Source organism: Ischnura elegans, assembly GCF_921293095.1.
Source record: "Ischnura elegans chromosome 13 unlocalized genomic scaffold, ioIscEleg1.1 SUPER_13_unloc_1, whole genome shotgun sequence".
Classification (NCBI taxonomy): Eukaryota; Metazoa; Arthropoda; class Insecta; order Odonata; family Coenagrionidae; genus Ischnura; species Ischnura elegans.
Genome location: NW_025791657.1, coordinates 8,432,119 through 8,504,207, shown reverse-complemented (window position 1 = coordinate 8,504,207; position 72,089 = coordinate 8,432,119). Strand labels below are relative to the sequence as shown.

The following is a 72,089-nucleotide window of genomic DNA, read 5'->3' as shown; positions in this document are numbered from 1 at the left end:
ATTGCTGGTACCAGAATGAATTTCCATGTGTTTGATCAGATCATTGGTGTTGAATCCATATCTGCAGTGGGAGCAATAATTTAAGTTTTCGTTTGAATTTTTACCATTTCTAGGACTTTTTATGAAGCGATTACTTATCGCTTCATTGTCTCCCCTGACCGCCTCAACTCCACTTCTTCTGCTTTCACCTACTCTGATTAACCTAAGGCTATCAGTGATATTTGGTGCGTCACCTCTACCCCCAAAAACATTCATTGTGACTCCATTTCCACTGTTTCTAGATGCTGGAATGTGTTTCATATAACTGTGTCCATCATCAGGAATTGAGTTAGGCAGTACCTTATCAGCATGATGACCAATGCCTTCTTTCAAATCTTTGTCCATCACACTCGTTCCATCCCAACATGGGGATGCCACAGTCTTGGATTGAATGTGTGTCACTGAGGCTGATGAACCAATACAGTCATCGTTAAGGTCATTCCATACATTTCTTTCTGCCAGCAGGTATGAAGTTGGTGTTGTTTCTACCAGCACTTGGTCAGGAGTTGACAGCCCTAGAAAAGAAAATCATATTACAATCTAGGACTCACAGATCTAATTTTTTTTAACCATTTGATAGATAGAAACCTATTCCTTCCTAAACATATTCCTATAACTATTCCTTAAGGAAAGGCAGGCATCCATAATAATTACTATCTTGAAATTGTCGATGAAAAAAGAAATCATCCCCTATACAAATTTGTTCACTCAAAAGACAAATAGGAGTTCAGTAATTTTGTGTTATGCATATTGTAATGTTCCAAAAACTGATTTTTAAAATGACAATAATTTTTCATTTAGGAATACTTAAGGAGAGAATTATGCTTTCCTTTCACTCCTATGCAAGTAGATCAGATGTCGGTCTTTTTTGGATTTTTCAATATTGCTACAATTTTGTCCAAAATGAAAAGTCAGGCATCAAAAATTATGTCATATCAAGCTTGAAAATTGCTGAAGAAAAACGAAATCATGCCCTTTAAAAAATATATTCATTTAAACGACAAAAACGTGTGTTCAGTGGTTATGGATTATACACATCATAATGTTCCTTAAGTATATACTTAAAATGGCATAAAATTTTCTTTTGAAAATACTTGAAGAAAAAATACTGTTGCCTTATCCTCCTATGTGAGAGAACAACAATTATCAAAATCTTTAAGCTTTATATAATTTCTTGAATGTTAAAGTTGCTACAGATTTTTCAATATCAGTTTACTTTTAGCAGCTAATACTTTTGACACCAATAAGTAAATATTTTTCATAAATTACTTAGCAACTGATATCACATATGCCATGGAAGAGGCCACAATTCCTGCATTTTTATTTTGGAATTCACAGCACATTTTTGTTGAAAAAGAAGGAATACATCAACCATGAATCAAGTCTAGTTTACAATCAGAGGTATGTCTGAGTAAAAAAAATAAAATTTGTAAAAAATTAAATAACTTCCTCCTTTTGTCCATTTGAGGATAACAGTAAAAAAAGTTATAAGGGTAGCGATTACATTTTTCCAGGTTGACTACCATATATCCATCTAAATCATTTCCCGATCAACTTCCTGATGAGATCCACATAAGTATATTGAAATATTAGGGATTATAATTTTTTTTATCAATAACAGCAAGCTGCTACACATAAGTTATTAAAATTGAGTTGTGCTGCATCTTAGCTGCATTGATTTGTCTTCTGGCGTTTACTTCTGAAATCCATAATATATCTACTTACTTTCTGTTACAAAGTATTTTCTGACATGATTCACTGTTAAACGTAGCCAAGCACAATTGCCAACCCCACAAAAATAAATAAGACAGAGTGGGTTCCAAAGTCCATGCTAATTTTATAAGTTCGATATGCTAATACCACTTCTGGACTTACAGTCTCAGTAACTTGTGATCACTAATTTGGCTGTAATTAATGCTAGAAATCCATGTAAAATCCAACAATGCTTAAATAATACAAATAATTTACCCGGGTATTAATAATATAAATAATATCAATATGTACCCTGGTTTTCTCTTTCTTCTTATTTGGGACCGGTTGGGTCCCAAATAAAAAAAGAAAACCAGGGTAACTCAACCCCAAAAAAGAACTCCGCACAGAGAGGTTTCAAATATTCTTATGCTACCCATAGCACAGAAAACGTTTTCCTTCAGTAGACGCAGGCGGGAAAGAATTCAGAATGACATTTGAGTGTCAAAACTAGGCAAAAAATAGGCATTGGAGTAGTACATAAATGAGTGAAAAATACCACTGGTGTTGTATATTTCAACATGGACAAATCACATTTCTACCAAAAGAAGTCGGAAACAATTTAATTCAGTCATTTCACCGAATTCCACCCACATGTTTTATATAAATACCACCCTTATTTGTACAGGCACTGGTTTCCCATGCTAAGCACTCGTAATGGATCATTATTAATTAGAAATTTTTGTCTATAACACCAGTCATAAAGAACTCATTTGTTGAAGTCCATTGACTGAACTAGAGTGGAGATCTTATTTGAATCTTTCACTGCCATAAATGCAGTATGTCACTAAATATAAATGAAATTTTAGTAGCCAATATAAGTCAAAAATTGATCGACTTCAGCAGAACAAAATATTTTACATTAAAAGGACTTATACTATAAATAAATGTTGAAGGAAATTATAACATTTCTATAGAATATATTACACTTCATATTATTAGAAATCTAGACCACACAAATGTAAACATAAACGTTCTCTCATATTTAAGAGACATGTAAACTAAATTAAACAAAACTTACACATGGGTGACTAACTTAGGTTCTACATGCTTCAAAAATGTTACAACAACCTCTCCACGCATATATAATAGCAAGACCTAGAGTTTACTCACCTATAACCTCAGTCATAGAGTCATTGGTCATTTTAGAATTACCAATCAGTTTTTCGTCCTCTGTAAACAAAGGCTGAAAGTAGGAATCAACTCATTAATCATGAATGCACATAGAATCAGTATTATTTTAATAAACGATTTTTTTACAATATAGAACTTTCTTCCAGACATACACAGCAATGAACACTTTGTTATTTCTTTCAACAATGAGACAGACTTTGAATAATGTTCATTCTTAATTGAATAACTGTTCCTTAAGGCCTGGTTACACGGTGCATTAACCCGTACGGGTTAATGTCTAAATGTATGAACGCGAAAATGAACGGAAAAATTCACCGTGTAACCACCCCAAAATGTACAAATGCATGAACGCGTGAACGGAAAATAGAACCTGTTCTAATTTCGTTCATGCATTCGCACAAGTTGATAACAGAGCCACCTGGTGGGAAACAACACATTTAGTTGTCATCTGCAGGGCTATTCCACGGCAGTCTTGGCTATTGAGTAACTCTTTACATGTATTTGTTCATTTGCACTGCATCGTAACTGCTTGAATCCTACCACAAACTCACCATTTGCATCTACACTAATATTCGTATAGATTATCCCTGTATGTATGCCGGACATACGAAGTTTATGCCTATGGTATCTTATTGGTTGTATTATGCCGGAACAAAACAATCGATGAGGTTGTCACAGAGTTTTCAACACGACATTTGTGAAATACAACGGCTATCATAGGACTTATAGAACACATTTAAACATAATTTATATCATACGAATTAACGACAATTCTACCTTTTATACGTACGAGGTGGGAATGCGCTGGCCCGCCACAAAAATACGACTCACATTACGCAAGTTCATAAATCGACAAGACCTCTAAACCAACATCTTTTCCATCAACAGCAAATATCTTCTTAACTTTATAACCGTCCCGGACAAAAGTAGAACAAAGTATTAAAAATATCTACTCTCATACATCATCTACACTCAGTGAAACAGATGACAGAAAAATGTCTAGTAAACACGGCTTAAAAACAAGATAGGTCTACAAATGTTCAGCCTAAGTATTAACTTTGATAACGGTTTGAAATAAATAGAGTACTATTGAGATATAGCATTAAGCGAGCGATAACGACAAATATTAAATATTACTGGCACGAAATGAAACAACTTCGGCAACTACAATGAAAACAACTGTTTACACGGCAGCGCAAATGTATTACCAGTATGTGAAATTTCCTGGTCCTACAGGAAACAACGAAAAGAGAATTATTTTCTGGTAGGTATCGTCTGCTTCCTACATAATGATACTGTTTTCACATTTAAATTTTGCGCACTGTAAAGGGAATAAACAAAAACTAAACGCCTCGCGTTACGAGAAAATGTGTGAAAACTTGTGCGAACGCATGTACCGTGTAACCGCTCATTCATGCTCCTCGTTCACGCAAACGTCCATGAATTCAGACATGCAAACAGACATGCATTCACACATTAACCCGTACGGGTTAATGCACCGTGTAACCAGGCCTTTAAATACTGTGCCATTCATGTGATCATTTATGCAATTTTTATCGTTGACTTCATTTTCTAATGATTCATACTGAGTGTAGAGTTACTTTTATAGCAGATAGTAATTCCATTACCCAATGGAAAAGTAGCCACTGTCCATGGAAGCGATATACATTAATAACATTACCAACCCTACAAAGGTCATAATTCCTGATTCTCCATTACTTCAGTGGGTACTCGTCAGAATCCCTTGAGAAAGCAACCAGAATCAGTCGGTTATGTTGGGCCATCCCAGTAATTGATGTGGTGACATAGCCCAAAATATTTTATTCAACAGTAATAATTCCTGTGCTGCAAAGAATTAAGGCTATATTTTGGTACAGGGCAATCTTTTTGTAAAGTAAATATCTGTGAAACGAAGCAACAGTTCTTCGGTTTTGGTCCTTTAAACAACTAGGAGACGCCATATTTATTTAACAAAATCATTCACTTAATTGTTCACCCAACCGCGGTCTTAACCATGGTCAGTACCACCTTGGACCTACAGCATCATCTGAACAGGAATTGGGTGGTTTCCTATTATTTTTTTATTGCCTAAACGAAAGATTATACCTCTGGAGTACGCATTTAACACTTATGGATTTTTATATGACAATATCTATTTTTCGGGATTAAATGAAGTGAAAATTTTCAAGTTCACAAAAATGTGACAGCTAAGTATGAATGATGGGAAAAGCCCACGTGACTTCATTCTGGTTCCCGCTGCCATCGTGTGAGGTGGCCTTGTGGCGATGATATGTGAGCTGTGGTGATGCACGCTGCTAGCAGGTAGCAGAGTGCCCTGCTTGCAAATAGTGCTTGGCTTGAATAAGGATTATTAGTACCTTATCAAACGAAGGAAACTTTACAACCATAGGCAGTTTTAATAGGTGATTTGTAAGACATGTTTCCCTGAGCTCTGTGCCTCGTGTATGCATTGGTAATCTCAGAGATTGTAAAACTCCTATCCACTCATATAAAAACTAGATCCCAGTGATTTCACATGGATTGGCATCGCATGGGTGCCAATCTGGCCTTTTTCAAATCAGGTTAAAATGGACCATTGCCATACGTCTAAACTGGGATTTCTATAACGAAATAATTTGTATATTATGAATTCACTAATGGTGGGTAATGAATTGAACCAATGCCTTTCGTTTTCTACGATGAAGGAAACTACCCAATGATCCTCGCTCTCTTTTACTTCTATGACACTTTATTCTTCGCACTTATACAAACGGGACTCTCCAGCCCAAACACTCTCCATGTCTCTCGGCTCACTCGACTCAACTGTCCTTACGGCTTCTCGATGCGTCCCCTCGAGCCACCTCAGTTGGTTCACAGTCACTCCTTCAGGGGGCAGCATCTCCCGGGGGGGGGGGGGGCACGCTGCCTGGCGGCATAACAGGAGTTAATCTGAGTAAATCCCACTTAACTCCTGGGGCTGGGTCTGTGAAAACTTTGCATGGTTGGCGCTTGAAGGAACATGCATCCTTTGCATTCGCAGTGCCAAGAGCTGACTAGGACAGATGTGAACAGAATAGAGTTTTGAAGCAGTAGTCGCACTCCACTGGCCAATCAATCCCAAGGGAACATTTTGTAACTTTACCAATAACTTAACTGTTCCTCCTTCAAAATCTCCTCCTTACTGCTGAAGCTTCGTTGGTGTGCATTATCACACTTATTGTTTCAAAATGATAATTTCATTCTTCTCTTCATACCTCCAGCTAATAATGGCCACACCAACATTGCTTACCATAATCTGGTGGTAGCATTAAAAATACTGTTATATGTATAGGTAACCTATACATATAACAGTATTTTTAATGCTACCACCAGATTATGGTAAGCAATGTTGGTGTGGCCATTATTAGCTGGAGGTATGAAGAGAAGAATGAAATTATCATTTTGAAACAATAAGTGTGATAATGCACACCAACGAAGCTTCAGCAGTAAGGAGGAGATTTTGAAGGAGGAACAGTTAAGTTATTGGTAAAGTTACAAAATGTTCCCTTGGGATTGATTGGCCAGTGGAGTGCGACTACTGCTTCAAAACTCTATTCTGTTCACATCTGTCCTAGTCAGCTCTTGGCACTGCGAATGCAAAGGATGCATGTTCCTTCAAGCGCCAACCATGCAAAGTTTTCACAGACCCAGCCCCAGGAGTTAAGTGGGATTTACTCAGATTAACTCCTGTTACGCCGCCAGGCAGCGTGCCCCCCCCCCCGGGAGATGCTGCCCCCTGAAGGAGTGACTGTGAACCAACTGAGGTGGCTCGAGGGGACGCATCGAGAAGCCGTAAGGACAGTTGAGTCGAGTGAGCCGAGAGACATGGAGAGTGTTTGGGCTGGAGAGTCCCGTTTGTATAAGTGCGAAGAATAAAGTGTCATAGAAGTAAAAGAGAGCGAGGATCATTTCGAGAGTAACCCAAGGTCACTTTAACACTCCCATGCACCCCTCTTTTCTCCCCAGATAAACATTATTCAAATCCAAACGCAGAATTTAAAAGTCAGAGCAAACACTAGTTTGATATATTTATAACATTATCATCGGCAAATATATGCATTTTACTGCTTTTTCAGGAGCAAAATTCAAACATGTAGGTAATGAACAAAAGGGACAGATTACATTACCATGTGAGACAAAAAATGAGTGCTTCTACTAAATGATGTCAGGAAAGTTCCAGAGAGGAATGAATTTTTGAGGCAGAAAAACTTAACATGGTAAAAGTGCACTTACCTCGTCATCAACTTCCAGGGGGTCTACAGCATCACTTGAGGTGCCAACTGCATTCAGTGAGATAAATGCAGGATAATTCTCCTCATCGAGGAGCTCTTCCTTCTCCTCTTTCTCATTAAATAAAAGGGAATGTTGAGTGTCACTCAATAAAAGCTATATAATAATTATAACATCTCTAATCCATAATAATAGAAACATGTCAAATTCCAGAGACCACTCAAGCTGGTCGAAACTGTGGATGCCTGAAATTCTTATGACCAAACTTAACCCTTTCACTGCCAGCCAATTTCAAGTGGGATGTACGAAGACTGCCAAGGCTATTTTCTGAAATTAGCATCATTTCAGATTTAAAAATTTTCAGCAACTCAATTTTACTTAATGCGTCTAGATATTTTTCCCAATTCTTAAGATATATTTACCTCTTATAACCATAGATAGATTATGGGGGTTTACATAAATAACAGCCATTGAAAAGGTCACAATCAGGAAAAAAAGTGAAATAATGGGGAACATGCATGAAATTTGTTCATCATGCTAGTTAGTCTCATTGAATAGAAAATTTTCTCACAACTCCAAATACATGAGCCAAAACTCTCCTAGTACTCTGCTAATGTCAATAATTGCTAATTAAAAATGCTCGAATATTGCTTGAAGTCACGTGGCCTGAAACGCCTCCTTACGTCATCGCACGGTACACCTTTCACTTCGCTAAAAGAGTAGAGTGGTAGAGCCTTGAATGCAAGATATCGAAGTAAAAATCTTCGTCGAGCTGTGTAGTAGTTCCTAAAAGGACAAATTGACTCAAGAGGGATTTAAAAAAGGAAAATACCTCAGTTTACTTTCGCTCGATTTCTTTATGGTGGCTAATTTTTTTTTCATTCCAAATCTCCCCAAACAATCCCCTTTATTTATTTCAACAACGCCTTGGCAACCCAAAATATTCACAGTCTGCATTTTGTCGTTACAACAGCAATTATTTTCGCCAAATTTGCATTTGAACCTTCGTAGATCGATTTTCTATCCACTTCTACAGTCTGTCATCAGTGGATTCCGTGCCGTGACGTCACGCTCCGATGACGTTTTGTTTTCAAGCAGCCAATGAAGATCAATTTTTAAAGTCTCATAACTCAGCTGAGAAGCATTATTCATAGGCAAAATTTCGGCAAGTACATTTGAGGTAGAGGCCTTCTTATTCTAGTACTTAAAAAAAATTGTGCATGCTCCCCATTAGGGCCGATAAATTGGCCCCTGGCATTTTTCGCTCAACCAGCGAGGGCAGATGTATCGGCCCGATGGCAGTGAAAGGGTTAATACACTTGCTGACTCAGCAACAGCAAGCAAACATCGTCGCCTGGCAACCCAGGGGTTGCATATTTTGTTCTTCCAGCTTCACCAACCTAGATGTTTCAACATTCTCAATGTTGGCGAAAGATGCTGGTGGTCTTGACACCAATTCTCTTTTCGCTGTTTCATTTCTTTCCACTATTTCAGGAAAATTGTCATGCATTTCGTAAAAATGGAAACATTGAGACAATCCACATGCATCCTGAAAATCTATGGGGCCAAAGTGCAGAGTTTAACCCTCATATGGATTTACGAATTTAGCTACGTCACTGGATTTACGGTGCTGCAGAGATGGAGTTTCATTTTTTGTAAATTTCTTTCAATGTTAGCGTTTGTTTACAAGTTTTCTATTGATAATGGTAAATACAGTAGACTATCGTTATTACGAAATTTACAGGACCGAAAATCCAGAGGTTCGTAATAACGAAGTTTGTATGAACGATTCTTTCAGGAATCGTCGGAAAAACCAGTTCCTAACTTCATACCGGAATGAATGATACTTTGTTCAGATTATGCCCAGAGTACGATTTCCTCTACACCGCATGGCGTATCAACGGCCAAATAAAAGGCGCCAAATTCCAAATTTGAAATTTTTGAATGTTGTCATACCTGAAAGTTCGTAAATCGAATGTGCGTAGGAAGAGAACTAACTGTAGATCGAACTGACGAGCTGTAATGAGTCTGTCATCATGATTCCCCATGAATGAAGCTTATTGTATAACGTTTCGCGAATGGTGAAGAAATAACCATAAATGACCCTCTTGGTCACAGTACACGAGGACAACTTAAACGTGGCATGATTATTACAACTTATCGTAGTGAATATCGATCTAAATGCCGTAGCTTATGCGTGGAACTTCGTAATAAAGTTCACTTTGTAACCGCCAGGACCGGGACTGAGGTTCGTAATATCGTAAAAACGAAAATTTCGCAATAAAGTTTCTTTTCCTATAGCCAGGATAGGCCTTTGTCGTTGAGACCAACGATTTTCTTTGTAAAAACGAGTACTTCGTAATAACGTTGTTCGTATTAACGAGAGTCTACTGTACATCTATTATCTTTATTCCTCACAGTGTTTTGCCAGATTTAACCCATTATTGTGGAAGTTATAACAAAAAACTTGAACGCTGCATTCTTTTCCATTTTTTACCGTAATGCTATCTATTTCTGTTCCCTGTGTCTGTTATTTTCAAATGAAAGTTTAAAATTTTTGTGCAATGGTATTTTATATATTTTTTATGATATGCAATGCAGGAAAAATCCGCTTTTTAATGTTTATATTTTTATGTATCTAAATACTAAATATTAGGATCTCATAGAATTCGTTTATGCCCATGTGATATTATTTTGCTTCACTGCGTCCACCCATTATATAATATCTTTGCAGCATATACTGAAGGCTAAGTTATTAAACAATAATAATTGGACTGGTGTAGGTGAAGTGAGAAGAGACGAGTGTTACTTTCGTGATTTTTACAGGATTACGGCAATCAAGTCAAATATTATGAATATTCTGGGAGCTAACATCCTGCATTTCAAAAAAGTAAAGTCTTATGGGTTTTGAAATATAAAGAATATGGGATAATACAAGATGTGTGAAAGAACCCAATGCTGCTTAGGAGGTGGAGCTAGAAGAGCCGGTGTTTTATTTTATAATGCGGAGCCACATTCCCTCACTGAGGACGTTTCCTTAGTGATGGACGGGTAAATTTGATGCGTGGGAGTGCACCAGATGAGGTTTTACTCCTATATTGGTAGGAAATCCAACAAAATAACTTCTTTGAAATATGGGTTACAGGTGGAAGGGGAGAAGGAATAGGTGCCTACTCTCTGCTTGCTGAATTGCTGCTTGGCATAATTCTAAACATAGTAACCACAGGATATGCCAAAAGGTGACTATCACCATGGCAGGTAAGTAGATGCGGAGCGGAAAAGGTGCCCAAGCAAAACTAAGTCGGATGCCATGGAAAAAAACAACTTTGGCAAGCCAAGAATTTCTATGAATAATTCTTATGAAAAGATAAAGTTCTTTCAATGAACATTATAATGAGGCGAACATTATGATTCTTAGATAAAAGAGAAAGCAAAATTTGTATTGTAATATTTTCCTTTTGTAAAACAATTTCATTTTGTCTATAAAGTTTAAAAAATTAAATAATATGATTATAAATATATTATAGCATTTCCTACGGAACATATTTGCTTTGGCATTAACATTATGAGTGCTATTCCCAATGTAGCGACCATGAAATTCTCGGTGCTGCCTCGGTGCCTTAAATCCAATGACGTATCTTTTTCATTAGAAGCAAATGAAATGTAAACTATCAACACTATGCAAACAAAATTGAATATCTAGATGAAGAATAAAAAATAGACTACTGAAAATTTCAAAATGATCCATCGGAATGGAAAATTTTTACACCACTTTTAAAACCACGAGCACCGCTAAGGTGCAGCGAATCCATATGAAGGTTAAAGACCTCTGGCGACTACTTTCACATGCCTCATGAGTGTGGAGACATACAGATTGGTGAAACTGAGAGAACTATTGAAACCAATATATCAGAGCACAAACGTTGCACAAGACTTCGATACCTTGAGGGATCTACAGTAGCCAGCCACTGTATCGCACACAACTATGCCATTCTGATTAACGAAGCCATATTTTTCATCTATGCAGATGGGTATTGGAATCTGCTTAACAAAGAGGTGATTGGAATAGGACTCTCAAACAATAGAATTAATAGAGATGCATGGTTTCAACCAGAGCAAAATATTATTTAAGGAATGGGAAGCACCACCTTTCTATGAGAAGATTAGCAGGATTGTACTACAAGGATCTAATCGGGTGAAAAAGATTCGTGTTTAGGCTTCCTGACATACCAAGACTTTTACCTTGAAAGTAGACAAAATAAAGTTCACCACTCGAGTACTCAATGGAATGAAACACTTTTCTGTCGGAAGAATAGTGATGTTGTACAAAAAAGATTGACTTACATGAAAATAGATAAAGAACTCAATGGTTTCGCAATATATTTTACAACTGGAAAAGTTGCACAACAGAATCTCTCACATTTGAGGGTGACTTCCCATACAAATGCATACATATACTCAACGCAATCCTAATTTTGTCATACAACTAGGAATTTTACTCAAATAAAGGCCATGCTACTCCTAGATGAGAATAAAACTTACCACAATATTGGCTCTGGGTAATTGGCCGTCTTGCATGGGAATGTATATTTCAGTCATTTGAACGGAGCATGCAAACTGTGAAGTTTCTTCAATCGTATCTCGAATACATTCTTTTGCGCTAGCAGAAGATGCCGCATTGTCATTGGCTGCCTCCTCTTCTTTGATGATCTGTGCAGAAAGTAAAAGTGGTAAACAAGGCATGGGATGGCTGATGACTGGACCGCCGGGTATACCATAAGCCCACTCATATAGATCTCTATTAGATTGGGCGGAGTCATGGAGCATGAAAAAAGTAGCCACCATATTTAATGTTAGTGAATATGGAATGCTATACCATATCCAAGGAGGGGCAAAAACATAGAACAAACTACTGTGGACTCAGTTCAGTCATTTTATCAAAATGATGGGTATTCTTGCCTTATGCCAGGAATGAAAGATAAGATGAGTGTGTCCAAAAATGTCTAATAAATATCTAACAATAAGCAAAATATTAAATTCATAGTGGAAGGTTCTCAAGACTATGAACAACAGCAGCAGAAAATTGAGTGAAGGTATACAAAAATTAGTTCATGTAGGTAACTAACTTTTGATGTCTTTTGGTAATCCATTTGAATTGCAAAACGTACAACACCCCATACAAAAGTGGTAAAGAAGGACAAATCCCTAGTCATTGTCATAAAATCCTGTTGACTTTCATCAAAATATCCAAATCTGATCTGATTCCTGTGAATATCAATCTCTCATAAGGAACGAGCTATGTTGTCAGACCGGGCTAGCAGCTGCATCATGATGTCATGGTCTTGCTATTAAACTGTTCCAAACTCAACAGTACTCCGCTTAACTCTCAATTTCAAATCACCCATCTACTCTGTCATGAACAGAAGTGAAAACTGTGTTATATTATCAGAAGAACAACAACTGCTCACCAATGTGAAGACAGTGTGCTCACTTGCTTAATAAACAAATTTGAAGTGTCACTTTAGCAAAAAAACACCGTTCATTATTACGAATAATTAATTTTTAATGACTCACTCATGAAATCTATTCTGTAGTTGGTCATCATTGATCAGGTGAGGGAGAATGCTTTACGTTTCTGCTGAGAGGTGCTGGGAATATTCCACAAAGGAATGATATTGTGCAGTAGAAAAATAGAACTGTACAAGGCACAAGTAAACTCACCAATTCATCAGTGGCTAATGGATCTGACACATCAGTTGAAATTCCTGCTGGATCTGATGTGTACAGCACAGGATAATTCCCTTCACTAAGGTTACCTTCGTCCTTGTCTTTCACATGAAACTAGGAGAGAATAATGGGCTTCACTCAATACAAGGAAAACATTAAGAGCCTAATTTGATAATAAAAAATCCTCTTTTGCTTGAGACCACTCCAGCTGGCCAATGTAATCATAAGATTCTTGCCACTCACAGATCAAACTCCAGAATATCAACGTTCATCTAGGGAGGGGGAGTTATATCACAAAGGGCATGCGGTTCGAATGAGAGTTTTGGTCACTTAGAGCAGAGGTAAAACAGCTGGAATGATAGATCGAGGTTCCACTGTACATTGAATTGTCTTTATCTTTTCTTACTCAGGCTTATAAAGAGGTGCCACAACAGTTATCGCTGGATCCTTCATTGAAATCAAGGAGGAAGGTGGCTTAAAACAAAGAGAGGGCAATAATGAGACACAGCCCAGTTATAGCAAAGACAAATGGCTTGAACAGACATTTCACACTGTTATCAACAAAACTACTCCACCAGATACAAGAAATTTCTATCAGAGGATTTCTGGTGTTGTACAAGTGATATTGACAGGAAAATATTAGTGTGTTTCAGCTTTCTGCCTCATACATTACAACCGGAAAATACCTCAACTGACAATGGCATTACTGTAACTTCCCATAAATTTCCTCATTTTTATAACAGGCATCCTCTCTTCCTTATAGAACCAAGAAATTTGTACAAATGAATGTGGTTCAAATCAGGTTTCACTGTGTACGAGAACATAACATACCAACTCATTGTCCCTGGGCAGTACCAAGTCTGGCACAGGAAGGTATATTTCAGTGGTTTGGGATGAGCAAGTGAGCTGTGAATTGTTTTCAATCACATCTTGAATGCAGCCCTTAGTCTCCACAGAAGGCCCCAAATTGTCATCACCTGCCCCTCGTTCTTTAAAACTCTGCAGAAAAGGTAATAGAAAAAACAATTATCTCCTTAAAAATACATATATGGGATGCTCTTAAGCAATATGAAGAAGGATGTTCAACATACTGTCCATGCTTTCATATAAAAATAGAGTGGTGTCTGCATACCTGTTAATCAATCACTGAAAATCTATCTTTCTGAATGAAACAAATTCTCACAGATAGATCCCTAATATTCTGAGTTACTGCAGTGCCTTTTTGAAATTTATTTGGGACCATAGTAGCTGGTCCTTCACAGCAAAATATACGATAGAGAATGGGGATCATCCAGCGGTATCATTTTCAGTTTTTTTTTCAAATTACACGAAATCAAAGTAGAGAATGAGGATTTAAAATTTTTGCCGTTCAGATAATAAAATGACAGTTTCTGATTCTTATACTTCTGATTCTTTCTTCTGAAGTCATCATTTTTGTATAAGTGGCTTCTAATAGGCTGAAATGTCCATTTATTCTTTTCTTGAAAGATAAGTAGAGGAATAAACTTGGTGAACATAATGTCAATGTATTTATTACGTTCTAGGCCTTCTGCTAACATTTAAATATTAACTCTGGAAGAGAATACTCATTGCAATACTGGGTTATGTAGAAAGAAAAGAAACCTCATAATCATCTTCTCTTACAAAACCAGTTCATAAAACTGTTATTAAATAACCCTGATATTATTATCCTTAAAAATTTGCAAAAACAATCATGCAACAATTATGTATTACCCTCTAAACAAAGTTCTTGCTGTTAGTTAATAGATGGATATAGTACTGACAGATGTCGATTTTGAAATATTAGTAGCATCATTACTCAAACCCTGACATTTGGAAAACAAGCTGCTCGACGACCATGATGAATTTATCTTGGCAATGGATACATAGTGTTGTGAGAAAATTTCTGGGTTTGAACTAATTAACCATCATTAGCATGAGCAGTTGATTTTTTTCTGTCATATAAATAAAACGGGATTAAGTGCATCAAGAGCCCTATTACTTTAACCAAGATGCTGATCTAAGACAGACAATATGACATGATTGGTATCACTGCTTCAACGACGGTCATTTCAATGATGACAACTGTCCATGTGGAGGAAGACCAAATACCTTCAAAGAAACATTATTGGAGACATTTCTTGAGGAAGATCAACGCTAAACTCAAGAAGAGTTTGCTTTTTAGTTGGAGTTACCCACCAAGCCATTTCCTAGTGATTGCATGTGTTGGGAATTTAATATTAAGCAAGAAACTTGGGTTCCCAATGATTCTACAGTGATTCCACAGCATAAAATGCTTGACCTAATGTAAGAAAACCTTAAACATTAAACATGAAAACCTATTTGAAAACACTGTAAAACAAAGGCTGAACGCACCAGTCAAATTCCACAGGCATTGTACCATCTGATTATTATTTGCTCCGTTCCGTACACACCCTTCAAATTGGTAGCCCAAGAAAAATTAAGAATTCAATAAACCTGCCAGGCATGCATAGCATATAAAGAATTATCACAGGTTTTCCCAGAGTATAGTACTGTGTAACGTTACTCGGGAATTCCACTGGGTCAGGTTATCCAACTCCATCTAACAATCAGCCAAAGTTTCGATGAACAAGTTGTCCATCGTCATCAGGGCACCTGGGCAACTGGTTCATAGAAAATTGAGTTGAAGAATCTGGCCCGGTGTAATTCCTGGGTAACCCTCTGCACACCATATCCTTAGCCAAGATTTTTAAGGCTGTTACGTAGGATAAGCATCTCAGTACCTAAAAAAATGTATTTCCCCACAATGGTAACAACTAAGGTACAGGTAACTTATTAATACTAAGGTCATATTTAAACTTAAACCACAATATAATTTAACATAATATATAAAATAAACTTGTTAACAATAATATTAATAGAATACTTTCACAAATTATGATGCACTTTTAAAACAGAATAGTGTTCATCTATTAAATTATTTAAAGAAACAAATAATTTCATAAAAGGCATGAGCAGGAATGAATCTTATCTATATATTTAGCCATATATTTTGTGATGTAATCAATCAAAATTGATGTGAATATTAAAATTATATTCAAATATTGGAAAATAGTATTTACAAATTAACTAATCAGCTATAGAAAATATACATCACATCAAAATTCCTGATTTCTTTCTAATTTTACATTTTTGATGAAAATATTTTCATGGATAATTTTTGTGCACTAAAATAAATTTCTAATACTTTGCCAAATCTTGCCTTTGTGGCGCAATATCTGCCACAACACGCAGTAGAGAAAATTGGGAATATTCCAGGAACTCCCAAAGCAGCGTTCCGCATTTGCCGCAATATATAAACAAGCGATCTCAGCCAACAATGATTCAGTTGGTTGAGTCTGTACTATGAAGTGAGAATAATCGCTTCATAATAGAAACGACACAAGTTCGTCACTTAGCGTACGAAAGTATTATTCAGTGTAGTAAATCGCTACCCCTTCCTTGTACCCACCATCTATTCATGCAAGATGACTTGAAAATAAACAACCAATTTATCAAATTTTGCTAATATGTTTTTAGTTGAACATAACCTTAGCCTCATAAGATCATAGTTAAACCTAAAGGAGAGGTCAGCAAAAAAAATATTAAATGTTTGCATTCACTCGGGACTGTATTTAGCAACCGATCAACAAACTATTTTCAAGTTCTCTCACATTTTATTATTTAGCAGCATAGGTCAGGGAATTCTTTGTTCTTAAAACAAGGAGTATGGTAGAGGAGACATTCCATGTCAAATCAACCAATATTTTGACCAAATGACACCCAATGACTCAGACTTTCCAGATATTTTCCATGGTCATACATCCTGGTATAATTAGAAATTGTGTACAATATTTGCCTCCAATTTTCAAATATTAATGAAAAATGGGCAATCCGAATTTGGGAGTGACCCCTTGAGTGCCGCAACGTGCAACACATGGTGATTTTTATTTTCATCCATAACTCCATTCCTGTGAGATGAAAAGTCATGATTATTTTTTCTAAAGCTAAGTGTTCCATATTGATCCCACGATAATCGTTAAATATTCACAACATGAGGTCATTCATGCAGTGAATATTTCATCAACAATAGACAACTGGAGGCTAAAATTGTACACAATTTCTAATTATATCAACCAGAATGTATGGCCATGGCAAGTTTCAAGAAAATCCGAATCGGTGGGTGTCATGGCCTGGTAGATTTGGAATGGAATGACCCAGAGCCAAGTGTGTGGATTGCCTTTCTACGTTGATAAATGGTAAATTTAAATCCCATTCTTCCCGAATATTATTGTATAGTAAACACTAAGTTTTGCCAGAAGACGACATGTCTTCAATCTTTGACACTGAAAAACCAACTGCAACATAAATAGCATCTTGCCAAGGGCTCACATATAGGGAGAAACCGTTTATGGGATGTTGGACTTATTACACTTTTCCGTGTACCATGGACGAGGGCCTTTCATGTGCTCTTCTATTGTAGATTAACAAAATGTATGCTAAATTATCTTTTGACCGTTAATCGAAGTACCTTTTTAGTTAGTGTTCGATTAAATGGCCACCAATAGTTCTACAACATTATATTTCTCCAATTGTGCCACCAAGAAGTTAATCGATTACAATATATTTTATCCTCAAAACTTCATACCATAACTATTTCAATCCGCAAAATTTATCTTTCTACATTCCTACTGTAGTCGACAAATACCGAAGAGTGTCACCTCTAACTCTGCCATGCCTATACTACGCCAGCCATCAAAGAAGAAAAAAAGATAAGTACTCACCCTACAACAATTACTCTGCAAACTTTTTCTAAGAACTGCGTCAGATTCTAAACAAATCTTTTTGAAGACGCTGAATTCCGTAAGTTTCTTCAAACACAGAGGACACATGGTAGTGGGCAGGCCATCTCCCACGGCAATCTGAGACATTAATAAACAAATTATACGTCAACAAGTCGTAATTACCTTGGAAAAAGCAAAATGAAGTAAGCACCAAAGAAGATCGATTGCATTTGATATGCCACTCACACGTAAGCCGACTAAATCATGTATGGCATCTTTTACAGCTATATTGCATGCCACATTCGAAGTGAATATGTTATAATAATATTCATGATTTTTCATACAAAGTCTGCAATTCCTTCCTGAAGATTCCGTGAAAATCCCGCTGGTGCGACTCATGTTTTCACTTCAAAATCTCATTCACTGTTTAAATCAGTTATATCGTCAAAGACATCATCTACTCACTCACAAAAATCTCAAAATCTCACAAGGGAACAACATTCACTACGTTGATGTTTGAAATTGAAAATGCCTATGATTATTATGCTCAACGAAAGGACCAACGACGCCAACAACAAACAACAGTCGCCTGAGAGACATTTCACCACTCAATAGCATGGGCTGAGAATATTTTCAACAATTTCTGACATGATTATAAATCTTACGAACACAACATGCACGACAAAGATCGATCCGCAACGTTTATTTGTTAATACAAGGACATGCAATCAAGCCTCAACATAGAATCGATGATACCTAGTTGCTATTTTATCCGCAAACAGCACACCTATAGAACAGGCCTAACATCCGAGTTTCAAGACAATTTTCTTTCCATTTGAAAAAATAAAAGGACATTTAATTTATATTCGTCAATTTTCTTTCAATCAATGGTAGTATTATAGTTTATATTTCATTATTATTCAATGCTTAGGCTAGAAACTTAATTTAAGGCCGACTTCAGCTTCCACACGGTCACAGTTCATTTGCGGTCTTTACATATGATAAAGGGTACAAAATATCTTGAAAGTTGTATTATAAAAATTACTAAAACATTCCTGTCTAAAACAATGCTATAAAGCTCAATAATTTATCACTCATCGTTGCAAATACCTCATCTATCGATTGTAGGCCTACTGCGTACGTTATCCTCTAGCGCTACAATATACAACTTAAGTTCTGTATCTGAGCTAAATCTTGCTTATTTGGTCTATTATAATGTAGTGCGTCAATAAATATGGAATTCGTTGAAATATTTGCTGATTACTCTGCTGCGGTGTGATTTCTTTTTGAGATCATATTTAAATGTGAGCTGAACACGCCCTTTTTCTTAATAATCCCAATGTTTTTGCATTGGTGTACGTAATGGAAATGATCGTAATTTATTAGGAATTTAGTAATCACTGAGTGCTGTGTGGATGCTTTGCTTGAGGAGTGAATTGGTTTAGAGACTGAATTAGTTATTGCTGTGAAACCATGAGTGCTACCACTGGGAATTACTCAGAGTGTCTGTATAGGAATTCCGAGGGCACCCCGTGCAGACTTTGCATGAAGAAAAATGATTATTATTATAACATATTCACTTCAATTGTAGCAAGGCAGATAACTGTAGAGGATGCGTTGTATGATTTAGTCGACTTAAAAGTAAGTGGCGGGTTGCATGTTATCGATTTCCTTACCTCGTATTTTATACCGTTCCATGAACATATTTTCCACGGTACGTCTGAAATCTCTTGGTAATGTTTTCATTCCTTTCTTAGATTGCTGTGGGAGATGGCCTGCCTGCAACTTTATGTCCACTGTGCTTAAAAAAGCTCATCAAATTCTACGATTTCAGGAATATTTGTCATGAATCGGACGCAGAACTGAGGAAATTTTCGTCCAGAAATAACTTCAGGGTGAGTGCTTCTTATTTTTTTTTTTCATTGGAAGCCTCGTGTAACATCCACATGATGTTAAATCATTCTCGCAAACTGATATTAACTTGTTCCTGATTATGTACCGTGCTGCCCGGTATTAGTTGTTTTAAGTTTATATAAACGGGAATGAAAAATATAGCAAGATGTTTGTATTTGTTGGTAGAACTGGTAACTTGAAAAAGTGACTTCATTGTGTATTTGATGAATCACTTGCCACGACGGGCAAAGTATAATGCATTATGACTGTAACAAACTGGTACGTGCAACGTTTGTTAAAAATCGCTTTGATTAGGCATCAAAAGTTAATTGGGTATTAAATTTATTGGATATTGGATATGAATAAATTGGATATGAACAACAGTAGATGGTGCTAAAGACCCTTGTGCATGATCAAATGAGCAGTGAAAAGAGTCCAATGTCCCACATAGTGTTTCCGAATTAGTTAATCCTGACGAGGTGTTAGTTAACTCGCAGTTGGTTTCTCAATGGTGACGAGTGAAGTCGTTTTTTTCTTTTTGTATAACTGTTTGCAATTCCATCATAGCCAAAAAAGTGAATCATTTGAATTCATGAATGACTAACTCAAAAAAGATATCAATGAATATGAACATTTTTGTGGGATATGTTTTCGACGTATTTTTTTTGCTTTTTACCTCCTGTTTGGTTTTAAATTCCAACACTTACAGTTAAGATAATTTATAGAATCGTACTAGCGGACTTAAAGAAGTTTATTTATCATTTTTAAGTTGTAATACACGAAGATATATCGAATGAAATATTTCAACAAATCGATCGAAAATGTTTAGAACTGGTTAAGAAAATTTATTGTACATACCTGGCTATTTAGTCTAATGGTTCGTTGCAATGTTACAATATTAAGCCTATACATTTTTTAAATTTGTAACATATCTGATTGATTTGATAACAATATTATTTGCTAAAATTATCTTTGTCAGCTGTTTATCAAATGTTTTATGTCTTTGGTTATATAAACCGTTAATGAAACGATTCTTCAATAATAATATTTTGTGTACATGATTTTGGTGCTATCAAACATCATGTACAAAAAAGTGTTTTTTTATTTATCGAGAGTGCGATTTTTATTTATTGAGAGTTTGAATTTTAGTTATTACACTGTAACAATGGGTACACTTCTATAGGTATCCTAATTTTAAGACATGTTTTTCATTGTGAAATACTATTTTTTATGTATTGAGATGTTTTTCCCATGTAAGAATCGTCATAATTGTGGCTGGGGATATTGAACACTGTATTGCTTTTTAAATCGGTAGGGGTTGTTGCATTACGTTTCTTGCGTAAAGGTCTGTTTACTCCATGAATTTACCTGTGCTAGTTATTGTCTAAATAAATGAATCCAGAAATGTACACAAGAATGCATTGGGTAACACACCCAACTTGTGTGAATGCATGAATAGAAAATAGAACCTGTCTGATTTGGTCCTTGCATTCATTATTCATGCATTCACACATTAACTTACATATGATATTGTGTGGTGTAATCAGGCCTTAAAAATATGAGGTGATGATTTTGATTCATCATGTATTTTTTCGGTTAACTTTTTTGAATATTCTTATTATTTGTAGACATAAGTTTTTTTTGTAAATAGCTTCATGGCATAGGGAAGGGGATGTATTTCATTTTACAGATCTATTTTGTTTAATGAATTTGAAGTGCATGGAAAAATTGTTGGGGTAGAAATTGGAATGAACTACTTGAATGGGAAGGTCTTCTTTCCTTGTATATTTTTGGGATAGCTGGCATTATAATTTTAATGGCTGTCTTTCCAAAATCACCACCAGGTTATAACACACACAATAAAAACTTTAGAAAGCAGTGTTGAGGTTCCGTAATGAAAGATCGACTTATCTCAACATGAATTTATTTGTTGCTTCTTCGCAGCGCAGAACAAGACAAGACTCATACAGGGAATAATAACGATAAAAACCCAGTCAGCCAAAAAACAAAAGAGCAATGAAAAACGTAAAACAAGTCAAATCAGCAATTGAAAACTTTTACATTTTCTACAACACTCCCCCAAAAAGTTTACATTGCTGTAATAACAAACAAAAGAAATACATCAAATATCAATAACATCTCTTTTGCTCAAAATGACTCTTACTTCATCAGTAGCAAAATTAAAAGAAAACCCTTACATTCCAAATAAATAATTCACATTCAACTTCAAATTAAAGTTCACACATGCCCAATAAAGAACGCAAATTTTTAAATGGTACTCTTGGAACAGGCTTAGTAAAAACATCTGCAACTTGATTTTTACTTGGAACATACTCAATTGATAATTGTCCTTTTTGGAGTTGTTCACGAACAAAATGATAACGTACATCAATGTGCTTCGACCTCTTGTGAAATTCAGGGTTTTTAGCAAGCTTAATAGAACTAATGTTATCACAGAACAACACCGGGGGACACTTTAATGGGGAAATTTCGTCAAAGAGTCTCTTCAACCAGACAGCATCTTTTGCGGCTTCACTAGCAGCAATGTACTCAGCCTCTGTGGTTGACAGCGACACACACTGTTGCCTCCTGCTGGCCCAGGTGATGGCACCACCACTATGCATAAACACAATGCCACTGACTGACCGCCGTGTAGTGGGGTCGCTGGCATAATCAGCATCACTGTAACCAACTAGTTCCCCACAATTCTCAGATGAACTCTAGAGAATCCCCTGTGACATTGAACCCTGCAAATACTTCAAAATCCGTTTAACTAAACCCCAATGTCTTACTTCTGGGTTATCAAGGAATTGGGATGCATAGTTCACCGAGAATGCTATATCTGGCCTAGTAGCAACAGCCAGATACAACAGGCAGCCCACAGCCTCTCGATAAGGTGCACTTGTTTTCTCAGCATCCTTCCTTTCCTCTTCTTTCAAATACTGTTCAATTGGTGTAGAAACTGGATTTGCTTCAGCCATATTGAACCGCTGCAGCACCTCTTTCACATAAGAACTTTGGTTTATGAAGATTGAACCATCTGTTTTTTGAGTTATGTGTAAGTTCAAGAAGTATCCCACTGGTTCACTAGTGATTTTAAACTCCATTTCTAAACGTTGCATAAATTCAGTAATTTTATGTTTATTTGATGCTACCACAAGTCCATCATCAACGTAAATGACCACTATCAGTTTGTCATGGCAATTTGTCCCATAAAATAAGCAAGGATCTGCTTCACTCTCACACAGTCCAAAGTCCTTAAGAACTTCCTTAAAGCACTTATTCCAACACCGGGGGGATTGCTTTAGCCCATATAAACTTTTGTGAAGCTTGCAGACTCTGCCAGTGCCATCATCATACCCCTCTGGCTGCTTCATGAATATTTCTTCGTCAAGAACCCCATTGAGAAAAGCAGTTTTAACATCAAATTGTGCCAAATGCATGTGTTCCTTGGCAGCAATACTTAATACAGCTCGTATAGTATCGAGCCGGGCAACAGGGCTAAAAGTTTCACTATAATCTACTCCTTCTCCCTGGCTAAACCCTCGCACTACAAGTCGAGCCCTGTATCTATTAATGTGACCATCACCTGCACGTTTTACTTTGTAAACCAATCGATTAGAGATGGATTTGCGATTACCTGGTAGCGTAGTGAGGGTCCAGGTCAAGTTTTCCTTTAAGGCAGCCATCTCTTCCTCCATAGCCTTCTCCCAGAGTAATCGCTGATCAGATTTCATTGCCTCCGAGTAGCTGCTTGGCTCATCAACCTCAGCTAACATTGACTCAATGAGGCGTTCAGGTGGTTTGATTTTCAAACGATCCCGTAGGTTTCTCTCACATTTATCAGTGGGTTCAGTAACGCAGTCCTCTTCAGGATCATTTGAAGGCTCCAGCTCATCATGCACGTCAGTTGGAAATAACGTCAGCAGCCCCCCACAAGTCTCAGGTTCAAATACGACGTCACAACTCCGAACTATCTTGTTTCCAGGTTTTATCCACACTCGAAATCCATCTATATTCTGAGAATACCCCACAAAAACCCCACGCTGGCTCTTTGGGTCCCATTTCTTCCGACGGACTGTTGGTATGTGAATGTAACAGTTGATACCAAAAACCCGAAGCTTGTCTAAATGAAACTCTTTCCTTGTAAAGATCTCATACGGTGTTTTTCCATCCACTGCTTCGGCCTGTTCGGTTGAGAACATAAACAGCCGTATTAACTGCTTCTGCCCACAATGTGTTAGGCAAATTCTTTGCTAATAGCATAGTGCGAGCGAGTTCAACCACAGTCCTGTTACTACGCTCTGCACAACCATTTTGCTCAGGCGTATATGGATTGCAGACACAGAAATCCACACCCATTGACTGTAACAGTTTTTCTACCTCATGATTGACAAACTCTCGACCACCATCGCATTGAAATACACGCACAGGTCGTCTGCATTGATTCCTCACTATCTGCAACACTTCTGTAATTTTCTGTGCAGTTTCTGACTTCTCCTTCAGAAAGTAGACCATGCGAAACCTCGAGTAATCGCATGTAAAGCATAGAAAGTAACGTGCTCCACCCAGAGACTCACACTCCATCGGCCCACAGATGTCAGCGTGTATCAACTCCCCAGGTTCTTTGGCTCGCTGACTTCTTGAATGAAAGCTACTCCTGTGCTGCTTACCTTGAACGCAAGCGGCACAAAAACTTTCACCTTCAGTAGCTTCGATTCCCTGTTGTTTGAGAAACTTCAGGACATGTCTTTTATTTTGATGACCAAGAAGCTCATGCCAAATTTGTAGTGTGTCTTTCGATGCTACATTCATCTCTTTGGCACCCGTTACATCTAACTTCAGCACACGGATGTGGAGTCTGAATAATTGTCCATACCGGACGCCACAAGCTTTCACTACACCGTCTTTAAGAAATTCACACTTAGTTTTCGACGACTTAAAAGACAAGCCTTTATCAAGGGCGGAAACAACAGAGAACAAATTTCTCCGGGTAGTGGGTACATATAGTACATTCTCCATGCGACACGGTAGCAATTTACCGTTAACACAGGATTCAAACTTGATTGTCCCTTTACCTAGTGCATCCATTGTGGATTTGTCGCCAATATGTATTTTCAATGGCGTTGAAAACTGTTCAAAAGAAGAGAAACATTCTTTCTGGTTAGATATATGATCGGTGGCACCGGTGTCTACAACCCTCATATCACCAACAGTCTCTGCATTCAAAAGTTCACTAATGAAAGCCTGATCAGCCTCATCATTACGGTCTGGCGCACTATATTTATTTTGTACCCTCTTCTGTTTCCAACTAGGACAATCCTTTTTCATGTGCCCTTGTCCACCACAACCATAGCACTTGATTTTCCTTTTATCTTTTACTTTCTCTCGTGAAGATTCCCCTTTCTTTCTACTTGAACCTGCGGCATAAGTGGAAAAATTGCTATTTCCCTGAATTTTAGATTTTACAGTCATCAGTGCTACTGCCTCTTCCTTTCTTTCAGCTCGTTTCAAACGACGTATTTCATCAGAAGTCAGCACTGCCACCAAATTTGCGAAGGTCTGATGATCTTCAGGTTTCGCCCACCATGCCTGTTTCAGACTCTCGTACTCGTCGGGCAATGTGTCCAGTAAATTAACCATCAACGATGACTCATCCGGCTTCACGTTTAACTGCTGCATTCGTAAGACTAACCCTTCAAACTTCGCGATATGAGTGACCATATCGTCGGCGAGGCTCATGTTGAAGCCAAAAAATTCCGCTTGAACAGCGTGAGCAGCTTGTTTAGTCTGTTGTTCGAATACAGCATGCAATTTGCACCACATGTCTCTCGCCGAGTCACACGCGACGAGAAGAGCAGCCACTTTAGATTCAATAGACCTTACCAAGACTTGGCATGCCGCTCGATCCGCCTTGTCCCAAACTCTATACGCTGCATCATAGGAAGTGCGCTCATTAGAGGATGAATTGCTTCCCACAACCTCTGGTTTTGAGACCTCTCCAGTGCAGACCTCGTATGCATTTTCAATACCTCGTAGTACATTTTTCACCGAGAATTTCCAAATTGTCCAGTTCTCACTACCGCGTAACTTCTCGATTCCATGGAGCTCCATGCTTTACACTTAACAGCAAACAGTTCGTTCACAAGTGCAACCAAGCAAATGTCCAAACGAGAACGTGGCGCGAAAACGTTATTTAACTCGCGAAAAAACACGATTGAAAGCAACGAAGACTATTTAAGCAACCAAGGAACGCAAGGAACCACGCTCTGCTGCCATGTTGAGGTTCCGTAATGAAAGACCGACTTATCTCAACATGAATTTATTTGTTGCTTCTTCGCAGCGCAGAACAAGACAAGACTCATACAGGGAATAATCACGATAAAAACCCAGTCAGCCAAAAAACAAAAGAGCAATGAAAAACGTAAAACAAGTCAAATCAGCAATTGGAAACTTTTACATTTTCTACAACAAGCAGTTTTTCTGAGGCCATAATATCATACTCTGTTGTGTATGAGTGTGTTACTTTGCTTTGTGCAATATTTCTTCAGCAGACGCTCGCTCGTTGACATGTATTTTTGCATTGCACGTTTCGGTGTCTCTTCTTGAAAGATGCAACCCATTAAGCACTGGCTCAGAATTCTAATCCTGGAGATATGTGATGAAATCACCCTGAAATAGCCTATTCTTGTGAAGTCCGCATCATCACCAGTTCATTCCTGTTCCTGGCTTCCACAAAGCGATCGTATACCCATCTGTCGATCATTTCAAGCTTGTCAATTTTCATTCTCCCTAATCTTATATCTTTCTCCCTCACGGAAACTGGGCAACCCTTCAAAGACAGTACGTTTAAAATCGTGGGCTCTGAAAATAAGTTCCCTTCATTTTGATGCCAGCACCACAGTTTAATCACTCCTGCTTGGATGAATCTTGGCGATATCAGTGTCAATATAGGGCTTATTCTCAAGAAGCAGTCAAGTAAAAAAATGTAAAACGTCTGAAAGCAAGAAATCTGAATAAGATGGAAAAGATGACAAAAAATGGCGGTGGCAGATTGGAAAAAATTTACTCTCTCCGAGTCTCGAACCATGGTCCTTCAAAATGAAAGTGCGGTACGCTACCACTAGGTCAAACTGGCTTTGAAACAATGAGGCAAATTATTTAATTAAATTCAATGTGATTATTTTTTAATTTTAAATGCTTTTTTCCCTCCCGGGCGTATATGGACAAAACCCTTCAACAGTATTCATATCTAATTGTCTACTTTCAAATAGAAAAGGTGTCATCTTCTTTCTTGACATCACTTGCACAAAGCCTCCATGTGAGTCTAAGAGATACTTAATGTTGATTTCAGGTTGCTTCAGGGGATCCCATTTTTTAATTGTAATCAATTACCTATGCTTTCATTAAACAGCCATAGTCGACATTAACATAAAATAATTTTTACAAATCTTCTTTCCTCATAATTGTAATCTGCATTGTTATCTCCTATTTTTGTCAACGGCTTTTAATGATTAACTTCAGTTTTATACAGTTATAAGAAGTGATTTAACTTCAATGGAGCAAAGTCTATTTGAATAATGTAAAGGAACTCTTACTTGATTCATTTCATTAGAGAAATCTAAGGAAACGTAATGCTGTATTCATATAAGGATACTTTAGTAATGATTTTTTAAATGAATTAAACGCTCTCATGAGTAGGTAGATCTGTGTATGAAACTAAGAACTGGTTTATAGTCTCTATCCAAATCATTATGTTTTTTTGGTAGTTTCATTGTTCATGCAAGGAGTTATTGTTGTTTATTATCAATTTTCTTTGCTTTGAAAAGCTTTTTTATAATGGAATTAACCCTTGATTAATGTTTTCTTGTCAGGTTCTTATGTTTTACAATGTCAGTACAATTTTTTTTTCAAAACTTGAGTTTTTTATATTTCTTTACGGTAACTATCGTTTGAAACACGTAAGTATCGTAAATGTAATTTTACTACGCAAAAAGCATAGCCATGCTTATCTATTCTCATTTAAGCAAATCCTAGCTTCACAAAACTGCTTATCTTCTGTCAGAAATATCGCATGCCGTATGGAGTAAGGCTATGGTAATCAGAGACTAATCTACTTAGAAGCTAAATGTCTTCATATTGGACCCCATATTTTCTTCAATATGACATGTTTACATATATAAAGAGGTCATCAACAAAATAAACACATCCATTTCAGTTTCTGAGACACCACTGTGTAAAATTGTTAGTTAGGGATTTTATCCTTATAAACGCAACTTCTCTGACAATTATTATTGCAGATGCAAGTTCAGCATTACAAAATTTAGTTTTTTGTTCATTAAACAGTGATAATTGTTACCCTAAATCTCTACCTAAAGTACAAGCTTGTAACTTGAAAAGAAGGATGTTAGGATACTTTGCATGAGCATGATATTCCAGGGGTAACGAGAATTTTCTGTGAATGGGACGATTTGAAGGCCTTCTCCTGGCTCCAAGGATTTTGTGACAAAGCCATAATATGAGATGAGTTTCAACAAGCTTTAGGTTTTACTCCATCTGGCAAGGTCACCAGGTCCCACACTTTGTTACACTTAGAAGACTGCATTTCCTGACCCAGTGCCCTTTTCCAGTATGACCTTTCTGGGCCAGCCAAGGCCTCATCAATGGAAATGGGATCCTTGCAACTTTCAGAACTATTCGAAGCTAAAAATGAAGGTACAAAGTCAGGGTAAAGCTTAGGGGTCCTATTTATTAAAGGGTATTTTCGCTCTCTCTCAATACTGGATTCCCTGTCTTCAATGGATTCAACACAATTTTCAATACATTGGACATCGTTATTGGAGTATACTTCCCCATCCAAAACACAATCTTGACTTTCTGTCATTGGTCCTTCCATTCTAATCTCATTATACCCAATTGACTTAATATTATTTAAAGGCAAACTAGATTCATTCCTAGGATAAAATGATAAAAAATGGTACACTACATCATTCTTACCCTTATTGGGTACACTTTCATCCCTTACATTAGGCCTCGCATAATTTTCTAACAAAACATGTCTAGCCTTAATGACTTTTGAGGTATTATTTGGATGAACTTGTATATAACCTTTTCTTGTTTCACAATACCCAACAAAATTAACCTTTTCCCCTTAGCATCCCACTTATTTCTTTTCTGATCAGGAATATGATCATATGCTGGACACCAAAAAACCCTTAAATGCTTGAATGATGACATTTTTCCTCCCCACAACTCTTGTGGAGCCTTACCTTGAATAGCTCTATGTGGTACACGGTTTTTAATGTAGACTGCAGTGTTACAGGTCGACAACCAATAACCCTTTGGTAAGCCTGAATCAAACAACTTTCATCTAGTCTTTACACATATTGTGCGATTAGCACGTTCAGCCACACGATTCTGTGGAGGAGTATATGTGGTGCTAGTATGATGCTCTATTCCATGTACCCTTAAAAAGAATCAAACTTTTGATTAGGTAATTCCAGACCATTGTCAGATCTTACAACCTTAATCCTTATATCTGTCCCGTTCTCAGCCCAAGCTTTAAATTAACTTAATCTATCAAATGTTTCACTTTTGGATTTCAAAAAATAGCAAAATGGCTTCCTGGAATAATCATCAATGAGCACAAACATATTTTTTGCCCCACCAACTGAGACATCACTTATTCAACCACAGAGATCCACATTCACCAGACCCAAAACTTGATTAACAGGCATGCTGACACCACTCCATTTGTATATGAAATCATGGACGATATGTTGAATATCCTTTTTCGTATTGCTTTAGAGCATCCCATGTATGTATTTTTAAGGAGATGAGTGTTTTTTCTCTCTTACTTTTTCTGCAGAGTTTTGAAGGAGGAGGGGCAGCTGGTGACAATTCGGGGCCTTCTGTGGAGACTAAGGGTTGCATTCAAGATGTGATTGAAAAGAATTCACAGCCCGCATGCTCAGCCCGAACCACTGAAATATACCTTCCTGTGCCAGACTTGGTACTGCCCAGGGACAATGAGTTGGTAAGTTATGTTCTAGTACACAGTGAAACCTGATTTGAATCACCTTCAGTTATACAATTTTCTCGGTAGCGATAAGGAAGACGGTGTGTCCGTCATAAATATAAGTATATTTATGGGAAGTCACTCAAAGTAATGCCACCGTCAGTTGAGGGATTTTCTAGTTGTAACATATGAGGCAGAAAACTGAACCACACTATTCTTTTTTAGTCAATATCACTTGTACAATACTGGAAATCTTCTGATAGAAATTACCTGTATCTGATGGAGTACGCTTGTAGATAACGATGTGAAATGCCTGTTTATGCCATTTGTCTTGGCTATAACTGGGCTGTGTCTCATTATTGCCCTCTCTTTGTTTTAAGCCATGTTTCTCCTTAATTTCAATGAAGGATCCAGCTATAACTGTTGTGACACCTCATTACAAGCATGGGTAAAGAAAATATTAAGACAATTCAATGTACAGTGGAACCTCAATCTGTTGTTCCAGCTGTTTTGCCTCTGCTGTAAGTGGCCAAAACTCTCATTCAAACCACATGCCCTTTGAGACATCCAACTCTCCCTCCCTAGTTGAACGTTGATATTCTGGAGTTTGTTCCGGGAGTTGCAAAAATATCATGAGTACATTGGCCAGCTGGAGTGATCTCAAGGAAATGAGGATTTTTTATCATCGAATGGGCTTAGTATTGTTTTTTCTTTAATTGAGTGAAGCCCATCACTATCTTCCAGTTTCAAGTGAAAGACGAGGATGAAGGTAACCTCAGTGAAGGGATTTATCCTATGCTGTACACATCAGATCCAGCAGGAATTTCAACTGATGTGTCAGACCCATTGGCCACTGATGAATTGGTGAGTTGACTTTTGCCTTGTATAGTTCTAATTTTCTACGGCACAATATCATTCCTCAATGGATTATTCCCAACACCACTTAGAACAAACGTAAAGCATTCTCCTACTCCTGATCAATAATGACCAGCTACAGAATACATTTCATGAATGAATAATTTTAAATGAATTATTTATTGTAATGAACCTTTTTTTGCTTTTTTTAATGCAAAACTGACTGCTCAAATTTGTTTACTCAGCAAGTGAGAGCACTGTCATCACATGACTGAGTAGTAGAAGGGTGATTAGGAATTGAGAGTTAAGATGAGTACTGTTGAGTTTGGAACAATTTAAAGAATGACCATGGCATCATGGTGCAGCTGCTAGCCCGGTCGAACAGCATAGCTCGTTCCTTATGAGAGATTGATATTCACAGGAATCAGATCAGATATGTAGTTCATGATGAAAGTGAATGGGAATATATAACAAGGACTAGGGATTTGTCCTTTACCATTTTTGAATGGGGTGTTGCACGTTGGCAATGCAAATCGATTACCAAAAGACATCAAATTTTAGTGAGGTGAACTGATTTTTATTTACTTTGACTCAATTTTCTGCTGTTGTTGTTCATAGTCTTGAAACCCTTCCATTATTAATGTAATATTAATATTTTGCTTATTCTTGGATTTTTATTATTTTCTTAGAAATCAGTGCTTTTGTCTTGCTCATTTTTGAAAATTAATTATAATGCAAGGGGAAGTCCACAATTTTAAGAGCTATTTACTCTCAAGATTTTCCCAATAAAGGGGTTCCTGCTTCTTACCAAGAATTTCATTAGATTATATTGAAACAATAAGAACTATATTGGCCAAATGTTGTTGGTTGATTAGGTAAATCTATTTCTACTAAAAGGCAATAATCGTTCCTTTGGAATAATTTATTTTGTACTGACATCCTGTAATTAAAGCATTCTTCATTATCACTTTTGCTTCTTGTACCAATTGATTATAATATGTATCAATGAAGGTTCCTCTTTCCAATAGAGTAATGCGGTAACATACAAGTGCCCTTCTGTGAAAGAAGATCATATCAGCGATGATGAAGATGGATATAGACTCAATGATTGCACTGATGGTGCCTCAAGCAAACTGATACATCAAGACATTTCTGGTCAGGTAATACTATTTATGAACTATGTATTGTCTGTTGACCTTGAGTTACATATAAACTGTATAGGCATCTTCCTAAAATTTGTTTTTCTTATCTTTAAATATGTACTTACTTTTTCTGTTATAAATCCTCATTAATCTAACTAATGATATATGTACATCTAGAAGCAATCTTTTCCCTTTTTCCCATCCATTTCTCCATTTCCCTTTTGACTAATGTCTTTATAAGTCTATCATATCTCACGCTGTAGCTGATCAAGTTTTGTTTTTTCGAAGACTTCTCCTACTATTCTCTGTTCTTCCTTGGTACTTCCTCATTCGATCCCTTTTACCTTCTACATTCTTCATGAGCAACACATTTCCAATGCTTCCACTTACGACTTTCATGCGGCCGTCGATTTAAAACCCTGCTATCATTTTTAACTATGCTCAAAATGTAGTTTCCGATGAATATTTTCCATATTTTTGTATCAGTACTCTAAGCTGTGTGGAGATTCCTCTTTTCTCTAGAGTGCTCTTTGTGCAGAAGCTATTCTATTCTCTATTTCTTTATTGCTTCATTCATCACTGATAATTATGCCTCCTGTAGCTTGTCTGCTTTTAAGGTTATGAGATATGAAAATGACATTGTGTTGAAACCATGGTCAGGAGTGGAGATATATGTTAAAGTTTTGGAAGTTATCGTTTGTTGTTTATATTTTATCATAGATAATAATTGCATTTACACCTGAAACAATTTCACATCCTTGAAAGCACTGTCGTATACCTTTTGAGCAAATATGTTGTTAAGGGTTCAATTATTTCTGGGAAAACTGATGACGTTCTACTTTAATATACATTATGTAATTTTCATATAGTCCCTGGAAGTAAAAATACCTCAAGTACACACCACTCATCAATTTTTTGTGCAGGGTAAAATTAACCTTCATATTCTCCCATTAAAGTTAAGCATCTTTTGTCCTATAAGGAGTTCATGTATGGATAACTTTTTTCATTTACTGGAATTGCCTCCCATTATTTCTATTCTGAGTCACTTATTTTTATTAGCCAAAATGTTTGATGCCTTTAATCCTCCAGCAGGCACGCCATATTCTCTGACACTAGCGGGCACTCGTGGCACTCAGTGCAACACTTGGTTTTCCTCTGATATTAATAACAAAAACTCGAATTAAGAAGCGTACATTCATTACCTTGTTTTTTTAAATTAAATTTTACCTAGTTTTGGCTAAAAGTACAGATTTTTGAACGCTTTTATAATTCAAAATTTTTATTACATTTTTTTAAAGCAATACCAAAAACTCAGTTTGTACGTCTTAAGGCTTTTCACATCATTTATGTACACATTTTGCAGGTAGTAACTGTTTCACAGTACTATCGGCAATAAAAGTTATTACACCTCCCACATTTTATTGTCGTTGATATGTTCTTTGCACGGCCACACAATACGCTATTTATTTCCTTACTTGCTGACTCGCTCAACTGGTAAGTCTTCATTTCGATAACTTGACAAGAATAATTTAATGTCAGCTGCTAGAGATAATATGTTTGACCTGTTTTTCAAGTGTGCGTTCATCAATGTGTACGATAAGGTTTTCAGGAATGTCCTCCTGCAATGTTTATCCGTAGGATTGTTTGCCCTATATAATATGTGAGCATTGATTCCTGCGATGACCAAAAATCTATAAAGTAAAACTAATGGCCACCTTTTCGTAATTCTGGACACAGAATACAAACTACACATTTGGTCAACCATGTCAACACCTGTTTTCGTTGCATTGTTATCTAATATAATGAATGGTTTATTTGAACCTTCATCAGTGATCCCCTCAGCATGCATTGTTGAAAACAACAACACCACCTTGTTCTTCTTTGTAACATATGATAGGAATAGAATAGAATAGATATTTATTATGCTCTGGGAAAAAACCCTTGGAGCAAAAAACACAATACAAAAAAATGGCTCATCAAAGCAAAAGTTCATGAAAAATGTCAAGTAAAGTTGTTTGATACGCATCTATAAAAAAAAAGAAATAACACGTAACAAGGATTGAAATTTGACATCATAGGCAGACGGAATATTGGGCAATAGTACATAATACATAATAATGATACATAATAGGCTGTATTTTCGTGGGAGTTTATTTTAGCTCTCCACTGAGTAAATCCATGTACAATTTAATTTTAAAAGCATGGATGGAGCCCCTCTGTCTAAGATCCTCAGGGAGAGAATTCCAGAATTTTGATCCCGTTATCAGAAATGATTTCTGGTAGATATTAGTACGTGGAGTAGGATAACATAAATAGTCCTTTTTGCGGGAAGACATATGGGTGGTAGCTGATCTGTTCATAAAGATTTCCCGGAGATAATTGGGGATTCTCTCTCTGAAAATCTTAAAAAGAAGAGCACCAAGTAGATATTTCCTTCGATTACAAAGATTTAGCCAACCAAGGCTGATTCTGTACTGATACATGAACATCCTTTCTTAAATTGAATACATATCTTACACATGAATTAAGTAGCCTTTGCAACTTTTTATCAAGCTCTTTAGGCATGTCATTATAAACAAGACTACAATAGTCAAAGGAAGGGAAAACCTGGGTAGAAATTAACATTTTTCGGGTGGATATAGGAAGTAAGTGCTTGTGCAGTTTTAGTTGATACAGAGTGATATTGACTTTATTACAGATTTCGTTCACATGTTGGTTCCAAGACAAATTTTTTGTGAGGGTTAGTCCAAGAGTGCGAACAGAGTCGCTGAACGGTATTTGATGGTCACCAACTACAACTGGAGGAAGGTGATTATAATCTATTTTGTTTAGGATCCTTGAGCTACCAATGATTATTGCTTTTGTCTTCAAACAGTTCAGTATGAGGTGGTTTTTACCCACCCATTTTGTGATTTCTCTCACGTCATGATTCACTAGATTAATACCATCAGCTATGTTTTCAATCGAAGTGTGGATGTATATTTGAAGGTCATCTGCATATATCATATATTTACAATTTTTAATCGCAATTGAAATGTCATTGACAAATATAGAAAATAGCAGAGGGCCTAGGACAGATCCTTGAGGAACTCCGGTAGATACTGGAGCCCATGCGGATAAGTTATTTTCAGGTCCTAAGACTGCTTGAAATCTATTGCCTAGGTAGGAGCAAAACCAGTTTAAAGCTGAACAAGAGAAACCAAGCTTCACCATCTTATGGATTAGTAGATTATGATCAACTCGATCGAATGCTTTACTGAAATCAAAAAGAACTAGTATTGTAACCATACGCTTATCAATATGAAGTCGAATGTCATCGATAATCTTTAGTAGTGCCGTCTGCGTACTGTATCCATGCTGAAAACCTGATTGCATAGCGTCAAGTTTGTTATTGTTATTTAACCCTAGAACGACGGACTGGGTCCAATGGACCCAGTTGGTAGTTTTGAAAGTTTATAATTATGTCAAAAATGGACGAAACTCATTTTGGCGCCGTGACTTTTCCTAAATGTATGCCCTCTAAAACATAGCAAGAAATAATGAGAATGGGCTCATTACATTTTACAGTATACTACAAAGTTACATAGTGGACGGACTGGGTCCATTGGACCCAGTCGACTATTTTCAGTGCTATGGGTAACTCATTTCAACTTATCAGCAATTTTCTTATTTACTTTGTATTTTTGGGAGATTCAATGTTTATGGAGTTATGAACAAAGTCGTAGGCAATACCGATTACCAATTCATGGGCAATTTTTCTGGATTTGCTTGAAGCCTTTCATATGCTCTTACAATGCCACATTTACAGTGATAAGGTCAGAAACATGTGTACACATCGTTTCGTAATGGGTAGTATTTGCATCTTTCTCTGGTTTGACGCATACATAGTGTGAATTATCAACATTCAGTCCCAAAATCTATTAGTTTTATCTGTAAGACCGTTCATCTAGCGTCTGCGGTGCTTTCGTGGTGGTCATTCAGAAGTTATGCTCGCAAGCTGGAGTGGTCTTGCTGCCTGCCGACATTTGCTGTTATTTTCTAACTGAAGACATTGAAGAATTTGAATACCATCATCACATTTTGATGCCGTACATGGTTACTACATACCTTTATGGATTATATAAAAGATTATACTCTTTCATTCTAATGTAATACCTCAGTTTACCAAATCGTTTGCTCATCAAATGCATTAGTTAGATGAAGTGGTGTATTGATTTTCATCCTCTATGATATACATCAATTTTGTTATTCCTATCTTTACAGGATGCTTGGTGGCACCAAATTTTGGTATTGATGAATTGAGGTATTGATGTGACTGAATTCATAGAGTGACTATTTATATACTTACTGTGTAGTTGAGGAGCTAAGATATCGGCGTCGCCCTTTGGATATTACAGTCGAAATAACTTTCAAGATATATTTGAGGTAATAATAAAAAAGCATTGTTTATAATTATTGTAAAAATTAGCTGTTCTAGTAAAATTATTGAGCTCTTTGAATTGCTTGATGATATCAGAAATATAATATAATACAGTGATTTTGCTTATGTTTACCTCAATTCATAACTAAGGAGTAGCACGAACAATGTTATCTTCCATTTATATCTAAGTAAAGTTTGGAATGAAAAATTGATAAATTTCATCGTCACTTTATCCACAGGCTTGCTAATAGTGACACACACTTGGAGTAAATTCATCTAAAAATTGCTGAAGGACGTGTTCAGCATCTAAACATACAGCGCTGACAGGAGGAGGGTAGTAGCGACTCCGGTGGAGATGAAGCCTAAAATGTTGAATGAGGATGGAGAATAACTGAACCTTAGGCGATTTTTCTTCATCTTGCTGAGAAGATGATTGAAATACGAAAATGGGGAATTTCTATCGGGAGAAAATTTTTATTTCACGCAATCTGAAAGAGGAGTGGTAAACAAAACCTCATGCCACTAAAAAGGGTAGAATGCGAAGGCGTAATATTTTGCGTCATATCCTGTGCGGCGTGCAGAATTTTTATTCTGTCTTCTGCTCTTTTGCTAATATTTCGTCCTTATATATCTTTGATGTTGTTAGAAAATGGGTCACCATTGAAAGGCATAAGCTTTGTAGAACGAAGAAAATTACTCTGAAATAAATAAGGTTCTGGGATTGCTAATATTTATCGTTTTTACAAGTCAAAAATGAAAATGTTTCACAACTTTGGAGTAAACTAGACGGGCGACCAATAGTCAACAGTATTATAGAGTCAAAATTATACTGCGGGTTATTCGATTTGATGATGCGACAGAAATGAGGAAAAGTAGAGGCGAAGATAAGTTGCAGACTATTACAGAGATATTTGATGGGCGGCATGAATATTTGAAATATGCATTTGTGCCAGGATCCTGCATGACAGTTGACGAACAGTTATTGATGTTCCGTGGGCGCTGTACCTTTACACAGTTTGTTTCATCAAAACAAGGAAAGTATGGAATTAAATTTTTGAATAAAATTAAAATTTTCGCTGCAAGTGGTAGTAGTGATTCATACAAGTGGAATATCCAAGTATACACAGGTAGAGACTCTGATAAAAGTTGAGAGGTCAATCAAGGGAAAAGATTAATTACAGGTATTGTTGAGGGACTACTCATCCAGAAATATAATATGTGAAAGTAGGCCACCAACTACTTTCCAAAGGTTTAGCGATTGTGGAGATCATGAGGTAAAATAAACGAGGGATTCCACCCGAGCTCACGTCTGTAAATGCCATACAGCCTACAGGGTTTCCTAACAAAGAGGTATCTCATAAATCTCATTGAATCCAAGAGAAAATCAATATCGGAAGAATTTACATCGTGAAAAAGAAAATGTGACACACTCCTTGACAACCTTAGCAACCAAGGAAAATAAGTGCAACAACAAAAAGGATAGAAAGACACGAACATCGTCTTCACGAGGTGCGAAAAATATGCCAAGAGCATTCAGAAATTTTATGCAATGAGTACTTGCTGTAGCATAGCAGTTTTTAATAACATTTGTAAATGCATCATAATCTTTTTTCATTAAATTTGTTACATATCATATTTATCATTGATAAAAAATCCATTTTGTAATTTGCCTTAAAGTAATTGTTCTAATGAACATTCATAAAAATGGGAAAGGTGGAGTGATATTTCTGTTATAGGGAACAATATTATGCTTCCCTGCAGTACTAGCTTCCAAAAAAATAATTTAATAATAATAAAGACAAAGAAATATGTTAAGGAAGTAAATACGATGGAAACCATCACTTAACTCAGCCTAAATTCATCATAAAATGGTAATATTGTGGAAAAAATGTTTAAGGGTCCATTGGACCCAGTCAGGCTACTACGCGATAATTTTTTTTCAGTCTTCCTAGGGTTAAGTACTCTGTGACTTGCTTGAAAACGATTCTCTCCAACATTTTCGACAGGGAGCACAGAATAGAGATTGGCCGGAAGTCAGAAGGTAATTTTGCATTTTTTGTCTTCTTTATCGGACGAATAAGTGCTTTTTTCCACTCCGATGGAAATACTGAATTATCGAGAGAATGGTTGAAAATTTCAAGGAAGTAAGGTAATAGGGCATATTTGGCAAGTTGAATAATCTTTACTGGAATGTCGTCAACTCCAGTGGCATTTGACTTGGAGAACGCCAATACTTCGATCAGAGTCTCAGGAGTTACATGCTTAAAGTAAAAGTTGTTATCACTGAATGGTATAACTCGCTCAAGTCTGGAGTTAGCTGGGGCATCATTATGACTAATCGTAGTTGGCAAAAAGTAGGAGTTTAGCTAATCGAGAGTTATATTTGGGGGAAGAGAAGAGTCCCGTCTTCGAACCAGCCCAAGATTTCGAAGCTCACGCCAAATCAATTTCGGGTCTCTCTGCGAGGAAAGCTTCGAGGAATAAAACTGGCGTTTACTGTCATTGATGGCTGATTTAACGCGATTTCTAAGTTCCTTGTATTTTTGTCGCAGAGTGGAACAACCATTGCGTCGAAAGGCACATCGCGCTTGGTTGCGTTCTTTAATCATGAGTTTTATCGTCTCATTCAGCCAAGGAGGTATTCGGCGTTTAGGCCGACATACCCATAAGGGAAAAAAAGTGTCAGAGCAACTAGCTATGTTTGACGTGAAACAACCAAGTTTTGCATCGATAGAACTAGAGTTAAAAACACCATTCCAATCCATCGCTAGAAGCGCATCATGAAGGCACCGGGAATCAATGTTTTGAAAGTCACGGAATCTGAAAGAGGTGGGTGTGACAGACATAGATAGACTGAAATTGTAGGTAATTTCTATCAAGTCATGAGTCGACAGGAAGGGGACAGAAGTCTGAGAGTATTTTGAAACTTTTTCCAGATCGTCGACGATACAGAGATCTAACAGGGTAAGACTTTTTCCTGTGTGATGCGTTGCAGCATATGGTACAAGATGGAGATTGTTGCAATGCACAAAGTTATGCATGTATTTACCATCATAATTATTTCGTATGAGGTCAGCATTGAAATCACCAAATATAACAATATTTTTAAAGGTAGGGGCATATTGCAAAAATGCATTTTCAAAGTCTATGGGGAGTGCCGTTTTAGGACGACGATACACAACACATAGCAGTAATTTCGAGGAAATTTCACTATGTATTTCTGATATAATAAATTCAGAAGTATGGGAGTAGGTGCCGGGGGAAGTGGCAAGAACATTTACATTCAAATTCTTTCGTACATATACGCCAACACCCCCACCACCTTTACCAATTCTATCATGTCTAAATATATTATAACCATTCATTGTAACCATCTCATCTGGTATGCGTTCTTTTAGCTAAGTTTCGGACATGCAAATTATGTCGTAGTTTGATTCCTGAAAGAAGAGGCAGAATTCATCAAAATGGCCAAATAGGGATTGACAATTAACATGGCACAGAGTTAAATCTCTTGCGATCTTCTTGTGAGCAAGCAATGACCGATCACCGTTGAAATTATCGGCTTCGTTGCCAACCTCATATCACCTCAGGTCTCGAGGTCGGCTTCACAGCGTATAGTGATACGTCGTCCACCGTCCTCTTTCCTAACAAAGATAGACCCATTGCGAATCCACAAATATTTCAATTTTCCCTGCTTTTTCAATTCCCTGGCAGCAGAGTATAGTCGACGGTTGAAGGTACTAAGAGCTTCGTCGATGTAAATAGTGCGATTGTCATCGCAGCCAAGGTCTTTCGCGGATAGGTTTTTCCTCGCGCGTCGTGCTGCCAGAAACTCACATACAAGATTATGTCGGAGAAACCGAACTTTTAGGAGATGTTGAACTGAAGGGGTTGTTTGATCGAACACTGACCCAATAACAATAGCCAATGTCACTGGGGGCTAGACTGACTCCTAGTACCGATGCCATTTGACACACTATTGTTTCTGGTTTTTCATCCCTCTTTTGAGAAATGCCATGAATATCCATGACATTCCTTAGGGAGTTCTGCTCTGTAGCACTTAATCTTAGTTCTAAGTAATTAATACGTTTTTGCAGAGCCTTGGTTTCTTCAACTATACTATCAGTTTTTGTGTTAACTGAATTGATAGTCTCGTTGAGGAAAGCAATGCTTTTAGTATGTTCTTCAATCGTGCGTTGCCACTGTGACATAGTGCGATTTATTGAGGACAATTCGGCTTTGATGGATCTCTCAAACTCACGCTGGCCATCCTGTAAGTCGGTGACACGCTGCAACAACTCCTTCAGCATTCCATCTGAAGATTCCATGAGGGCCTTAGGGCGTCGGGCTAGGAGCGGCGAACCAACGGGAGTGTCGTCCCGCCGTTTGCTGCGATTATCCGACGTGCAGGTCAGGCAGATCCAGGATTTTCCCAAGTCCTCTAATGTCTGCAGATCAGCTTCGCTGAGATTGGTGCAGTGAAGATGGTGGACTGCACTACAGCTACCACACGTAAGAATCTTCTGAGTGCGTTTGGATGGCTTAGCACACACAACACAGTTTTCAGGCATTGCGAAATACACTCTTTCACTACCGAGAGAGCAGCATACGACTGTCCACGGCGACTGCCTGCTAGCGACTGTCTTTCTGAAACTCTTAGAGAGATGACCCTACATCGCACGTATTGTTTGGCCAAAATTCAGGTGGAATATTTTATTTTTTTCAGCGTGCCAATGGTTGTAATGTTTTTGTAACGAGATGCTTGGCAAGCGGATAACTAGTACACCAGTTTTCTGTGGTAAGATTATGATTAGTTGCCTCAATTGATCCTACAAGCCTCTTGACAATGTCTACTGGTGGGTTTGACACTAAATATGAATTGTTCATCTGCTTCCCGCAATTCACTTCGACATTGCTGGTGAAGAATGTTTTCACATCAAACATAGTTTATAACTTTATCCCGTATTTCGCGGGTTTGCTCGGTATATATTGAATGAAACTGCAACGGCCATCTAAATGGTTGCAGCATTTTGTCAATTGTCACAAATTCGCTCATATTATACGTTTTTTGACAATTTCCTATGAACAAGTTTATTATTGTTCGGATTGCAGCTAATTTATCTGTTTGTTTTCGGAAATCCCTACTTGCTCAGTAGTCAAATCCTACTGATAGCAAGAGAAACAAAAATTGCTTGTAACTCATAGCTGTCCTTAGAATTTGCATTCCTGATCCATCTGCACTCCACAATTCTAAAGCATTTGCATGATGACCTTTTTTTATGCCAATTAGAAAATGTATACTCAGCACAGCCATAAATTCAGTTCTTGTCATTTCCTTACAATCCCTATCCCTTGAATAGTGGACAAGAGCAATTTTAGTTTGAATATACTTGATTGTTTGCATTACAATTTCATCAATCGTATCTATATCTATACATTTTAGAAAAGCCCCAGCCTCATCAAGTGTATTTCTTGCACAGTTTCATCCCTGGTAGGGTTTTCATAATGTTTTTGCTCTTGATCTCTGTAGCACCGCAAAAAGAAGTTTTTTCCACTAGCAAGATTTATCAACTTTTCCAAAAAATAATTATTCTCACCATCAACATCACTATCTTCAGCGGTTATAGGTTCTTCCACGTTGCCATCAGATGTAGCTTCATCATAGTCTCTTATTACCTAGGGGTAATCACCTAGGGAATTATTTTCCTCCTCATCTGTGTCATCACTTTCCTCAATGCCGACTTCCTGTTCCTCGTCTGACTGCTCTTGCAGTACACTCAGATAGTCTTCTTGGGTATTGAATCTTTGTGCCCTAAGCAGTGTGATAACTAACTTTTGAATTTTTCTACATCGAAATCCCATAAAAGGACAACAAAGTATCCAATGGAAATTAATTCTAAAAATGTACTCACATCATAGGGCTCACATGGGAGAAAATGCCACAGGTTCATTTCTCTCCACAAACAGCTGCTCCTACACACCAAACACTTAGCTGTTAGCTCACCCTGATCCAGAGAAGGAATGGTGAATACTCTTGTGTTCCCACCAACTCACTTCACGCTACATTGTACAGAAAGAAACAATGTTGATCTATAATTGCCACTTCGGGATAGTATTACATCACCGGGCACCCATTGCACTGACAACGACGACCAGCTCAGCTAATTATTCCTTTTATTTCGAAATTCGAGATGCCACGCGCTTGAATCACAAACATAAATCTCCATAGTGCTACAAAGAAGGAATAATTGGTGCGTTTGGTTCACTGACCAACTACTATTAATAAAGTGAGACCGAAACGGCACAATGTTGCACTTTGTGCCACAGCGCCCCCGCTGGAGGGTAAAATTGACTCATAAACCAAAACACAAGAAATTATTCTCCTTTCTAGACCGTATTAATTTTCCATGGTAGTGTGTTATTATAAAACTATCTGCGATAAGTACTCAACAGGAGATTTACATAGTGAATTCGAGAAGAACATCATCATTCCCATACCCAAAAAGAAGAGAGCTGAGAAGTGCGAAGAATTAAGGACCATAAGCCTGAAGACACCTGTGTCAAAGATTCTGACAAGAATCATTTACAGGAGAATTGAACGAAGAACAGAAGAATTCCTGGATGAGGACCAATTCAGATTTAAGAAAAGCACGGGCACAAGGGAAGCAATTTTGGCTCTTAGGATGATCATAGAGAAGAGAATGGAGAAAAACAAACCAACCTTCATAGCATTTCTCGATTTAGAGAAGGCCTTTGATAACGTGGAATGGAATTCAATGCTTAGAATTTTGAAAGAAATCGGCGTACTCTACAATGATCGTAGAATTATTCATAGTTTGTGTAAAAACCAAGTAGCTGTGATCAAATGTGGACCATACGGTGCAGAAGCTAGAATAAGAAAAAGGGTGAGACAAGGTTGTGCTCTTTCCCCCTTAATTTTTAATGTTTTCATAGAGAAAGCCATCAACGAAATCAAGCAGAAAGCTTCGGGTGTCAATATCCACGGAGAAAAAATTAGTATGCTGCGATTTGCTGACGACATAGCAGTCATAGCCGAGGCAGAGAAGGATTTGAAGAAGACGTTGACAAACATGGAAAGGACAATGGCCAGATATCAGCTGAAAATCAACAAAAAGAAGACTAAGATATTAGTTTGCAGCAAAAGAGAGGAGGCTAAAACAAACATCTACCTAGGAAAGCATAAGCTTGAAGAGGTGAACGAGTTCTCTTACCTAGGAAGCCGAATTACCAGCGATGGACGGAGCAAGAAAGAAATACATAGTAGAATAGCGCAGGCGAAGAGGGCTTTCTACAAAAAGAAGAATCTTCTTACAGCTGAAAATACCAGCATACAAGTAAGGAAACAATTCATCAGATGCTACATATGGAGTATGCTTCTCTTTGGAAGCGAGGCTTGGACGTAGACAGCAGCAGAGAAGTCAAGAGTGGAAGCATTCGAAATGTGGTGCTACCGAAGAATGATGAAGATAAAATGGATTCACCGTGTGAGTAACCAGGAAGTGCTAAGGAGAGTGGGAGAAAATAGAAGCCTCCTAAAAACATTAAGCAGAAGAAGGGACAACTTAGTTAGCCACATTTTGAGGCACGATGGTCTGATGAAGACAATCGTTGAAGGACCAGTGGAAGGGAAAAAGGGCAAGGGATGGCCCCGAATGAGTTATATAGGACAGGTTATAAAGGATGTGAAAGAGTATAAATATGTAGCTATGAAAAGATTAGCGGATAGGAGAGAGAAATGGAGAGCTGCGTCAAACCAATCTTAGGATTGTTGACTAATGCTGATGATGATGATGATGAGTGTGTTATTATATTTGTGCTCTGCATTCTCATGCAAAGTTCTACCAAAAAATAAGTTTCTGTTATGAATAAGATTATATCTGGAGTTTTACGTATCCAGAAACCATTTCCCTGAGGATCATCATGTGGCTTTTGAAGGGATTTTGCAATGCAAGTAAGAGGTTTTAAGTCTGAAGTAAAGTGGTAAACTTAATTTACATAAGCATAAACATTATGAAATGCTGACATTAAGTACTTTGAGGAAGCTTGTAGGGGAGCATGAAGAATGTATCCATCTTGAATGAGCTTTAATTTTATTCATGAGACAAATTCTCAAAAGCATTTCTTTTTTTTGTATCTCAATCATGTATGGTGATGATTTGGCATTTTGTTGCAGCCCATAACCTTAACTGCTTCCCAAGGTGAAAAGGTGGAAACTCAGGGCACAGGAGCCGTAGTGGTAGACCTGGAGTGGACGCTGATTGGGGTAAAGAGGGAACCATCTCTGGAAGAGAATGACCAGGTATGTGAGGAATTCTTGTTATAGGATTTAACTTATTGATGAAGGAGATAGTAGGTAAATATCTAAACATTTATCATTCTAAATGATAGGACGTTTTGCTTTCTGCACAGCTTTAAAGGTAACCCATTCCATTCAAAGTTTCTAATTCCTGAAGTAAGTATTCTTATCTCAAAAGAAGCCGTTTTTATTCATCTTTATGGTTTATTTATGTGCTGTAGTTTACTTGCCTTATATTTGTCTAAAGTAAATCCTTACTCTAATAAATCATGTCTTAATAAGAAAATCAGATGTCAAATTCAAATCAAACTTTTTAGTGTTGTAATATGTAGGAAGCTGTCCACGAGTCAACCCAATGTGGGGTACCTTAACCAATGGTTTAAACTAGAAATGTAGTTAAACATTTACAGGTCTATTTTACTCCCATATAAATGGTCTGCCTTCATGTAGGAGCGATTGCCCGGTGGTTATGGTGTGTGGCTACTACCTGGAACTTCTAAGCTCAATTTTTGCATTCAGCACTTTTCATAATTAGTTTCTACTTTTCATTTTACAAATGCCAGCTGTTCATCATAATTTTCATGATTTTCACTGAAAAAATTTGGTTTCCGTATCGATATCAGCTTTTGCAATGTAGCTGCGTCAGATTTTATCCCATTTTTGACATGGATGCCTAGTTTCAAATATGTGGTTTCGATTCCTTCATTACCAAAGAAACCTTAATTCTTTTATGGTATCCCATGAAAATAAAATGGCATTAAATGCAGAGTTAACTAATAAAGATAGTATAAAAATATGGGTGTAACTTAAATAAAAGCACTTTGATGTTGAAATAAATGCGAAAATATTCATTTCGCTGATAGTGTAAAAAAAATTATTTTGAATGAAAAATATTTGTTAGGAATACCAACTTTTGATGAAATGTTGAGTATGAACATAGAGTAAGTATATTCTTGAGGGCTCACGGCATAGGAGAAAATCGTATCGACAGTTTTAATTCTCCTACAGCAGATAGATGGCATGGAGGGGCACGCAAGGTGCGAGAGAGAGCGCGTTCAAGGTCTTTCTCTTTCCCTTTCCTTCCCGCTCTCACCTCTCCCTAGCTCTCCCAAGCATCGAGGGAAGGGAAGACGATGTTTACATCAGGCTGAGAGGATAGGCTGAGAGGGCGGATTCGGGTCCTATAGGAGATTTCTTTTTCGCCTGGTGAGCTGCGTCTTCCACGAATCTTCCCTCTTCTCTCTGCTTGGCTTTCCCCATTACTACTGAAAACACTTTTACAACATGCAGTATGAATACGTATTTAACTGTCTTATGCACTTCAAAGATTGCTGTCCGAAAGCCAAGCTGGAGAGAGAGGGAATTTTCAGGGGGGTCCCAGGCCCTATAAATATATATTCGCAAAACTAAACGAATAGGCTATCAATTAGACAGGGTTACGGAAGTATTCACTCCACCACCACAGATGTTGATGAAATTGTGAGAGGAGATATGCTCGAATATCGAATGGACTTTGGAGGGGTTTTACATTTAGCAGTGTAATAAAATGCGAGACAGAATGATTCCTTTGACGAGGTGCTACAGCCTTCCGCAATGCGTTAATGGAACATTGGCAAATTTGAGAGATAATATCGCCAATGGTATTTTGTCGGCAGACATGATGCTGAGCCACTTTGTGAAACTTTCTGAACTCCTTTTAATAAGCTAAGGAAATATTACCCGTGAATTAGTTCCTCGCTGAAAATTTGTTGCAAAAGCGGAGACATATTTATGATAAAGGAGTTGTTGGTTTGTAGATTCTTATTTCAGGAATAAAGGACATATAAAACGTAAAAGTTTGCGAACAACAACATGCGAAAAAATATACAAAAGAATTCACATTTATTTAAATAAAAGCTGGTAGCAATTTTCCAAAACATTTTAATGCCTACAACGCGTTTCGGCTCACAGAGCCCTCATCTGGTTCAAGACAGTGTCTTACATATAAACATAACATTTTTACCTTTGAGAAAAGGGGTTGGTGAGGATTTGACATGTTTGAAGAAGGGGTGGGAAACAGGCGTACTGAGTGGAGGAAGAGGGAAAAGATGCAAGTGAAGAGTTACGTGAAATCCACGGGGGGCTTGAGAGGAGTTAGAGTAAAAAGAGATGCGGCGCACAGTGGTCCCAAATTTAAAAAAGCTGGCCAAAATTAATAACGGCGTAATTTTACCTAAAATTGCAACAAAAGTGATTTTGATCGTCTGAATCTGATTTTGGCATTATTTTTACGATATCTCTTCATTTTAGCATTTCATATCTTTCTACAACCAGCTTTTGAACGTCTCTTTGAAATGCTCATCTGTCCTCGAGCTTTGATTCCAATTTCTCAGGTATTTCAAGAAAACATTCTTCGCACAAAACGTGTCAGAATATTTTTTGCATGCTTGATTTCATTCAGTCGAAATCTTAGTTTAAAATATTCCATGACATATTCCTTCTTCTCCGCTTATAAATATTCTTTTCTCTCTGTATTTGTATTGTACACCGCAAGGTACGTAAAAATTAGCGGCACCCAGAATTCAAATTTAAGAGGTGTTTTTACGGCTGAAACGATTAATGTAATTTCCAAAAGTTGTCTATTTCTAACCAATAAATAACCGGAAACTATGAGTTGACACTGAATAAAAGATATACAAGCTTATATAGACTTGCTTCTGAGTTTACGGCGTATCCTGAAATTTGAATGCCAAACATTGGCAAACCAAGTGATTTAATTATCTGCACAGAAGAAGTTTCTCGAGTTCGCCGTGTTAAAACAGTTCGGAGCACAGCTCTTATTCACTAAGAAAATCATTAAATAAAACTGAGTGAGAAATATTCACCATATCCATGCAATGGCTCTGGTGAGGGAGGCCATCATCCTCATTCCATTATTATTAAAAAATGCACTTGCAAGACGCACGCTCCCTTGGTTGGTTTAGGCGAATTTCTCCCTCCGTATTTCATCCTATCCACGTCTATGGGCTGTTGAAATGATCCTATGAACAATTCTTGGCATTAGGGAGCATTTATTTCTCTTTGCGCTAAGAGCATATTTCGGAATAACGTGCCAACAAAACTGTACAGCATGTAAGGGATCTCTTCTCTATAAAAATATGAGGAAAGTTTTGCAGAGAAAAGCATCTTGTGGTTACTGTAAGAGTCTCGCATAGTGACGTAAGTAGTCACTTTTGATCACTCAATATGTTTCTTATTAAGTGAATGAAAACCGGCCCTCATTGTTTTCATGAATATTTGAAGGTTAGTGCATAAACGAGAAGTGTGCATACGATAGGCGTGAAGCACTTGATGTATGTAATCTTAAAGGATGTAGAATTATGCTATGTATACACCATGCAAGTTTGACCACCGATATAGGTATATTTGAGCGATAATGCCACTGTCTCCCGCCGGCCAGCCGCCCTCAGCGGAGCGGTGCACCGCTCAACTTAAAACCCTCTAGATGTCGGATAGGCAAGTATAAGCAGGATTTTTTTTCTCCACCTTATTGTACATATTCTTTCCAAGGATTCAGCTTAGGAATCTTCGAGGAGCACGGAGGAGCACAAAACTATATCGACACATTTGACTAAAAATAGGCCCAAAAATAGCAAACATTATAAATAACTTAAGTTTGTTATAATAAATTCTGAAACGAGCCGAAAATACTATAATATTGTGAAAAAATATGCAAACTTACCGTAGTAAAATTGACAGATGAATACCATGAAATTAAAATAGTCATTTATTAAGTTGAATTACCCTAAAATCGACTATTTCTACGCCTCGGGCGTTTTAGGCTGAACATGCCCATGTTTGACGGGTTGTACAGGTCAACATAATGATTACACAGACCTATCAGGTACGAAATATTATAGGCCATATCCTGTAGAATCCGAATGCATAATTCAAAACTTCCTCGTGAAAAGTCGAAAAAATGACTTTTGGCCAGCTTTTTTCGATTTGGGACCACTGTACGGTGTGTCGTTAGAACTGGAGTGATGGGAGTAAGTAGCGAAGCAGGAAAGAGGCGGGGGAGAGGAGTAGCCAAAGGGAAGCTGAGAAAGGAGTGAGAATTGGCAGGAGTACTAAGAAGGGATTGCAGGCGGATGAAAATGGTCAACACAATACCGGAGAGAGGGTGGGCGGACGGAAAAAAACAATGTGGAGGTTGGAGTTGGTTAAGGAGTGGGCGAAGAAAGAATTTGACCATTTGTTTTCGGGAAAGGGCTCCTAAGGAGATGAGAGTGGGCGACAAACACTTGTTCATTCGTTAAAATATTTGTATCAATTTTTACTATTTCAAATTGTTCTAAAACATCAAGCCTTGTGCCCTTACTGAAGGGGTGGAGAAAATTCTGGTTGAAAATGACAAGAATGAAAAGTCTGTACCAAATTTTTGGCGAGAAGTTACGTTTTATCCCAATTTTCCTGCACCTTCTATGTTCTTTCATTCTGATAGTGAAACTTCTGCCTGTTTGACCAATGTTTGACGCAAGTTGCATGATTTATAATTAACTTTGTAAATGCCGCATTGATTCCGGATGCCGGTTCCATTTTGCCTTTGTTATGACACAGAACTTCACCGAGAGTGCAAGGGTTGTAGAAAGAAATATTGAATTAATTTTCGGGGAATTTGTTTGCAAATCTGTTGGAAAGGTCTCCCACAAACAATGATCAGCACCAATTTTTAGAATTCTCTTTGATGGGGGAAGGGAACAAAGCTGTGAAATGGGTCGCGCTTTCTGCTGGTCGCTGACTGCATTTAAATGTAGATTGATTAATATATGTAAGAATGAAAGGAGGATAACTTTTGGGAGGTTGGAAGGCATGAGTAACTCGAAATGATTGTATCACTATAGGAAGGGTTTCTGTGTACACCAAATTCATGTTTGTCACCAACTATGGATATGGAGAGATCGAGAAAGTTTAGTTGCTTTTTGGATTCTTTTTCTACTGTGAACGTAATATTAGGATGTTGAGCATTTAAAAGACTCTGAAAATTATATAATTGTCTGACACTTCCGATCCAGCGGCAAATGATGTAGTCAACATAACGGCACCAGAAGATGTTGGATAAGATAGAATGCCCGAATCAAATAATAATTGGCATTCTGAATTGTCCACAAATATTTCGCCTATTACTAGTGAGAGGGGACACCCATCTCAAGGCCGTCTGTTTGGTGATTAATATTCTTATTGTAAAAAAAATTATTTTGGTTGGCACGCTGTTCCATTAGACAATTAAGTTCACAAGACACACTGTTTTCAATGCTGTAGTCTCTCAGTAAGTCTCTCATAAGTAAAAAGTTTTTTTGTGCAGATAGAGAAGTAAATAGATTTATACATCAAATGAAACTAGCTTGGAGTTGGATGGTAACGTAAGGTGTTGAAGTTTCTGTGACAAAATGATGGAGCTATTCATACTATATTTTGGTGAAAAACCAGTCAATTTCCCGAAGATGATATTTAATTTAGGGGCTAACTTATAAAATTAGAACAGGAAGATAAAACTTTTTCAACACTTTTTTGGAATCTATCTATTGGATCACGGGGGAGAATCACGAATGAGGTATCCTCCAACACATCATCACATTTGGCGAAGTATGAGACCTTATTACGGATTAGCACACTGTTCCTTTTTTCTGCTTTGGAAATAATGAAATCTTCTTCGCTTAGGTTTTAATTGATTAATCAAAATGAACTTGGTTGTGATTTATTTACATACGGTGAGATGTGATGACATTTCAGCAACTCAGAGGAAGTTTCTCCGGAAAGGCTCGTCGACAAGTTGGTTGCAGTTTGGACTTAAAACTTTATGTTGCATGATCTCTGCATTCCCTTCGAGTTTCTACCGCGTCCGTTGGCTTTTAGCGAGAACAGTTTCGTCAAAAGCCAACGGACGCGGTGAAAAGTCGAAGAGAATGCAGAGATCATCTGATGAACGCCTCGAAAATCTTCGAATCTGCTTCATATTGAATGATGGAAACAAATCCTGTATTAGTGTTGAAAATCCATATTGTAATGGATAACTTGTTATCAAAGGCAAAAAAAGGTTTTTACTGTTACATTGTGTACGAAAAACAATCCATATATAATGTACTATGGGGGAAAAAAGTATCCCGACAAAGTTTGTGCCGCCACTATCGCTCCGCGGGATAGTGGGTTTCCTTTCCAGTGGGTTGTTATTCTTTGGTCAGTGAGGGAAATTCAAGCAAGACAAACCATTTATTATCTTCGTCGTCCAAATACGCGACCGACTACCGAGTCTCCCGTAACCCAGAGCATGACTGGCGATGAACTCCGTAGAATTTGAGGCGCATTCGACGGCATCATGTGCGCGCATTGGAAACGCTCCTCTGAATTTTCCTTCGCATATCTCATCGAAACGACAAAAATCACTATGGGCCATAGCAAGCTTTCCCTTAACGTAAACAAGGCAGTCAACGAGAATATTCGAATGGCCACGCATTTGAATGCAGTTGGTTTTGAAGAAGTTTTAGCTTTTCCGGTAGGACTGCCGTGCACATTGCCAGAACGCGTCGAAGAAGACCTCCACCTGAGAAGTGACCGGCTAGCTAGGTTTACAACCGGAGATGTTGATGCTGACATATAAAGCATCAAACTGCTGCTGAGATTTCGAATTTAATAAAAGGAGAGACATTGTCCCAAGTGAAGTGTGAATTCCTTGCGGTATATTTTTCGTCCACATTAATTTAGATATTTTATTTGACCCTTATCTTTTGTCAAAAGTAATTTGACACCAAAAAGCATGAAGTTTTAATTTTACAAAATTGGTTTCTCAATATATTAAAAAGAAATTGAGGTATCAAATTGCAGAAAATAAAGTTTTTTTTGCCACTGGCTAGGAAAAAATAATATGTTAATTTTGTTTTGCGATTTATGGAATTTAACTCGAAAAACTGTGTCTATTAAATTTGTTTTTGCGATTTATGGAATTTAACTCGAAAAATTGTGTCTATTAAATTTGTAGCAATCATGTGTATATCATTGAGGAAATTTTCAATCGCAATTGACGCACTAAAACCTTTTAAAGTGATAATTGTCTAAGGCGTATTTTTTGCGCCTTCGCGATTCCGAATCTGTGCTTAGATTCTTTCTATCACATTTAGTTTCTTTTGGACAGCTTAATGTATGTTTTTGCTTTTACGAAAGTAGTAATTTAATTCATTTATGTATCGTGAGAAAGTGAGTGTGTATGAGAAAGTGTAAATAAAACTTTCCTGCCAAAACGTGTTGTCTAACGATTGTCACGCGTTCTTATTCTGTCAAACTATGTTTAAAATTGTACTATCTTATCGTTTTGTTCAAAGCAATGCTGCCTCAGCTGCAACTTCACATCAGCATGTGACCAGCTGTAGGAGCGAGAAGATGTTTCATTTCTCTGAAGATAGTAGAAGATAGACTTTTGTTGCTCGCAAGAAATTACAGCTTATTACAACGTAATCGCTGAGAAGTGGCTTAGCTTTAACCAGAATTTAGGCATAGATAGTGCGTGAACCATACTAATGACTTTTATTACGTATACGGTGAAATTACTTTTAAGGCTCAAAGGTGGAAAATTACTCCCTTTTTCAGACAGGGCTATAAACTTTATTTTGACTGCCTGTTGGGTGGCCAAGGTAAAGAATGGGATCCCCGTGTATTGTGTGGCACCAATGTAGAGCTTCTTACTGGTTGGTCGAAGGGAAAACGTCATAAGGAATTTGCCGTCCATATAATTTGGCAGATCATTGTTCAGACTGTTATTTTTGTTGAAAAATGAAAGGAATTACAACGAAGTCAAAACACACTGTAAAAAATCCAGACAACTTTGAATCAGCGATACTACCGTTCCCTCACTCCGAAAACTTACAAGTGCCGAAACCAATGGAGTATGTTAATCCTAGAAAATATTCAGAAAGTAATCAAGAACATGATAATGAAGGATTCGGAAACTCGAAGGACCCAAATTTTGGACCGAGTAAATCTGCTGTACCTCATTTTATGACGCAAAAGGGTTTAAATGATCTACTTCACGATTTAAATTTTATCCTGAAAGAATGGTAAAATATTAGGATCACGATTTAAGGGTTGAAAATTGTTAGATCCAAATTCGAAACTTTTGATGTCCCGCACTCGCCATGAGGAATTTGATTTGGTTTCTTCACCAACAGATTTGCTTTTTGCAATGATGTTCTCTCTGTTATGGATACTCTTAATTTCGAATTAAACACAGATGATTAGTGTTTGCTCATTTATTCCTCCTAGGTTATTTTAAAGGCTAATCTCTTACATAATGGCAATGAGCTCCCATCAATACTGTTAACTCATGAAACTAAAATGAAAGAATCTTACGAGGATATGCAGTCACTTTTAGAAAAAAATCACTACCAAAAATATACATGGAAAATATGTGGCCACTTAAAGTAATTTCAATGTTACTAGGATTACAGCTTGGCTATACGAAATGTTTTTGCTTCATCTGCGAATGGGATATCAGGGACAGAAAAAATTGTTGCTTGAAAACAATTTGTCCGGAACGTAAAGAACTCGTCCCTGGATCCAACAATGTCCTTTATCAGCCTTTGGTTGATCCTAAAAAATATTCTTTTTCTTCCTCCTATTAAATAAGGAATTTTTTTAATTTTGTTGAAGCCATGTACGAAAATGGTGCTGGTTTTACTTATTTGAAACAAAAAGTCGTTCAATTAAGTGAGATCAAATAAGGAATATGTATTGGGCCACAGATTAGGAATTGAAGGATACAGAATTTCAATAGCAAGTGAGATCAATGGAGAAAAGCGCGTGGGACGCATTTAAAAATGTATGGGGACATTTTTTAGGAAATATCATGCCAGAAAATTATCATGATCTGGTGGCTATGTTAATATAATCAAATCGTACCAAAATATGGGCTGCAATATGTATTTTAAAATCTATTTTCTCGACTCAAACCCTGCCTTTTTCCACCAAACCTAAGCGCTTTTAAAGATGAGCAAAGAGAGGGTTTCGAACAAGATATTTTACATTTGAAAAAATACAACCAAGAAAATTTCAGCAACATGTTATCAGATTACTGATTGACACTGATTAGGAACTTACCAGATGCTAAATTTATAAGAAAATCCTACGAAAGTACTTATTTTTCACTTTTTTTAAATCAAGATTTATTTGCTTAAATATTCTTGAACCCTTATTTAGTTCGGTTGTCCTAATTAAGTAGACGTGATAGAAAATATCTGAGCCGAGATTTGGAAACAGGACGAAAAGCACCTCAAGGATCGTCCAACAACATCTCTAGGTTAGAAAAAAGTTTTTTGTTGACCAGTGTATTTAGGGTAATTCCTGATGCTCAAAATCGCTCCTCGCCATTGCTGCCTTGCAGATTACGTCTAGCGAATATTTATCCCGTAAATTTTCAGAGACGAAAAAATGAGGAAGTGGAGATGGGCTTTCAGTGAATTTTATTTAGTGAGTGCCGGAGTAGGAGCGTAGAAGGAAAGGAAATGAGGGTTAGAGCGAGATAGCGGGTAAAAGTAAGGCACTATTCCTAGGGATATCGAATGCGCCATCATTCTAGAGAGGAGTACGAAATACGTTCGAGCCTCGGTTCGAGGCAGGCAAATTCACCCTCACGACCTTGGTGGCTGAAAAAAGACCGTATTTGAATTTCCCTCGTCTCTTTCCAAGGAATATATACTGTTAGAAAGGGAACCCATTCTCCTGCGAAGCGATGGTGGCGGCACAAACTTTGTTGGGATACTTTTTCCCCCATAGTAGATAGAATCAAATATTTTGTAACCATTAATGAATGAATGACTCAAGATTTTAACGCGATGACATATTTTAGCCTACGGATTAGGATTCCCCATGAGGCCTACGATGCAAATTGTATTTGCAGTTTCGATTAAGAGAACTACATATTAGGAGGTTTAATTCCATAAGAGGGGAGGGCGGATGGTTTTCAATTGCCACATTTTTCTAGTGCCGCAACAACTTACAATCTGAGCATGCTAAAAATACTCCATTTGATATATAAATACTCACCGCGTAAAATATACCTTTGGATATTTCGTTTTTCGGCCCCTGGCAGAAGGGATTCATATCCCGACTGCAAGAACTCAAGCAATGAGTTAACCCGGGCGTAGTAGCAGCCGCTATTTGTTTTACTTTTCAGAACCTCAACTAAAAGTAAACCGACTCACGATTAAAACAAAACTTTCCTCAAATGACAATGCGCCTTGTTATCGACGAGACGACGATTATCAAAACAATGATCAAATTAAGGTCTCAAGGAAAGACAAAACCATACATTAGATGATCCCCGGCCCCATACTTAAGACCAGAAGTAGAAACCTGGTGGAGCCGAAAGAAACCTTTTCATTTTCGACGTGGTAACAGAATGGGCCATTACTCATCCCGCTATCAAGCAAACAAATCAAGGTCACCGACCTCCCCTATTCCCAAAAATGCTACCGCTGATGCATACCTCTTTGTGTTCGTTTGCTGCTGCGCGCTTAAGGATTCATTACCAAACACTTCTAAGCTTTAGTAACCAACTGTGGTGAAGAGGCGAAAGGTAAACAGTGCATTGTTTTTCAGTGTAGGGATCCAATATCGCATTCCTATTTTATTATAATATTCCGGCACTTGGTGTTGTAAATAACATTTACACTTAACCAAAGTGAGGTATTTCCTAACTGAAGTTCTGAAGCACACTACTCGAAAGGTATATCATTCGATATGTTGATCGTTCAACGAGGCGATGAACATCAATAAGATTTATATGTCTCTTGAAGCGAATACATCTTCCCTCACGGAAAATCTCTCCCTTGTCAAAACAACAGCTCGCCTCGCCAACCTATCTGATGGCAAAACGATCTCCTTGGGAGGCGGGAGCTTTCAGCGTAGACCCAGGACAGTAAGGAAAGCCTAACGAGGTGCGGCCATTAAAAATTCATAACTCCCCTTGTAATAGAGATAAAGTTACAATTCTTTCACCAAAAATAAATTTATAGTTTTGTCTAAATTTCATACACAGCATATGTGGACCTATATCGTAAGATACGAAAGTTAGTAGGTGATTGATTTTTACCCTGCAAAATTCCAGATTTTTCGTCCGAAAGAGATATAAACACACATAACAAAGTTGAAACTGAGTTATAAACAAAATAAAGTTTACCAGTATGGAAAAAAATGTCCTATAAACATTTTCTGCAAGTTTCAACTTTATACTAAGAACAGTCTGCCGGAAAATGGATTAGGAATATAAACTCGGAAAAGTCAAGTAACTAGCCGAAATTAGAGAAAATATTTTTTATAACAATTGTTATAAACAAAATCGAATAATTATTGTCTCCACTAAACGTAGCAACCCTTTCTGCTTCAGAATATATTTTTATACTTGTGGAACGAGCAAATTTAAAAAATTGTCAAAATTGTTCAAAGCCAGAACTATTCTTGAGAATTGCTCTAGAACTACACCAAAAACGTATACGATTTTTGTACGTGTGGTGAGCTCTCTATATATACTTACTCTATAGTATGAAGTAGTTTTATTTGATCCCCCAAAAATTCCTGAATCCTTTGTATATACATGTTTCGTTATGTTTGTAGAATTCATATGTTGATGATTACTTACAGCTTACTTTAGGCGAGCATGGGGACCTAATTGAGAGATCAACTGTTGCCCATGATACTGCTACGAAGACATTTGGTGAGTACTGTTAAGGATTGCAAATAACTCTATACATGGAGGAAATGATGCTAATGTGGGCGATGTACATGTTAATGCTTTTATTTAGGCAACTTCTACTGTTATAAGAGACACAGTTGAGAATTCGACAGAGTCCACAATGGAAGCAGGGGGTTAGTGCTCTCAAGGGCTACGAATAGCTGTATATCGATAAGGCTGAGGCTGCTTTCTGATGGGACGTGTTTTTGCTGGCCACCGTCCCAAGCCAGCTGCCGTGCTTTTGAATAAACATATGTCTCTATGGATTCCTTTAGATGAGTCGAATCACACCTTGGTCTCCACAGCACCCATTTAACTCCGACCTGGCACCATGCCATCGACACCATCAACGGGCCATAAAATTCAGGCCGATTTCAGATGAGATGACTTACTAGATTTCACAATGCCATGCCGTGAATGGTGGATGATACTGTGAAGACATCTCTTCTTAAAGTGGCCATATTGTGGTTGATTAGTCATCAATCCATATTTTCTGTTTTCTTTAGTTTAAGTGCTAAATGGATAGGAAAGAAGAGTTACATTTACTTGCTCTATTTGGTCATCTGTATCATTTTTAGTGCCTTACAAACATTTTTGTTGTATTGAAATTTTTAATATTTAACTAGCCATGTTTTGAGACCAGATTCTTGAAAAATAATAGTTACAAATCACCATAATGGAGCGCTTGTTTTGAGAATGGAGTATCAAAAGGTGAATTTCAGTCTAAATAGAAAATGTGAATTTGGAAACTGGTCATGTGAATGGAAAAAATATCCTTGCTTTTGGTCCATTTTAAATTAGTGGGAAAATTAGGGAAAATATGTTAAATGAGTGCAATCCTTTTAGCCCTTGTTTCCCTGGAATAGGCTACGGTGCTTTGTTAGGTTTAACGGTGAGTCAATCATGAAGCTTCCTTGGAGTAGAAAATACTGTTGACATAATATAAAATTGAGAGGTATTCCCAGTATAGAAATAGGTATTGCTAAGAAACAGCCGAACCTGATTTCAAACCCATAATTGTATGAGTTATGTCTTTTAGTTCTGCATAGTAATGATATTCAGTAAACATGGTAATTTAGCCCAGTTAGATAATGTTTCTAGCTATTTGTTTTATCCACCTCGCCACAGGCGGTAAAGTCAGGGGCAGTCACCTTTCCCCTTTCAACACTTTAAAGCCGGATATGGGCGGCATTCGATGGGCATTTTCATGTGTCGTGCACCTAATGTCATGTATAGCAGTCGTGTATTTTTCAATGCAAAAGATCGGACATCTGCTCCTACCACCATGAGGGAAGGGAAGATACCCCTGGTTAGAAATCGTCGGATGCTTTTAGTGGCTGTATTATGTATTTTGAATTTATTTAGGATTAGGCTGCAAAGTTATGAGCAGTCACCTAAACTCTTTCCTGCCAGGACTTACGTTTGGAAAACGTTTTTGTGCTACGAGAAGCATTAGGACATTTAAACCTTTCTGTATGGAGTTCTTTTTTGGTGGCGAGTTGCATGGGGGTTTTAGTCCCTTAGAATTCAGACCTAGCTCATCAGGGAGTCTCTCCCTCACCCCAGTCACTAACTCTGTCATAGGAATTATCCACAGTCAAATTATTGCATAACCAGTGTTTTTTTCAACCAAGCATTTGTATTTTATTTTCAATACTTTACTCTTTTTAAAGAATTCCTGCAGTGAGGATGATGATAAATGAGTGGGAGGGTTCGGACTTAATTGCCCAGTGGTGGCTCTATGTTCTTGCTAAGCTGGGTCTCAGGCAGGGCCTGAATGCATCCGACAATTCCTACCTCAGCAGTACTTCCCCTCCCTTGCATCGGCAAGAGTCTTTGCATTGAAAAATCTGTGACAGATATACCTGACGTCAGCTCTTCTACGTATGAAAATTTCTGTCGCCTCCACCCAAGGCCTGTGTGGTGCAAAAAGGTTCAGCCCGACCCACCCACTTATTTATATCCTCACGCCAGGACTCAGTCACAAAGCGGTTATATTTTCAATGGTTTTGGCCACGATATATTTTGTTGCATACTACATACTGTTGTTTTTTTACTTTGAAATGAATTCTCCATTTTTCCTCTGACCGTAAGCAGTTTCTAAAATGAAATTTTAGTGTTATAAATAACGAATTTCTGAATTTATAGTCTTAGTACCTTGTGTTCACTAACTTTGTTGTCATTAACACTACAACATTGTTTAAAATTCCTCAATGCTTAAAAATGTTAGTAAATTTTTTGAAGGTTAAATTATTGAAAACAAGTACTTAATTTGGTTTAAAAATACTGGTAACACAATAAGATTTCCATTGACTATTGGCAAGATAGAGTTAGAGGATCAAGTCCGGTAGCAGGCGTAAAGGAAGGGCACACCGTTGAGTTGTCTCCCAAGTCCGAGCGAAGAAACAAGGGTGACTCTACCCTAAAAAAAGCTACACACGGATAGGCTCCAAATATTCTTATGCCACTCAGTGCTGAAAACGTTTTCCATTTGTAGGCGCTGGCAGGAGAGGGTTCAAGTGACTTCCAATAATGTTGCATCCCAACCCTTTACCCTTCAGTAGTGACGTGGGGTACATAGGTGGGTGATAGGGCTTCATCCGTGTGCCATTTCACATATGATGGCATATTATGCACCTGATTTTCAGTAGCTGTACATTATTAAGTCCTCACTCAGTTGCATGTTAGTAATGGCACTTGGTTAGCATATATAGAGTGAGAAAGGAAGCTAGCGTGACTTGGCCTCACGCCAGTGTAAACATTTTCTGAAAGCATCGCTTATAGGTATGCAACAAGTTCTGTATGATATTACATTGCCGAGGACACAGTGTTTCACACATCTAAGTTACTGTTATGGGTACCTCGGCAAGTGGCTTGCTTTATTGCCTCCTCTGCAGGGAAGGGTAGTGGGGTTGCAAGTGACCTTACGCTGATACTTTACCAGTGACAAAGGTCAAACGTTTTCCCCACAGTGAATAAAAGAAATCTGCACTCCTAAAAAAACAGAGTAGTGTTTACCAGCAGTATGATTTATTGAAGGTACACGTCTTCTGGGTGATTTTTCTCCTAGCTTAGCTGATACATGAGTATTGTGGATGTCACTCCCCTGTCGCGTTTTGATATAGCAAATCTTCGTCTTAGCAGAAGTGTTAAAAAGTCAACAGGATAGGAAGTGTTATGTGTTCATTTTATATTATAGACTGTGAATAAGCGGTCCTGTTTATGCAACAGTTTTTCATGGTAACTTTCTTTTGTAGAACTTATTATATATATTTTTACAGCCCAAAGGTCTGCACTGAAGTAGTAATTCAGCTGAATATATTGTTATACAGTTAGTTGAAGGATTTGTGGGTGCCAAAAGTTACATGTGATAACTAATTCACTATTGTTTCGATAGCCCAAATATTTGCTGCAAAAAAGGCTTATATACGTTGGTACGACAAAAAGGAGTGAGAAGTAAATTCAGAAAGAATTTTAACCCAGCAAGAGCGAAGCAATGAATTCATCTCTCTTTAATTTCCAAAAGAATTGTACGTTCAGGTCATACTGCCCCAAGACAATAAATCAGTTCTAGTTCTTTACGCAATGCTGTCATTGATGTTGAAAGTGGTTGATGGTTTGAGGCGTCACTTTGTGGAATTTACTCATGATGAATGAAAATTGAACTTTGTTTTTCCACATATATATTTATTTAAACACATATATTTAATAAATATATTGTAACCGTACGGGCACCTTCCCTCCGGTACAATAAACTACAACTAATATGCCGGGCTAGCGTCGCCGGCGGTGGGCCGTGAAATAGGTTCTCTTGGAACACGTGGCAGGAATAGGAGCGGATGCACAAGACTCTAAGTTTAGCATAACCATTTATTGATCCAACAGATATCATACGTAACAACGAGAAAAAAAAAACAATGCCACAAATAATCCCCTCATTGAACAAAACTAACCAAATCATGGGGCTGAGCTCGGTTGCGGGTGATTACGAGAGCTAAAGCACGGAAACATAAGCAAAGTGCCATTGCGACCCAACAAAATTTAAAGGACGGAAAACCCATGCTTCACCCCAGTTCTGTAATCAATTTTCAATGACCCAGTGCGATAGAGTTTACCAACGTAGGCTGGAAGGTCCGATGGTATTGGCTGGAGTTTGGGAGGCACCGGGACGTCGGTCACAGGTGAGGTGACCCCGGCTGAGGTCTCTGGAGGAACCGTGAAGTTGGTTACTGGCATGCCCGGTCGTCTTGCCGCCTGTCTGTCCAGCGCCGCCGGCATAGCATGCCACCGACCTCCTTACTCCTCGGCAGTCAGCGGTTGAGAGAGAGAGAGCCAGCTATCCTCTCTCTTCGTTGCGGCAACCGGTCTCCTCCTTCCCCTCTTTTCCCGTGCCTTCTCAGCTGACTTCCTCTCCGCCGCCTCCCTCTCCTCTCCCTTCCCCTCTCTCCGCCGGCCGCTCGCTCAAACCGGTTTGGGCCTGGTAAACTCTACCGCGCACGGGTTCCGTCTTACAAACCCTTATTTACCGCTCGTGCCCTCGCTCTCGTAATCACCCAGCGACCTCGTGTTGTTACAATATATGTGGAAAAACCAAGTTCAATTTTCATTCATCACGTTGAAAGTGGTAGCCAAAAAGATCTGATATAATAATAATAATAATAATAATAATAATATCTCCTGACATACTCCTTTGGTATAATCAAATGGTCACAAACAGATCTAGACGACCTACAAAGAAAAATTCGATCCCAAATGACAGAGAAAAATATGCTCCATAAAAGCTCAAATATAGAGAGGAGCACGTTGCCCAGAAAATTTGGTGGAAGGGGTATCGTAGACATCAAGAATCAGCACAACTCACAACTTTCTCAGTTACGGAAATATTTTTTCAGCAAGAAATCTACCTCGGATCTCCTGAGAACTATCTGTGACGCAGACAATAAATACACACCGTTAAACCTATCTGACGAAAGTATGCAAGTTAGTGAAACCACTGTTACTATAGACAGTAAAATGTCAATATGGAAAGCTAAATCCCTTCACGGAAGACACCCTCATGCCCTGGAGGCCCCTGAAATCGATAAAGATGCATCGCACGCATGGCTCAGGCATGGGCAACTCTTCCCAGAAACAGAAGGATTTATGATCGCAATACAAGACCAGGTGGTGAAAACAAAAAATTATGAAAAATATATAATTAAAAACCCAAATTTATTGGATGACAGATGCAGAAAATGTGATAATGCCTCTGAGACGATACAGCACATCACAAGTGGATGCACTAACTTATCTCAAAAAGACTACCTACACCGTCACAATCAAATATGCAACATCATACACCAGAAATTAGCTCTGAAGTATAAACTCATAGAAAATGGAGTTCCTTATTATAAGTACACACCTAAAACCATCCTTGAAAACGACCACTGTAAGATTTATTATGACCGTTCAATTATTACCGATAAAACAGTCCATAGCAATAGACCTGATCTAGTAGTACAAGATAAAACTCACAATGAAACGTACTTGATAGACATTACCGTACCTAATTCGCATAATATCACTACGGCCTACACCAGCAAAATGGAAAAGTATGAAGAACTTAAAAATGAAATCAAGAGATTGTGGAAATCAGATAAAGTACACATAATACCCATCATTATCTCCGCCACAGGAGTAGTGCCTCATTCACTCCATCAAGGTCTTCAAACTATTGGACTGCCGAAAAACTTGTTTATTACCATACAAAAAGCAGCAATTTTAAATACTTGCCGGATTGTCAGAAAATTTTGCAAAACAGAGTAAAGAGACGAGAGTACTTGGTGATACCCGTACCTCGCCTACAACCAGCAAAAATGCTGTGAAAACATAAAAAAATATAAAATAATAATAATAATAATAAAAAAAAAATAAAAAGCAGCAATTTTAAATACTTGCCGGATTGTCAGAAAATTTTTCAAAACAGAGTAAAGAGACGAGAGTACTTGGTGATACCCGTACCTCGCCTACAACCAGCAAAAATGCTGTGAAAACATAAAAAAATATAAAATAATAATAATATGCTTACATCCTACAACCAAACTAATATTGTCGTCAATCTAGTGGACCAACTGTTTGCAAAATATGTGGCAAATGATACCGGACGGTGGTCAATGATATTTTTGTTTTTTTTTAATTTCTTATTTCATTACCCTTGGTTTTTTCAAGGTTTGTTAAATATATTGTCGTGTCCTCCCGTGGACAGCTCGACTAGGGGCGGCTCAGAATTGGGATCTTGGACTGACGCTGAGGGATTCCGAGCAGCGAAGGTGGTCCTCTAGGAGGGACGGTATCGGGTAGAAATGAAAGACCCCGGGTTTGCCACAAGAAGTGTATTTGGTTCCATTGACTCTTGTGCGAGAGTGATCTCCTCCTTCGACTTCCCCGGTTAATCGTTGAACTTCCCTTCCACGGCCCTGTGGGCCCCCGCTACGCGGGTCCCGACTCTTGACGAAATGACGGCTCACGAATGACGGATGACCAATTGACTAACAATGACCTCGAGTCAATGATGCGTGCTGTTTTTAAGGTATCCCCACATCCGACCATCCCTCCCCCTCCGTGAGTTCGAGAACCCTCCAACGGTACGCCATTCCTTGCTGAAAAGTGCAGACGCATCGGCAAACAAAAATGCGGTTCCCACTCTCAGCAGAATCAGCGTAGTGCGGACATCGAGGCTTTCCTTCTATGAGAGTGCACACGCGCCGTCTATCCGAAAATGCATTCTTTGCCATCAGCAGAATCCGCACCGCGTAGGCATAAAGGAAAGTTCAAGAGATCCAGGCAGGAAAGGTGAATAGACGATGATGAGGACGCATAGGCCGACCAAAAGAATATGCACGCATCGACAAAAAGAGTGTGAGGACTTAGTCGAACGCAAAAATGAAGTCGGTATTTAACAATATCTTCCCAAATTATGAGAAGTGAATTTCTGCAGATGATAGCATGGATAACAATAGAGACGCAAATTATGAAAAAGAGTGGAATTACTACTATCCCAACGTGAATAAAAGCTGAGGCTTGCGTGCAATCCTGGAATATCTAACCCCGCTACGCCTCCAAATGATTGTTTATCTCATGATAGCTAAGTATATTTTTTCATGAGATAGTTTTTATGGATTTTTGTTTATTGCTTCAACCTTTAAATGTTTAAAAGTTTTATAAAAACTAATTCAGGAATAATTAAAAATATATTTTCTAGATTTTCATCTGTAGTGCCACCAAACAGAAAATATTTGCCAATCACAAGATATTCAATTGAAAAGTACATTATTTGCCATTTTTAAAATACCTACTTTTTGACATGTAAAGATAAAGAAAAAATCAGTCTGCCATTAAAAGGACCAATTCTTAAAGTGGCGTTATCTCATTCTTCTTCATCAATTTGTAAGTCAGATGTTTTATTTATATGATGGGTTGTGGCGTTGCGTCGTAAAATCTTGGAGATTGTGCACGTAAGCCCCAGATATAAGGAACTCCAATCGTCGGTCACCAGCTGGTTCAGGGAAACACTCCACAAATAAGAAAATCAGCGCACAAGAAACAAAATTATGTCAAAAATTACGAGTTATTTTCAATCAATATCTATTTGAAGTAGAAGTATTCAAAATCAGAATTATTACAGAAAACAACGATGAAAACTAAACATCCCATAGGAAACATTACCAAACTAAGTACAAGCTGTATAATTTTTCTAAAATCACCGATGTCAGTCACGCAATCCGTCCACCACCGGCGCCCGAGCAAAAGAGAGCTTGTGTACTCCACGACGAGACAGTGGAGGGGAGGGATTTTTCCAAGGAGTGGAGGGGTAGAAAGTGCGATGTTCAATCAGCTGCGAATCTGCCCCAAAAATCGCCCCTGTTGACTCTCAGCTCCGCCAAGCATCATCCCGGGGTAGGAGGGAACATCTTGCAGGGCTGGAATTTTCCCCTCAAACTTTTGGGTTGGAGACATCAGTCGAATCAGAAGGAAGTTCATTGGAAAACATGGAGGGGAGAGACATAGTGGGGTGAGATGTTGGAGGGAGAGAGAGTTGTGATAGGACTATGGTAATACTTCTCACTCCAAACTGCGTACTAGGGCCTCAGCACCTATTTTCCCTTGGTTGCCAAGGAGTAGGTATTCCTCCGCAGTAGTCCTATATAAGTCTTGCTCTGCAGGTATGGCTGGTTCGTGGCTGTTTCGGAGGCTGTTTCTGGAGGCAGGGTTTTGGAGACACGAGTCTCCGAGCCTTTGGGTCGAAGGGTCTTTGCGCGAAAAACCTTAGCGCGAAAAGTCCTTAGCGGGAGAAGTTCTGCGGATAAGTTCGGAGGAATTTCTGAGGGTTTCCAGAAATTTGGAGGGGGGGGGGCAAAAATAAATACCACAGGGTCATAGTGGTTCCTGTTGCCCTAGTTGTTTTTGTGTTTCTTTCCCAATATTTTACCCTATATTGATTTTCTGTTTTTTTTCTTGGGTTTGTGGGATCAAGTCCAAGCCAGGTTGAATTTTATCTCTGTGATTTATGGCTTTTTCATCCATTTAATCGCTTTTTAGTGGTGGGATTAGGAGTATTAGTTTTCATGTTTGACTGTGATAGTTGTCATTTTAAATTCTTTTCTAGGGGTGCCGGCTGCCGAAGATATGCTCATTGAAACAACATCAACTTCGTATCTGCCTGCGGAAGGAAATGTAAGGAATTATTCAATTGACGAATGCACTGGTCGCACAGCTTTGGTGACACAAATTGGTTCAAACGCTGGATCATCCCTAATTAAGACAGAAAGAAACCTAATGGATGAACAAATGACGAGAAGTTTCACTGAAGAAGAGGAATCGACTTCACAGGGTTTATCCTCAATGTTATCTTGCATTGGGAACCAATGCAATCACGTGGGTGCGGAAGAGAAAGAGAGACCCTATTCATGTAGCGTGTGCGCTAAGTGCTTCACTCGGAAAGGTGACCTCATCACACACGAGCGTATACACACAGGAGTGAGACCATATTCTTGTAACGTGTGTAAAGAGTCTTTCACTCAGAGTGGTAATCTTCACAGTCACATGCGAACACATGCGGTAGTGAAGCCTTATTCTTGCAATGAGTGTGAAAAGTCTTTCTCGGATGTGAGAGTCTTAGCTAGACATGTACGCAAGCACACGGGAGAGAAACCTTATTCGTGTTCAGTCTGCTACAAGTCCTTTTCGCGGTGCGATTACCTTGATTGCCACATGCGGTCACACAGGGGAGAGAGACATTCATGCAACATGTGCAGCAAAACTTTCACTTACCGAAGCAACCTCCATGCACACATCCGTACACACAGAGGAGGGAATCTTTACGATTGCAACGAATGTGAAAAGTCTTTCTCGAGTAAGTACCACTTAGTTACACACATTAGTACACACACGGGAGAGAAACCTTTTACTTGCAACTTGTGTGAAAAGTCTTTCTCGCAGAAAAGCGACTTGAATAGACATGTACGTACCCACAGGAGAGAGAAACCCTATTCTTGTACAATTTGCTCCAAGTCTTTTACTCGCAGAGGCAGCCTCAATGCACACATCCGTACGCACATGGGGAAGAGACGTTATTCATGCAAAGAGTGTGAAATGTCTTACTCGAATAGCGGCCACTTAGTTACTCATATTCGTACACACACGGGAGAGAGACCGTTTACTTGCAAATTGTGTGAAAAGTCTTTCTCTAATAAGAGCCACTTAGTTAGACATGCACGTACGCATTCGGGAAAGAAACCTTTTTCATGAAACGAGCGTGAAAAGTATTTCTCGAGAAAGGGCGACGTAGTGACACTTTCGTACACACTCGGGAGAAAATTCTTATTCGTGCAGAAGGTGCGATAATTCTTTTCCTGTAAGCAATATTCTGGTCGAGCACATTCGAACGCTCGCAGGAGAGATTTTTAAATGCAGAATTTGCAAAAACACCCTTCACTCAGTGTCGTTCTCTCAACTGTCCCATACTAAACCACACGGAGGAGAAACGTTATTCGTGCGGCTGCAATGATCCTCTTAAGGCCGCTTTACACGGTGAATTTTCATTCGAAAGATTATTCGAATTAAATTAATTCTCCAGTACCCCTGTACACGATGAAGGATTTCGGTGAATGATTTCAGCGAATTTCCTGCGCAGAAACGATGCGCACTGGTGCGATTATTGATAGTGTATTTCGATTCTAACGAAATTTCCGACCGTTTCTGACCACATGATTTGCTTTGGAAGTTGCAGACGACGAAATGCTTCGTTTACATGAGCGCTTGAACATATTTTTGTATTGCTTAGACTTTCGGTGAGGTATCACGTCTTAGGTAATTAGAGAGATTAGAATGGTACAAATTGATAGCGGAAAACCACTTAAATAAATCGTGCGTTTTGTGATCCCGTAACGAAGTACTACCTAATAAGTTGTTTTCCCTGCAGATAATTATGATTCAGGATAGTGCGCTCTAGAACATAGTCATAAGGAAACTTACTCTTCAAGTGGCTATCCGAAGTCTTTTCCCTTCTGATTCAGTAAATTATTAAGTGAGTGAAAAAATAATTTGGGAGAAAACTGCACGGAAAATTCTACCTTATGGAGACGAGTCCCATATTGACGCCGCAGCACCAGCTCCAATAAAAAACACAATAAGCTTCTTAAAGGATCCACACGGGTTAAGGCCGCACGACAATGAGTTTTCATGTTCGGGTTCTCTTCGGGTGCACAGCCTTCCCAATGCAGTTGAACAAAGGTCATTCCTGTGCGAGAGAATTAAGGAAGCGGGAAGAGAAAAAAGGAAGGTATCTGCTCTTTTTTCCTTTCGGATATTTGTGCAATTTCTGTATTTTAATTTGCTATTTGTACAAGGACTTGTGCCTGGTAAAATAAATATATTATTATTATTAATAATTACAAATATTAGATGGAAAGATTTTTTTGGCAAACCCTGATTTCCTTTTATGAACAAAACTATTTTATATGGCTCTCAACCAGTTGTGGCTTCATTGAAGTCCTTTGTCCCTCATGTTGCCATCCTTGATAAACCGTGGGGGCCTATAACCTTGTACCATGAGCGTGGGTGCAATTGCCATGGGAATGTGCATTGTGATCTTCACTGTCGCTTGGTAAGCCATTTCTCGACTGGTTCAATTTGCAGTTCATAGTGAATTTTTTCTCGTGGCAATCCTAGTGTATTTCGTATGCAATAGGAATTAAACACGATATAAAAAATGCTATGGTGAGAATTAACTGATTTGCTCATGGGAAGGAGAAAAAATAAACATTAGGGTACTTCAGTGTTAACATTACATTTAGCTTCACTGTAGAAGACATTTTCATATTTTTAAAGACATAATAAAGGATAAATAAAATGGATGTTAGGGTTCACTACAAATTTGGAAATGAGGAATTTCTGTAGGTAAGGAAAGAACTCCAGAGATAGGAAATGTTTATGATATGTGTATGCAGGGTACCTGGAATGTAATATGCAACCCAAGGACCAAAACAGAACTCGTTTCCTAGGAGTGTCTATCTGCCATTGGGTGGCAACCTTGCAAGCATCAGTCTCCAACTTTTTACAGGCGGCTGCAAATAAATCTGATGGTAAAACAATACAGCTTTTTACTACGTCTACAATAGTAACCCAATGCCAATAACAGCTCGGGCAAATGGATGTGCTTCTGATAATCCTCACAATAATCCTGGTGACCAGTAAAGCGGGGTAGAAGCATGCACACATGAAATGGAACCAAGGACTTAACTGCTTTATCATACATATGTAATTCCAAATGTAAAGAATGCATCTAACACGCTTTTATATTTTTCAAGACATGCAGTATTGTTTGATAATTTTGTAGTCCACCACACCAACTAAATTCAAGGTGTGGGTACTTGCAAGTTCCCATCATGATGGATTGTCAGTCGTAATAATTTTATTTTTTTGATAAAAATGACAAAAATGAATTCATCTTTGTTTATCAACCAATTTCAGTGGCATAAAGTGATTCTGATGAAGTTGGTGGACTCTCATGTATATCTACACACTGGAACCCACCCAGGTGGGCTTCAAACCTTTAACCCCTGGATTAATGAGAATTACTCGCTGTACTACAACTTACTTACTCTCATGTCCATTTATACCATAAATGGTATTTAGCCTCGCCGTCTGTCTGTCTCCAACGCTTTTGAACTTCTGCATCTGCCTTGCTGACACCCATTCTCCCGATACCAATCAACACCTCATCCTCCCACCTTTTATGGTATTCCTAGAGGTCGTTCCATCAGCGTTTTCTGCCCAGACTTGTTTCACCAGGGCCTCTAGCTCTCTTCATATTATGTGTCTTGCCCATCGCATTCTGCAGCTCTAGTTTCAGCCACTACTTTGTCAAGTTGAAATGGTCCCTGTGTTTTATTTCCCAGTTTTCATTTTTTCTTGCAGGTCCAAAACTTTCCTAAAAACTTCATTTTAAAAGATACATACTTAATTTTGTTTTATTGTCGATTAATATTGCTCCGAACAGAAGGATAGGTCTTATAATGGTTTCATAAATTTAAAGTTTGGTTCTGATGGGTAAAATATTTTTAATGTTAGGACTTTGTTGAGGGCATACATTCTCTTACTGCATTAAATATAATAATTAAAAATATGTTATTATTATTGGAACTTTATTCCTGGTATGACTCGGCAGAAACACACAAACATTTCCCTAACTTAATCAAATGTCAACAAGTACTCTAGGGCTTTGCATTTAACGATGAAATTTTCCAAAACGGGCGATTAATTATTATTAACAGAATAGGTCATTCAACCACTCAAGGACAGTCAATTGCTCAGCTGGACAGGAAAGAAATGTCATGTCTGCAATTTTATTTAAGTTGGTCACATAAATCTCATGCATAGGTGCATTTGACCAGCAAGTGTATTATCCGTTAAAATGGTAAGTTTTACTGGTGTCATTATTATTTGGATATAAGTTAGTGACACCCAGTATTCTCTTCTATTTTATGTAAAAGAGGGGAACAACGACCCACATAGAGAAGAAAATAATGACGTTTTGCGTGGAACAGCTCCAGGTGGATCTCAAATTGATGCCGTAGACCCCTTGGCTAATGATAACTTGGTGAATGAACACACTTTCATTGTTTTGCAGTTTTGTTAAAATGCATTCCTCAGTGCAACATTCCCAGCCTCACGTAGTGGAAACAAGCAACCTTTTCCCTCACTTAATAAAAAGTGGACAAGTACAGACTTACTGTATTGTGAATTAATGAATCGTTAAAAATGAACCACTAATTGTGATGAGCAAAATGTCTGCCAGATGCTGTGTGAGGGAAAATTGGTGCGAGTGCCGATACGATCCAGGCTGCTAGCAGGTACCAAGATTGGCCAAAGCTCCTGCCTTCCGTTGCACATCATCTTCACATTTTTTCCATGCTAAAATACAGATATAAGTTGATGGTGTCAGAAGTTCAGAAACTAGGGGTCACCAGTTTAAAGCGTCGCGGAAGTTCCTACAATTTAAAACTATATAAAAGTCTTGGCAGTTCAAGCATGAGCGAAATTAGGAAGTTTTAAAATGTAGTTGTAAATAAATTATTTAACACTACTTCTCAGACAAATGAAAATACTCAACGAGGAAAATATGACTTCATTATTTTTGGCCAGGGGCATCCCATGATTTACGGCAATATCAGTCAAATTCTTCGTGCAGAATATTATTTTAGATAAAATCGTCACAAGACATAGTCCTAGCATTGCATAAGCATATATTTAAAATAGTAAATTTTTCATATCAATTATCCTTCACATGTAGAAGGGACAACTGAACAACCGGTTGACTACCAACAGATGTGAGACAGTTACCCTGGCATCGTTGGAAATTCATTTGAAAATAAAATTCCCTATGATATACATTTTTAGGACAGTCTTAGAAAACATTGCTTTCATTTGAATTTATGTAATAATATTTGTACGTATATTTTAAAAAAGGCAATTTGGAATATAATTGATAATAATTAGAAACTAATGAAATAACAAAATAAAGTAATTTAATTGGCAAACTCAATCTCATACTTATAATTATACAAAAATGGTACATTATTTCGAAGAAACACAATAAATTGTTTATTTCAAGGAAGGATGCTGCAAGCATCATGACCATTTTCAGAATAAATCAGAACCAATAAGTACATGACAAATGAGAATGGAGTTTGAGAAAGACACCTTAGACTGAGATTTATGAGCATACCTTCACCTGCTAGCGAGGACATGTGTCCTTTACTGCCACCGCTCTCCTCATATATTCATTTCGAAATCCAAAAATACACGAAGCTCGGAATAAGGACACACGTACATTCCGCACGAGATTCAGTAGGAAGCACTCCAGAGAGGCCACAAATGACGACCAATCCAAACGACTGCTGGTAATGTCTGATCCATTTCTTTCCTCTACACTGACATCAACTCGGAGAAGTCCAAAGCAAATGCCAAAAGATTTAAGAGATCTGCTGATTTTGGATGATGTTGAAGAAAAGGACTCAGATATCAGTGACGACAGTTCATTCGGATAGTGAAAGTTGAATTACCGTCACTGAAAAAAGACAACCTAAAAATTAAAAAAAAAGCGAAGTAAAATGTGAATTCCGAAGTATGTATCCGTTTTACATTCTCATATAATTCTTCGCATTAAATTAATTTGTAAGTTTTTGAGCTAATGATTGGTAATCCATTAATGCTACATTGTTTTTTATTGAAATATTCCACGACGAATTAAAAAAACTTTTTTCAAACTTTATAAAACGCAAATGTTGGATTTCATAATGATTTTTGCATTTATCAAACGTGTTTCTTGTTTGCTGTATAACGATGGATGGAAAGTGAAATTTGACTAAATCAAGTTAACTCTTTATTTACCATTTTAATATAATATTTAATTATGAATTCAAGGATAAAAGATTATCTTTTCTTCTTCCTTCAAAATTCCCCTTGTGTATGGTGACATCAAAAAGGAAAAACCTGTGTAGAAGGACCATTTAAATACAGTTGCCCTTAAAAGGCCTTGCGTGGTCATAAAACGCCAATATCCGCGCGACCCTCTTCGGCGAGGATTGGAAAAGGAGGGTAGCTACTGGTAGGGACAAAGAGTAGAGGTCGTTGCCTTTCCCAGAAACAGTTTACTTCTCTCTTTCTTTCGCATGCCAACTGAATCTCTTAACAAGACTTCAACATCTGAAGCATACTTCGTGAACGTAAAATGGTTCGGACAAAAATCTAATCCTGACCATCTTCACTAGAGTAATGCGCTAAACGGTCAAGTCGATCGATCCATTATCTTGGTAATAGTGTTTTAGGTCAATGCTGACTATGTGCCATGCTTTAAATGGCGATTTTTAAGAGTTAATTCGAAAAAAAAACTTGATAATCGGCCGCAGTGGCCGAGCCTCAGAGTCCCGCGTCGCGTAGCTCTGACTTGACGTGCGATCGAAAAATCGCTCTCATTTCCGTGGTCGCAAACTTTTTCCAAGATGCCTTCGCAGTATACTTTAAAAATGTCTACTCCACACTGTAATGTAAATTTTTCGATTACCATATTTCGTAAACGAAAGATAATTTTACTCTACTTTATTTAAAATTTCACGCCAAAAAAGGGTAGGCCATTTTGTTCTGTAAAACCATGTAACTATGAACCAAAATCTTCAAAAATCATGAACAATATGGCCAAAGCATTTTCTCAAAGGGTTGAGTTTTCTATTTCATAAAAATCATTCAACTGCAACACCACCTGCTTAAGCTCAAAGATTTTTGCAGAAAAGCGAGTTTTTGAAAATTGGCCATGTTTGAGCTGCTGTATCTCAACAACAGATCAAAATTATGAAAATTCATGATTAGCTATTATTTTTGAGTATTTGTGCCAAGTTTTAGGTCCCCATCTCAAAAAAAGACATT

The 72,089-nt window shown here is 37.8% G+C and overlaps 2 protein-coding genes across 2 annotated transcripts in view; one reads left to right on the top strand and one right to left on the bottom strand.

Moving 5' to 3' along the window:
- Positions 1–12,036, bottom strand: part of LOC124172560 (zinc finger protein 2 homolog) — a gene marked incomplete at its 3' end in the record, with an annotated part of 13,404 nt that extends 1,368 nt beyond the window's left edge. Inside the window, exons 1-4 of the mRNA XM_046552003.1 lie at positions 11,734–12,036; positions 7,195–7,305; positions 2,902–2,974; positions 1–554 (exon numbers count right to left, since the gene is read on the bottom strand). The exon at positions 1–554 is cut by the window's left edge and continues 1,368 nt beyond it. Coding sequence (XP_046407959.1) covers positions 1–554; positions 2,902–2,974; positions 7,195–7,305; positions 11,734–12,036 — 1,041 coding nt within the window. The remainder of the gene's footprint in view (positions 555–2,901; positions 2,975–7,194; positions 7,306–11,733) is intronic.
- Positions 12,037–19,514: 7,478 nt separating this feature from the next.
- LOC124172347 (zinc finger protein OZF-like) lies at positions 19,515–67,051 on the top strand. The gene is made up of 7 exons (XM_046551796.1): positions 19,515–19,618; positions 29,485–29,652; positions 30,379–30,498; positions 31,518–31,649; positions 44,246–44,371; positions 56,036–56,108; positions 64,771–67,051. Exons 3-7 carry the CDS (start codon positions 30,430–30,432, stop codon positions 65,910–65,912), a joined length of 1,542 nt encoding a protein of 513 aa, XP_046407752.1. The 5' UTR covers positions 19,515–19,618; positions 29,485–29,652; positions 30,379–30,429; the 3' UTR covers positions 65,913–67,051.
- The last annotated feature ends 5,038 nt before the right edge of the window (positions 67,052–72,089 follow it).

Coding starts and splice junctions, on each gene's coding strand:
- LOC124172347 (XM_046551796.1), top strand. CDS start 30,430: ATGCTGTACACATCAGATCCAGCAGGAATTTCAACTGATGTGTCAGAC. Junction 31,650..44,245: donor ATCAAGACATTTCTGGTCAG/GTAATACTATTT, acceptor ATTTTGTTGCAG/CCCATAACCTTAACTGCTTC. Junction 44,372..56,035: donor CTCTGGAAGAGAATGACCAG/GTATGTGAGGAA, acceptor GATTACTTACAG/CTTACTTTAGGCGAGCATGG.